At 34.8% G+C, this 72,089-nt stretch overlaps 2 protein-coding genes across 2 annotated transcripts; both read left to right on the forward strand.

Annotated features, from left to right (window-relative positions):
* Nucleotides 1–9,647: 9,647 nt before the first annotated feature.
* Nucleotides 9,648–10,487, forward strand: LOC116420784 (olfactory receptor 7D4-like). Its single transcript, XM_031948009.1, has 2 exons — nucleotides 9,648–9,995; nucleotides 10,281–10,487. The coding sequence occupies exons 1-2, from the start codon at nucleotides 9,648–9,650 to the stop codon at nucleotides 10,485–10,487; spliced, it is 555 nt and encodes a 184-aa protein (XP_031803869.1).
* Nucleotides 10,488–45,509: 35,022 nt separating this feature from the next.
* On the forward strand, nucleotides 45,510–46,352 carry LOC100917406 (olfactory receptor 7D4-like). Its single transcript, XM_031948021.1, has 2 exons — nucleotides 45,510–45,861; nucleotides 46,147–46,352. Exons 1-2 carry the CDS (start codon nucleotides 45,510–45,512, stop codon nucleotides 46,350–46,352), a joined length of 558 nt encoding a protein of 185 aa, XP_031803881.1.
* The last annotated feature ends 25,737 nt before the right edge of the window (nucleotides 46,353–72,089 follow it).

Raw genomic sequence — 72,089 nt, forward strand, 5'->3', positions numbered from 1 at the left:
AAATGCAGCCAGGAGTTAAAGTCCAAATGCTGTATTGTCTCTTTCCAAGTCTTGTCTCCTTTCCTGGGGTTTGGCTAGTTTTTCTGGAGGCCTTCCTCTCTCCTTGGTTCCAAGAGCTTAAGCTTCTGCCTGCCTTCTCTGGCCTCTGAACCTCCCCGATTTCCAAGGGTTTGTGCTTAGACTCCAGCCACAACAAAGGTGGAAGATGGAATGAATCTGTCTCACCCTATGAGAGCTTTTAGTGCGCTTGTCCTTCTGGCCCCTAGAGCTTCTTGCTTATATGCCCCACTCTGAGTATACGCCAATCGTTATATCACTAGGAAACTATTATTTGTTGTAGGATTAAATTAGTGCTAAACTAGATTTAATCATTGTCTCCTCAATTCCACTTAGTACCTTGTTTCAAGTACTGGCCCATGATATCTCCTTGTGGGATTAAATCAATCATACTGAACCATGATAAATTAGATATCTATTGTCTCTATCAATTCCACTGACTTAGTAACTTGTAAGAATCCTTTGTTTCAAATTCATAGTTTTAGCCCATAACAATGAAAACCTGAGAAATCTTTTCATCAATGTGCCAAAAGAGGACAAAATTATAATTCTGGGTGACTTTAATTATAGAATAGTCTCAGACTACTAGACATGGCAGGGAATCCTTGAGAGGAATGATGTTGGTAATAGCAATAGCAATAGTAATGGTCACTTATTATTGATGACTTGTGCAACTCATAACCTTCTGATCACCACTGTATTACATTTATCTAAATACAATAAAATTTATATCATCTGACCAAGCACTTAGATCCTTTTAGTCATGAGTGTTTATGAATAATTATGTCAAAATGTGTTTGCCTAGAATTCTTCAGTAATTTTTCTCAATTTCATGATGGCACACTCTCCTGAGATTCTGAAATCTCAGAATTGGACAATGAGTGAGACAAGCATTTGTTTCCATGCTTTTTAGCACGATATTTTCGGTCAAATGGCTTTAATGAGGACAAACTTGTCATCAAGGTTAGACTTCACACTAATGATAAATTCTTGAACTTGAAAAGGCTACCAACCAAACTAAAGTTTAGGGAGGGCTGTTGCATAACTTTATTTGTAGATGATTGTGTATTCAGTGCATTTTCCAAAGCTGAGATCCAACAAAGTATGGATCTCTTCTGCTGGTGTTAATATTTGCCTAAAAATCAATACAAAGAAAAAAACAGGTACTTCATCACTCTGAACTGCTTAGACATATTTTGAACTATTGGTTACAGCAGAGGGAGAAGTTGTGAATGCTCTGGGTGAGTTCACTTATTTTTGCAGTATATTTACAGGCACGTCTACATTGATGACAAAGTTCATGCAAACATTAGCAGAGCTAGCTCAATATTTGGAAGTCTCTAAAGAGCAGGAAAGGAGAGGTATTACAAACTACCAAACTAAAAGTATATAAATCCATTATGCTGACTGACCTCATTGTTATATGACAGTGAAACCTGTGCAGTTTACTAGCAACAATAAGGTAATGGAACCACTTTGAAATGTCTTGGGAAGTTTCCAAAGATCACCTGATAGAATATGATACCAGACACTGAGATTCTTAAATAAACTACCCAGCATTCAAACTGTGTTGCAGAGCACACAACTCTGTAAGGCTGGCTTCATTTTTTCAATGCCAAACGTATGCTTGTCAAAAAGACTATTTTATGGGGGACTTACACAGGGCAAGCACTTATGTCATGATTAGAAAAAGCAATACAAGGACCTTCTCAAGGTCTCTCTTAAAAATTTTAGAATTCATCACATGACATGGGAGGACAGTAGTATTGTCCAAACAGGTTTACCATCATTATAGAAGATGCTATATGAGAAAAGCAGAGTAAAAGTAGCTCAGAAACAATGCAAGATGTGTGAAGTTTGAGAATCTCTCCCAAATGTTTCTGTGGACTGTTTGTGCCCAAACTGTAGCAGAGTGTAGCAAGCTCATATTTTTCTTATTAGCCACAGTTAGACACACTAAAACTTGACTTAAACTTAATTATGTCATTTTGGGCCTCTTTAAGAATGAGAAACAACTAACCAATTTTGGTAATTTGTGTACTATTTGGATGAAATAATGCACAGTAATAATAACAAAAAGAAAAAACAGTATTACCATATGTATATAGGGATTTAAGCTTTTAGTTCCCTTCATATGTATTATTTTATTTCATCACTAAAAATATGTAAATGTAGATTTTACTATCAACATTATATTGATTTAGAAAGTGAGGCTCAAAAGCTGTATTCAAAACCAGATATTTCTAATCAAAATCCCTCTATCTACCACAATGATACCTTGGAATAACTAAAAACATAATTGATACTTTATGAAGGAAAATTAATTGAATTAAATAGACATTGAACAACTTTGAAGAGTTTAATAAATGCCCAATGTTGAACTTCCCATGAAAATTTAGGTGTTTTTTTTTTTTTATGAACTTGAACAACTGTGAAGGACTTGTATAACAAATGCTATCTATCTCCAGAGAAAACTGATAGAGTGTGAACAGAGATTAAACTATACTGTTAAAATTTATCTTTCCTCGGGTTTCTGGGGGTGTTGTTTTTTATATCATGATTAAAATGAAGATATGTTTTACATGATTATACATGAATAATCAAAAAAAATCTTGACCAGTTATAATATTGAGTCAAACTGAATTAAATGAAATTAAATAGGAATAAATGAAAGTTTGGAAAGGCAAATGATAAAGAAAATATGAATGAAGGCCAAGTAAAGAAACTTGACGTGCTTTTCCCTAGAGAAGAGAAGATTTTAGTAGGATAGGAAGGTGTCTATATGGGTTTAATATGAAAGAGTGATTGGACTTGTTTTGCTGGGCTTTAAAAGATGCCATGAAAAACAATGAGGTAAACTTGTAAGTAGGCTGATTTGGCCTCAACAGAAGTAAAAAAACTTTCTTGCAATTAAAACACTACAGTAACAGAATAGATGCCTAAGAAAACAGTGGATTCCTTGTTGGGAACATATAATATGATTCTGATTGGACTGAAGTTTTATGTTACTTTCCTGCTCAAAATCTCCAGGGTTTGTTAACTTCACGTGTGATGCTGGTCAGCTTTCAATGTGAGGAAGATTTTTGTAATCATTTCATCCCCATAGGGAGTTCAGCTGTTTAAGGATAGGAAATATAGGTATATGATTTTTCTAATGAAGAGTTTGGGGGATTGAGACTCATAGGCACTAGAAATTTCAAATATTCTTCTTATTATTGCATGGGATCTGATGCAAGCTCACTCAGACCAGGAGGGAGTCTGCTTGTAACTTCCAGAGATATCAGCCAAACTAACTGAAACTCTTAACTTTTTCTAAAACCTAAAGTATCTGCCTTTTTTGTCCTCCATTGCAACAGTTACAGTCAGTCAAACCTGTCCCATGGTTTATTTTGAGTAAGTTATTGGAGGTAGGAAGTGTTGGGAAGGGAGAGAGTAAAAGAGGTGGAAAATAAGAGATAAGTTAAACAAACTGTTCTTGCTCAGAAACTCAAGGAGATTCTCCTCAAAACAAGCCCAGATAAAATTTTAAGGCCTAAACATATCAAAAAAAAGCAAGAAAATCTGTCATGCTTTAGAATTTATTTGGAATTCTGTTTGGAACAGTTTGGAAGAAAAGCAAAGGAAAGTCTTAAACTCTGATTCACGTTTAGGTTCCATTTTTGCAAACAAAACAAAACAAAACAAACAAACAAAAAAAAAAGCAAACCTTGATTTAATTCTTATTCCCTGCACCATAAAATGGGAATCAAATGATTCCTATTGCTTTCATGGTATGTGTGTGTATGTATGTTTGTGTGTGTGTGTGTGTGTGTGTGTGAGAGAGAGAGAGAGACAGAGAGAGAAAGAGAGAGAGAGAGTCAGAGAGAGAAAGAGAGAGAGAGAGAGAGTCAGAGAGAGAGAGAGAGAGAAAAAAGGAGGGAGTCAAATGAGATCATGTTTATGGAATTTTTAATGGACTTAAATAATTTTAAAAATTATAAATTTTTATTTTTGCCAGAATATCAGTGATATGAGACTGCTGTGGTCTAATCCATCTCATCTAAGTGTAACCCAAACAGCAGGGACAATCTTCGTCCAGAGGTAAGTCTAAGATGCACCAGTGGGAAGACAGAGGAATTATGACCCCAATCCTACATAAAAGTTACTTGGGTATAAAATGGATAGATTCATATATATCATTGAAGACTCAGGGCACAAGTCACAGGCTCAGGGAGTATGGATGAGGGCAGAGGAGGAGTTGGAATGACTTCCTACCATAGTAGCACTGATGGCTGGGCTACATCCTATTCTTATGCTCTGAAAGTAATGAAAAACATGGGGAATATTCAAAGGCTAGGTTGGAATTTCTAGTGAGAATGTCAGAAAGACTCTCTAGTATTTAGAGTATAATTCATTGTTGTACAAGATATTTGGTTATCCCATTTAGAGTTATTTTTATATGATGTATGAAAGATACCTACATTGTATAGCATATTCCTTAGCTTTTCTTAAATTCAGCAGGAGCAGTTGTCTTGGACATACATCATTTCCTACTGTCTTCTCTCTAATATTCTAATGTAATTTTATTGATTTTTGTCATCTCTTAGTTACCTTCTTCACTTGGACTTTTTTCCTTCTCTCTGTTTCTGAAAAGGCTTATACTAGTTGTTCTGAAATTCTGATTTATTTTTTCTGATTATATTAATTAATCTTTTTTATTCTCCTTGCTTTTTACCTTCAATTCTTATCCCCACTACTCTTTATGCTCAGAGTTTGCTGAGTTTACAGCCACAAAAATTAACTTATGAAAAGTAACAAACATTTTTTGAATTATACTATAAGTAACTGTTCTTATTCAGGAAGTGTTTGATACCAGGTTTTTCAGTGGCATACAGTGGAAGTATATTGTGAACTGGAGACTATTACCAATTGTAAATTATTTAGTGCATTTATTTATCTCTAAATATGTGGGGGTGACTGGGCTGAGTGGAAGAGAAACAAAGAAAGAAGACAAAAGGGCTAGAAGGAATACAGGTAATATGTAAGAATGGATATTTGTATCATGATAAGGAAGAAAAAAAAGATTTCAAGTATAGAAAGACTGTTAAGGTGTGCTTAGTTTGACCTCAGAGAACACAACTAGTAATAACATATGGAAGTTGCAAAAAAAATTTTTCAACTTGATAGAAGGAAAACATTCCTAATTATTATAGAACTGGCAATCTACAAAAAGCACAGGCAGACATTACAGCATGCTTAGGAGGAATTTCATTATGGATCATTGAAGGGGAGTGATCTTTCATACATCATCCCATTTTCCCTTGGATGATCATTGTATTTGTGGAAGATTATATCATTGCTATTTTTTTCTTTGGAAGGATTTGCTATTTTATACAAACTGTATTATTCAGCCTCAGAAATCATTTCCCCCTAGAAACCAGTGAAGTCTGTCTAATTGATATCAACTCAAAATTAATAGCGCATTCACAGTATTTGAAGTTTATAAGTATTAGAGATACATCCTCAAACTCTTCATCATTACTCTCTATAATCTTGAATGGAAAAGTTGTCTTCCAGATATAGAACTTGCTAGTCTGAATATAAATTAAGAGAGTAATTTTAAAGTATATCCTATGCATGTGAAAAATACTTGAGAGATCTTAGGAGAGAGGAAAATAAGTATGAATTTGTGCAGACTTCCTGGTTTGGACAGCACAACCTTTCTAGGTGATTCTTTTCATAGTATCAATCAACTTCAGGAAGATCTATTCTTTTCACTATTATCACCAACTCCACAAAAATAAGGAAGAAATTCTTTTTCCTATCTCTCTAAATATTCTTTCTGTGGGGTTTCAATGTATTTGCCTATAATAGATATGTGGTCTGCACCTCCTTCTTCCAGAGTGCTATCTATCTTTAAGATTTTGATAGGCTAGGAAGAACACTTAGATCTGTTTTTCTTTAGCCTAGAGTGGACATAGTAAAAAGACAAATTTTGACTTGATCTCAAAAAAAAAAAAAGCAGCAAACAAACTTCTTGATAAACAAAACTTTGTAAATGTGGAATGGGATCTATCAGCAGATGGTAAGTTTATGGTCATGGGAAGCTGCTGAATAGTGACTTCTCATCTATAAAATTACCTTCCATTACTCTCCTTGTTATGTTTTTGACTTTGTGAATTTCATAGTTTTGATACAATGCTCAGAGTCTTCTCAAGCTCAAATAAAATACCCCCATGCCATCCTTCTTTTCTCACTGATAATTTCCCTCAAGGAATTCTCCATTTTGGGAAAACAGGTTTGTCAGTCTTTATTCTCCTCCTGTCTATATCTCTGACTCTCCAGGTTCTCTCACCATGCTCTTACACTGGTATTTTCCCTCTCCCTGCCTCATCCTTATTTCTTGTTTTTGAATCTTTAGCCCTTAGCACAGTGTCTGGCACATAGTAAATTTTAAGTTAATTCATGATGCATGCAATGTAGAAAGAGTACAGTATGGATTTTTCATAGCCACATCACATTTTTTGTTGTTGAGGTAGTTGTGATTAAGTGACTTGTCCAGGGTTACACAACCAGGAAGTATCAAATGTCTGAGGCCAGATCTGAACTCATATCCTCCTGACTTCAGGTCTGGCATTCTATCCACTGTGCATCTAACTGCCCACACATCACATTTTTCACAGGTCATGTTGGAATAAATCTCATTAGGGTAGAGGTTAAACTAGATGGCATCTAGAGTCCATTTCAATTCTGAGGTTCACTAAGTTCTCCAGTATTCTCAGAATTGTTGTCATAAATGATGTCTAGTTTTTCTCTCTTTTACTCAGACTGTTCTTGACATTATTATAAAGAATAAAGTAGATGTCTCTGTTTTTATCTGTGGTTAACTCTATTCTCAATCATATGAAGAACTGATTCCATATTTTGAGAAACACCTCCCCTTTAATTGTGGATACATCTTTCACCCACAATATTGTCACCCAAAGCCATATACTCCTGTAAGTTTTTCCCTTTTTCAATGCCACATGCATTATAGGAAAGGAACTTGAAACACAGGGTCAACTGGGATGGACTGTAGAATATAGTATGTCATTGATTTGAGGGGTTATAAAACATATGTCAGAACTGAAAGGTATCATTGCTTGATGCTCCTATAATACTTTCAAAGCTGATGGAGCAGAGTCTCTGAGAAATGTCTTTCCTTAAATAATCCTCAGCTATCTCAAAAAAGCTTTAGCAACTCATAATTGATATTGGGATATCAAGCAATATCAAGCAATAGTTGATATTGGGAGAATGATCCCATCTATTTCCAGCTATGCGTAGCTGCAGCATTTAAAAAATAGGAAAATATATCAGCCCATAGATTCTTCCTTCACAGAAGACTCTAATTCATTTCAAACTGATGTGAGTGCTCTAGTAGATAATAAGTTCATTTTGAGTTTACAGTGATATGGAAGACAAAATGACATAAAAACTTAATCTGTATTAAAGGAGTCATAGCTTCCAATAAGAAAGAGGTCTTCATCAATTTTGTCCTTGACTATAGTAAGACATCATCTGAAGTTTTGTGTTTAGTTCTGGACATGACAATTTGTAATGAATTAATAATTTGGAGAGGATGAAAGGAAGAGCAATCAGGATTTTGAAGAGCTTTTGTTGATCATCTGAAGGAATTAGAGTTACTGGGTATGAGAGAGAGAAAACATGTAATGTGGAATGGCTATCTTCACATATTTAAAAGGATGCTATATGGGAGAGAAATGACATTTGTTTTGCAAGGACTCAGAGAGGTTAGTCTGAGAGCATTGTGTCATATTTGAAAACAGGCATATTTTGGATCAATGGAAAGGTAAATAAGAACAAACACAGAGTGGAATAGGTTGCCTTCCTTCATGGAGGTCTTTAAGGAAAGGTGAGATGCTCACTTGACAAGCTTAATGTAGGATGGATATTTTTCATGGGGTGCAGTTTTATATTTTATGTCCTGTGAGGTCTTTTTCATTGATATATGATTTTATGATTCTAGTTCATAAAATGAATGGCTGAAAACCTTCCATACACCAATATTCTGTTCTCTCTCTCTGCTATTGGTTGCAGGTAGGGACCTGTCCTGTCCTTAGTATCTCTTACTTTTTTAATGACTAAGTCAATCTTTTATTTTTTTCTGTTTAAAATTTTTTATAATTTATTCCATACTAATGAAACAAAACAAGGTTTTCTACGTATAGGAGAAAAAAAATCAGATGACTATGCATGAAATTGTAAATCTCTTAAGTAAATCTTGCTATTTTTTAAAAATTCCATATAAATTTATCATGTAACATTATTTTTTTCTTCTCCCTTCTCTGCCCCAGAGATAACTATTATTAGATGCAAATATGTACGTGTGCATTTGTTTACAGACACACACATAAATATATGTAAAATCATCCTATACCTTCTATTTATCAGTTCTTTCTCTGTGTGTAGATGACATTTTCCTTCATAAGTCTTTTGTAGTAAATCTGGCCACTTAAAATAGTCAAAATGATTTATTCGTTCAAAATTCTTAAAATAATAATGTTCTTACTGCATACAACATTCTCTTGGTTCTTCCCATTTCTCTTTTCATTATTCCCTGCAAGTCTATCCATGTAAGATCCTTGAGATTATTATTTCTCATAGCAAATTAGTATTATTTGGTGATTATATGTCACAATTTGTTTAATCATTCTCTAATTGATAGATATTCATATAATCTGCAGTTATTTATCACCAAAAAGAGACCAGCTATATATATATTTTAGAACATATAAGTTTTTTTTCTTTTTCCCAATTTAATTTTGGAAACAGACCTAGTAGTGGCATGCTGGCTCAAATGCTATTAGCATTTTAATAACTCTGAACATAATTCCAGATTGCTTTCCAAAATGGTGGGGCCATTCACAGTTCCACCAGCAGTGAATTACTGTCCTAGTTTTTCCACATCTGTTGTTATATTTTTTAATATTTGATTTTTAATTTTAATGTTCAATATTTTAGCATATGTGGTAGGTATAAGATAATATCTCAGTTATTTTAATAATACTTTAGAGCATTTTTTCTATGAGTATAAATTGTTTTGATATTTCGTTGAAAAACTGCCTATTCATGTCCTTTGAATATTTATCATTGGGGAATACTATTTGTTTCTCTATCCCAATTCTTGATGGTTATTGTTCTTTCAATCAAATGTCATATTTTATTAATTGTTCATTCCTAAATGAGGTTGTTGTTCATATTTCAAAGACTCAATGAACCAGAAAGAATTGTAGACATCTTTAAGTTCATATCCTTCATTTTGCATTGTGGTTGTATGTGTAAATGGTAAATTGTCCAAAATCACAAAGATAATAAGTTTCACTGACAGGGAAAGAACTTAGAAATTCTGAGTCAAAACTTGATGTTCTTTCCATTCCATGTATAAGGACAATTGCAATTTTCATGTTATGCCTTTCTCATTTTTCTTTCCCAGCACAAAAATCAGTCCCATAGTACCAGAAAATCAAACAAAATTCACAGAATTTATTCTCCTGCGATTTTCTGAAAAACCAGAACAGCAGGGAACTGTTTTGGGGCTGTTCTTGGGCATGTACTTGATCACAGTGATTGGAAACCTGCTCATAATTTTGGCCATTGGCTCTGATCCTCACCTTCACAACCCCATGTACTTCTTCCTTTCCAACTTATCCTTTGTAGATCTCTGTGTGGTATCAACTACAGTCCCTAATATGTTGGTAAGCATCTTGATAGAAAACAAGGCCATCCCCTTTGCTGACTGTCTTGTTCAGATGTATTTCTTTATGGTTTTTGGTTTGTTGGACAATTTCCTCCTCACTGCAATGGCCTATGACCGTTTTGTGGCTATTTGTCACCCTCTACGCTATTCAGCCATCATGAATCCTAGGCTGTGTGGCCTGTTGGTGTTGATTTCCTGGATAATGAGCCTTCTAGACTCCCTCATTCATACTCTGATGGTAACACGGCTCTCCTTCTGTACAGACCATGAAATCCAGCATTTCTTTTGTGATCTTGATGAAGTTCTGAAACTCTCTTGTTCTGACACCCTAATCAATTATATCTTGATTTATATTTTAGCTGGACTGTTATTTATTCTGCCCTTTACAGGGATTCTTTTCTCTTATACCCAGATCTGTTCTTCCATTTTGAAAATTCCATCTGCTCAGGGAAAGTATAAAGCCTTTTCTACCTGTGGATCTCACCTCTCTGTTGTTTCCTTATTCTATGGCACAGGACTTGGAGTATATTTGAGTTCTGCAGCTACCCACTCTTCCTGGAAGAGCACAATTGGCTCAGCAATGTATTCTGTGGTTACCCCCATGTTGAACCCATTCATCTATACACTAAGGAATAAGGACATAAAGGATGCCCTTAGGAAACTAATTAATAGAACAGTTTTCTCTCAATGATGGGGCTGGCTCCTGGTTTTTGGAATGAGGTACTTTTGGGGCAAAGGGTGGGAGGTAGAAATCTTGGACTTTCCAATTTTATTGCACTGGAATCTATCCTCCATTTTGTCTTTTCAGTAATGTTTAGTAAAAAAAAAAAAGATTTCACTTTGTCACCCTTTCCCATTGAATGCCATGGCATCCCTATAGAAGCACAGATCAAATGCAAAGTCATCAGTTTATCATTCAAATCCCTTTATAACCTAACCACTCTATATCATTCCACTCTTATAAAATGTCACTCCATACCACATGCTGTTAGCTTCAGTAATACGATTCTCTTTATTATTCCATGAAGAACACTTTCCATTTCTTGGCCCTGGGCATTTTTTCAGGCTATTCTCCAATCTTGAGTGTTCTCTTTATATAACTCTAACTACTGGCTGCTTTTGCTTCCTTTAAGTCCCAAATTTTAAAAAAAATCCTACTTTTTCATGGAAGTCTTTCCCAACACCTCTTAGTTCTAGTGTTTTCTCTTTATTAATAATTTATAAAACATTATCCATTTTTATTCACTTATTAAATATTAATAAATTGACCACTATTAATCTTGCATATAGCTTGTTTGCTTATGTATGTGTGTGTACAAATATATATGTTGCCATCCGCATTTGATTGTGTGACCTTTGAGGTCAAGGATTGTCTTTTGCCTCGTTTTGTATCCCCATTATCAAGCACAGTAACTGAAATATGGTAGGTATTTAATGAATGTTGACTATTCAAACAGAGTTACTCTGCTTTTATTGATTATAAATGCCCTTGACCTTTTCCCTCATGGCTTCTATTATTGAAGATTACACTACAGTGATATCTGGTTGAACACATTCTGCTGCCTCTGGATGTTTTCTAGTTAAAAAAAAAAAAAACATGCTGCATTTGGGGTCATGGAAATTGACATAGAATTTCATCATTGGTTTTCTAGGTTCCATTTCCTTCATGCTTCACTAACTTTACTGTATGCATTCATTTTGCTTATCTGTATATATGTTGAATCTTCCTTGACTAAAAGCTCTTAGAGAGGAGAGAAGTTTCATATTTGATTTTGCATGCAAAGCACACGTGAAACATTATAAACATTGTGAGCCCTTGATATGAATTGACTTAGCTTTGGCCCTCTCTCTTTCTATTAAGAATCCCCAACCCTGGATCTCTGTCCTCTCCTCCATTCTCTTAAATCATGAAACAGCTATCTCTAGATCTAAAATTTCTCTGAAAACATCTTTAGCTTGAACTCTTTGAATTACAGGGAACATCTTAGCTAACAAAGTCTTTAATATACTGAATCTCCTGAACTGAAATCTACATTCTTGGAATTCAAAGGCAGCAATATTATCTTCAGAGGAAATTTAAAAAGAAGGGAAAGCTTATAACTGTATATCTGTCCACAAAGTATATAGGTTAGAAGTTGTCACAATATAGGAAGAATGCTAATTGAAATATTTAGAAGCTTAGAATCTTAAGAAAGATGAAGTCTATGATTGTACATGTATAAGCTAAATCAGGTAGCCCATGGGAGGGAATGGATGAGAGAAGAGGGATAGAATTTGGAACTCAAAACCTTTAAAACAATGTTTAAAAATTGTGGGTTATTTTTAATTATATGATTTCATTAAAATAAAATGTTTTTTTCAAAACGAAATATTAAAATATTTCTTCACACGTCCATGCACAAAGTTCAACAAATAACATATTTAGTATTTTCTTTTCCACCAGTTGCATATAAAGAAATTTTAGCTTGTGTTTTTGTAATTTTTAGTTACAGATATTTTCCCTTCCTCCTTTTCCATCCCCTCTCCCAGTGAGATAGGGCATATGACATTAGGCAAAACATTTCTCATTAGGCAAAATATTTCCATGAAAGCAATCCAAAAACTAATATAAATTAAAGATAGTAATATAAGGAGGCAAATATGGCCTCTAAGAGGCTTTCCCTTTGGTAGGGGAAAATCTATATGGATTTGAATATGGATCTGAAAAGTTATGTCCTATTTAAAAAGAACAGCCAACTTCCAATGTGGGGTTGGGTATCACCATAGATTAGAATATACTCTAATGAAGAAATCCACTGCCAGAGTAAAGAAGCATAGTACAGAGCATTGTTATAAAAATCAACAAATGCATAAAGAAAAGTAATTTTGTCATTATATTCACTAAAGGATAACTGGAGAGATAGATAAATTAGATGAAATTCATCAAACAGATTGTAGCACAGAATGTAGTAAGGACATACTTTATTTTTTTTGTACTTTTGCTTGAGCCTTTTATTTTCTCAAAAAAAGTGGAAGTAATATTCTATTGACTTCCATAGTTATTTATTTTTCAAAAGGTAGAAGAACTACTCAGGGTTTCTTTTCCTAGAAATTCTTTCTCAGTTCTGAGCTAAACTAAATGAGAGTTGCTGTTCTTTTTTTACTTTTTATTATTATTATAGCTTTTTATTTATAAAACATATGCATCGGTAATTTTTCAACACTGACCCTTGTAAAACCTTCTGTTCCAAAATTTCCTTTCCTTCCTCCCCTCCTCCCCTAGATGGCAGGTAGTCTAATACATGTTAAATATGTTAAAATATATATTACAACATATGTATACATATATGTTACAATATATGTATACATATTTATACAGTTATCTTGCTGCACAAGAAAAATTGCATCTAGAAAGAAAGAAAAAAAACCTGAGAAGGAAAACAAAAATGCAAGCAAATACTAACAGAAAGAGTGAAAATGCTATGTGGTAGTCCACACTCATATCCCATAGATCTCTCTCTGGGTGTAGATGACTCTCTTCATTACTGAACAATTGAAACTGGTTTGAATGATCTCATGGTTGAAGAGAGTTAGGTCCATCAGAATTGGTTGTATAGTCTTGTTGTTGCTGTGCATGATGATCTCCTGATTCTGCTCATTTCACTCAGCATCAATTCATGTAAGTCTCGCCAGGCCTTTCTGAAATCATCCTGCTGGTCGTTTCTTATAGAACAATAATATTCCATTACATTTATATACCATAATTTATTCAGCCATTCTCCAATTGATGGACATCCATTCAGTTTCCAGTTTCTTGCTACTATAAAAAAGGCTGCCACAAACATTTTTTCACACATGGGTCCCTTTCCCTTCTTTAAGATCTCTTTGGGATATAAGCCCTGTAGGAACACTGCTGGGTCAAAAGGTATGCCCAGTTTGATAATTTTTTGAACATAGTTCCAAATTGCTCTCCTATCTGTTCACAGTTCCACCAACAATGTATCAGTGTCCCAGTTTTCCCACATCCCCTTCAACATTTGTCATTTTCTTTTCCTGTCATCTTAGCCAATCTGAGAAGTATGTAGTGGTATCTCAGAGTTGCCTTAATTTGCATTTCTCTTATCAATAGTGATTTGGAGCGCCTTTTCTTATGACTAGAAATAGTTTCAATTTCTTCATCTGAAAATTGTCTATTTATATCCTTTGACCATTTATTAATTAGATAATGGCTTGATTTCTTATAAATTTGAGTCAATTCCCTATATATTTTTGAAATGAGGCCTTTATCAGAACCTTTGAATGTAAAAATGTTTTCCCAGTTTATTGCTTCCCTTCTACTCTTGTCTGCATTAGTTTTGTTTGTACAAAAACTTTTAACTTAATGTAATAAAATTATTTATTTTGTGATCAATAATAATCTCTAGTGTCTCATTGAGTCATTCATTTCCATTTGTTCAGTTCTGATTTTTAATGAATTACTTTAATGAATTTCCTCTGAGTTCTTTTTTTTTTTGTATTTGACCAATTGAATTTTAAAAATCAATTGTTTTGTTCTATTAATTTTTTCCATTTCACAAATTCTGTTTTTTCAGGGATCTGTTTTCTTTTTCCATTTTGTCAGATCTATTTTGTGAGAAGTTATATGCCTTTTCCATTTCACAAATCCATAAATCTATTTTTCATTCTCTTTTTTTTTTTTCTGAGGCAATTGGGATTAACTGACTTGCCCAGGGTCACACAGCTAGGAAGTGTTAAGTGTTTGAGATCAGATTTGAATTCAGGTCCTCCTGACTTCAGGGCTAAATCTATTTTTAGGAATTTTTTTCAGATAATTTCTGAGTTTCCTTTTCCAAACCCTCTTGCAAAGTTCTCATTTCTTTTCCACATTTTTCTGCTAGTTCTTTTTTAAGATCCTTTTTAATTTCTTCCAAGAGAACCTTGTGAAATGGGGCTCAATTTGTATCTCCCATTGGGGCTTCATCTGAAGACGACCTTTTAATGACCTCAGGGTTAGAAATCGATTCTTTTCTTTCACCATAAAAACTATCTATGGTCAGAGTTAATTTTTGCTTTTGTGATCATTTTTTTTAAGTTGAAATCTGCTTTTAGAGTGAGAGGGAGACTGTCCAAGCTTCCTGTACAAGTAGTAGTGGCTGCACTGGGTCGGCGCTGACTGACTTCCAGTGTTGTCTGGGTGTGGCCAGATATTGTGAACTTCTGGCATTTAGGGGTTCCTTATTTGCCTTTTGTATTTGTGTTGTATGCCTTATAAACTAATCTGATGATCTACTGGCTTGCAACCAGAGCAGAGAAGTCAACGTTGCTACGGATTCCTCCCACTAAATTGTCCAGTACATGGAGCCCACATTGCCCTGGATTGTGCTTTGTCTTCACTAGGCATCTGTGCTCAGGCTCCTTGCATTTGGCCTGCTCCCATCTGTGCCCCATTGAAATAGATCTTTTCTAAAGATCTTTGAAATTATTTTCTGTTGGTAATTTGTTACACTCTCAATATTCATGGGTTCTTTCATTTCAAAATCAATTCAAAGGCTATTAGTGTGACAGTCATGGGGAGAACTCAGAAAAAGACATGTTTTCTCTCTGCCATCTTCGCTCTGCCCCTACTCCTTAAAATCTTGAGAGAAAAAAATAATTGTTTTCCTCTAGGGACTTCAGTTGGTGGTCTGAGTGTGTGTTAGGAGAATAACCCCAGAATTTATCCTAAACATGTGAAAAATACTTAAGGGTCTCAACAGAGGCTAAGCTAAGTATGAATCAGCACAGACTTCCTTTGGCTTGCACACCAAAATGCATGTGGAAAATTCTTTTCTTTTACTATCCATTCACTCTAGGAAGATCTATTCTTGCTACTATTACCCATAATACCACCAAAAATGAAAATAAACTATTTTTTCATCTCTCTAAGTATTCTCTTTTTAGAGTTTCAAGATATTGGACTATAATAGATATGTGCTCTCTCCTGCTTCTTCTGGAATGGTAGCTATCTTTAAGTCTTTGGAAAGGTAGCAAGAGGAATTATACCTGTTTTCTTTATTAGAGAGGACATAGCAATAAGATTTTAACTTGACCTCAGGAGACAAAAAAAAATCAGCAAATGAACTTCTTAGTAAATAAGCTTTTGTAAATGTGGAATAGAATTTATCTGGAGGTGTTGAGTTTCTGATCAAGGGAGGTTTTTAAGCAACAAAATGACATTTCATCACCTTCCCTGCTGTATTTTTGTGTAGAGGGCAAGTATTAAATAAGTCCATGTACAGGAAGAATCTGGTCCAGGTATTACTGGTGACCTACTCTCTGTAAGGGCACACACTTCAAAACATTGGCTCACCATCTTCCCTGACAGTGCTGAGAGACTATCTTGAGAAAAATTTAAGATACCTTGGTAGACAATGCATGTAATTGGAATAAGGCATCACAAAATATGCAATTTATGGCTCTGTTATGATAATTAGTTTATTACTGCCATCTGTTAAATTTATGACTCTATTAGATAAGCAGATTATTATTTCTATTTACTGTTTAATATTAATGTCAAAGGAATTTCAAGCGTCATGTTGTATACATGTAACCTTGGAATGTACACTAAATAGCATGAAAATAGTTAATGCTATTGCATATTAATTTAGAGTCTATATAAAACCTGGCTTTCAGATCAATAAATGGAACTGCTTTGAAGGTTTTCTTCTGGCTTAGAGGTTTCATTATCACCCTCTCCACACTTACTGGAGCTGGACTCTGACATTTTCTTACTGTGGATTTCATAGTCTTCACACAGTATCCAGAGCCTTCTCACCCTCAAATACACATCCCCATTCCCCTCTCCTTTTCTGATGGTGAATTGCTTTGGAGGAATTCATCATTTTGGTAAATAACTCAGGTTTGTTACTCTTTGTTCTCTTCTTGTCTGTATTTCTAACTCTCCAGGCTGTCACTATGCCTTTGTACTGGTAGCTTCCTCTTCCCATTTTCATATCTCTTATTTCTTGTTTTTGTATTGCCAGAATTTAGTAGTGTCCATCTCACAGTAAATTTTTAATAAAATCATGCTGTTTGTGTAATTATATAGGAAGAGCTCATTTTGTGCTTTTCATAGCCATATCACATTTTTCATGGGTAATGGTTAGTGAAATTTTATTAGGTATAGGTTGGATTAATTGATTTCATTTTAATTCTGAGGTTTACTGCTTCTAGAATTCTCAGAAAGATTATCTGTCTAGAGTTTCTTTCTCTTTTATTCAGACTGGTTTTGATTTTTCTAGTCAATATATAAATATATCTATAGAGATAAATATATCTCTATAGTCAATATAACCCTTAAGTGTTAGGTGAAAAATTGACTTCATTATTTCTAGAAATAACTTCCTAGATTCAGTACTCCCATTTAATCCTAAATACATCTTCTATCAACAGTATTATTACCCAAGACTGTTGAGTTCTAGCTTCAGTAGTGAAATAAGAGTGTGTCATTCAGGGGCCAGGTGGAGAGTATTCAATATGAACTCTTCAAATTTTATTAATTTGAGAGATAAATTATATATATATATATATGTATATATATATATATATATATAAAGAGAGAGAGAGAGAAAGAGAGAGACAGATACAGAGAGAGAGTTTATAGATGATACAAAATACACCCTTTGATATTCCTATATCATTTCTAATAAGCACAATTTACTGAGGTACAAATGATTAAACCCGGATCTTGGCTACTTGGACAGAGATGTAAATAATTGAGATACACATCAAAGTAAAATTATCATACTGATGTTCTCAAGGACCTTTCTCACAAATGCCATTGTGGGCTGCTTTTCCTGTCCTAAGTTCAAAGGTATGTTTTTGCTCCATTATATAGCTGTTTGCATTTTGCTTCAGTCTCCAGGTTTCTTATCAATATATTAATAAGTATATCTGTGCTATTGTGTATAGAGAAGGGAAGTTGGTGAGCCAAGCTACTGTAAGTATCTGTAGGTTTTGATACTTTAAGTATCAAAATCTAAAATGGATTCTTACCTCTTGGCCCTCTACACAGGACCACATGCTCCAGTGAGCTTTTTTTTTTCCTTTTCAGTTTCACATGCATATAGGAAAGGAACTTAAAACATAGGATCATCTGGGATAGAGTGTAGAATATAGTATATCAGAGATTTGAGGGATTATAGAACATGTCAGAATACAAAAATATTATTGTTTGGTGCTCCCATAACACTTTCAAGGATGATGGAGAACAGTCTCACATAGCTGCCCTTTCATGTATACAACCCTCAACTACCTCTGGGGAGTCTTGGCAACAGAGGCTCATGAAATACTGGAAAATAACCCATCTATTGTCAGCTATGTTTATCTGCAACATACAGCAAAAGAGGGTAACACACAAGCCCGCCCTTAGATTCTCCACGCATACAAAACTAATTCATTTTAAAATGATGAGAGGAGTTCAAGTAGACAGTAAGCTCATTATGAGTAAACAGTGAAATAAAAGACAAAATTACATAAAATTTTAACCTGTATTAAAGGTTTCCAATAAGCTTCCAATAAGAAGGAGTTTTTCACCAAGTTGTCCTTGACCATAGTAACACCTCATCTGAAATTTTGTATTTAATTCTGGATATCACAATTTGCAAAGAATTAAAAATCTGGAGAGGATGAAAGGAACAGCAACCAGTATTGTGAAGGACCTATGTTAATAAGCTGAAGGAACTAGAGTTACTTGATCTAAAGAAGAAAAAAAAGCCATATGCAATTATGAGAATATAATTTAAGTATTAAAAGGTTAGTTTTAGAAGAAAAATGGGATTATATTCTGCAAGGACCCAAAAGGTAGACTGAGAGCATTAGATTAAATTTGAAAAAAAAGGCCTATTTGGCTCAGTAGAAGGGAAAGTGAGAGCAAAGAAAGAATTTCCCTTTGACGGAAGTCTTTAAGGAAAGGCAAGATGTCCCCTTGACAAGTTTAGTGTCAATGCATTTTTTGTGGGGTAATGTTTTATACTCTGTGTCCTGTGGCATCCTTTCCATTTATATGTGGTTTTATAATTCTTTTTTTTAAAATTAATTTATTTATTTTTATTTAAGTTTTATAATTCTAGTTTAAAAATAGGCAGCTTAAATTCTGAAGTATAACGGATTTTTTGTCTTATTTTTCTATTCTTGGTTACAGGTGTGGACCTGTCCTTCCTTTGGTATCTCTTTCTTTTTTTAAAAAATGTTTAACCAGGCCAGGAGCCCTGACACCTGGAACTACTATCAAAGATTGTGTTTGCTGCTGCCTGAACAGAGTCCAATGTCCTTGGCAGCATCTACCATGACTTTGTGAGGGAGGGGAGCTGCCTAGCCCAGCTTTGCCTTGGTCCAGCAGGCCAGGTCAGTGCTGTTCTCAGATTCCCCTGAACAGATTTCACCATTGTGTGAATGAGACCTTCTGTCAAGCACTGAGCAGATATCCCCTTTCCACTGCAAAGCTGAACTAATGCCAGATCAATGCCTTAAACCTGTGACAAGAGGGAGCTTTTACCTGCTTCATGGCTTCAACACCTGGCCTTGGCTGTGCTGTACCTGCTCTGACTATTCCCAGAATAATGGCTGAACCATTATCTCCTCTTCAATCCCAGGAGCATCAGGAAGCCATCCCAGGCCTGCCCTTCCATCAGAGACTGGACAGAAAGGAAACTGTGCTGCCTGTGCTGCCCTTAAAATTGGCCACCAAATGCAATGCTTCTGCACTCAGCCTCAAAAGCCAACCTGCCTTTCCAATTTACAACTCCCTCCTGGCAAGGAATCCTTCAGGTCCTGAGCATCTTCCTGAGATTGTCCTCAAGTAAAAGCACCTTTCAGGACAGATGCTTATAAATTAATCAGAAATTGCTGACCTTCCTGGCTCCTTTTACAGAATTTTTTAAGGTTACTTGAAAAGTATTACCAAGAAGCATCATCCTCCCTTCCTACAAGATGAGGATCTGCCTTTTGCAAGCAGCACCGCTAGCGAGGTTCCATCCAGCCTTGGTCCCTGGATCCCCGCTTCATTTGATGAAAAAATACAAAGGCACTGGGCACTTTTTTTCCTAAAACTTCAAAACTGTGTGTCTCATTGTACATGTTATTTTTAAATTTTATGTAGAGAAAGAAGAATATAGGAGAAAAGTTTTTTTTCCCTCTTTTTAAATAGATTTTAATTGGGATCAACTGGATTGGTTGCATTGTACCCTGTGGGTGAGCCTGGAATCTCAGACTGCTAAAAGAGGCTTGACAAGCTGCCAGTCCTTGGGTCCTTGAGTACATACCAGCTATCAGACACTTAGCCTGAGCCCTTATCATTCGGGTGATTCTAGACTGAACCCCAGACCTCACCAACTGCTATGGGGCAGATATTGGGGGAACCCATAGCTTCCGGGCTCCTCTAATCCCCAATATGTATAAGGCCAACAAAATCATTTGTTAAGGCAACCACAGGCAATGATGAGCTAAAAGTTAGGTACAATCACTTCCCACTGCTTGAGTTCTATAAGTTAAGAATTTTGTATGGCCAATGAAAGTTATGAATTGCCCAAAAGCCTATGTACCCTTCCCTTGGCTATGCTGCACCTGAATGTGGCTGTTCTCAGAGGAAGGACTGAGCCACCATTACCCCCTTTATCTCAGGAACAGCAGCAAGCCACACTTAAAAGAGGGTGGCAAGAGCTTCCATGCAGTGCTGGGGCCCTAGATCAGGTAGAGGATGGTATCCAAATTCTGCAAATAGTTGGAAGTTCATGTATATCATATATATCTACATATCTATACATAAATATATCTTTTTAAATTGTATCTTGCTTTGGGTGGAAAATATGTGTGTATCATGTGTATGTGCAGTATATACATATATACAGTGTATATACAGTATATATATACACATGTATACGTATACATTCATATATATAAATGTATCCTTCATTAACTATTGCCAGCTTGAGAGTGATCGGGGGGATGAAGTAAATAAGGCATACATCAGAGAATAAAACAATTTAGAAAGAAGCAAAGAAAAAAGTCACTCATGAATTTAATTCTTCTACATATATATATGTGTGTGTGTGCATAAATATATATACTTTCTTAAATTGGTCCTTGTTATTATAGATTTTGAATACTCCCTGATGTTCTGTTGGACATATAATGTCCTTTTTTGTTTTGTATAATTTTTTGTTTTGTTTTGTATTGGTTTTCTGTTGGAATATACGGGAGAGTTGTTGGAATACAAGGGAGCCACCTGACAATGGCTGCTGAAGATCCAACCCAGAATGGATCTTCTCTTGTGAGAGGATGATACAAGGAGACTGAGAGGCAGTGTCTGTTCTCTGACCTCTCTGCATTGTTTGACCTCTCTCCTTTTCCTTCTAAATTGGTCTGCCTCCAATTTATCTCATTCCCAGTCCACAATACCTGTGTCAGCAAAGGCTGCCTTGCAACTCCTTCAGATGTTATGATCCACAGCTGTGGAGGCTCTCAGAGAATTGACCTGCCCCTTAACAGTTTTCTGTTTTTATTTTTGCTTATTCTGTTTCTTCAAATAAAATAAATTTGAAAAAAAGGATGACTGGGTGAAACATCAAATCATAGACACAATAAATAAGTTTATGCAAGAGAATGAAAATAATGAAAGAACATTTCAAATTTATGGGATGTAGCCAAAATAGTTCTTAGTGGAAGTGTTTTATCTCTAGATGCTTACTTGCATAAAATAGAGAAAGAGAAGATCAATGATTTGCGGGAAAAAAAAAAACAAATTAAAACCCCTCCAAGTAAATGCCAAATTTGAAATATTGAAAATAAAAGGGGAGATTAATAAAATAAAAGTAAGAAAACTATTAAACTAATAAATAATACTAAAATTTGGTTTTATGAAAAAACCAAAAAATAGATAAATCTTTAGTTGATTTGATTAGAAAAAGGAAAGAAGAAAATCAAATTGTCAGTATCAAAAATGAAAAGGATGATTCTTCAATTGATAAATGGTCAAAGGATAGGAACAGACAATTTTCAGTTGAAGAAATGGAAACTATTTCTAGCCATATGAATCTGACTTTGCTTCCAAGAGTGGACTTGTGGGCTTCTGTATCTTCCACAGTGCTCTTTGGCCCTGAGAACTTCTTGCTTATATGCTGTTCACTGAGTACACACCAATCATATCATAGGAAACCATTATTTGTTGTATGATTAAATCAATGTTAAACTAGATTTAAACATTGTCTCCTCAATTCTACTTAGTACCTTGTTTCAAGTTCTAAAGAAGAAAAAAAAAGCCATATGCAATTATGAGAATATAATTTAAGTATTAAAAGGTTAGTTTTAGAAGAGTTCACTGTTCACTGTGAACTAGAGGCCTATAACATCTCCTCGTAGGATCACATCAATTATACTGAACCATGCTAAATTAGATAATTATTGTTTCTATCAACTCTAATGTGTTAACACTTTGTAAGGATTCCAACATCTCCCCCTTTCTTTTGATTTAGAACATAGGTGATCATGGCCTCCCTGACTTCTCAAGGAGATGAGAACCCCCTCAAAAAAGATCATCACGCCTTCCCTGACTGCTCAAAAAAGAATCGAAAACACCATAAAAAGGTGGTCACACCCTCCCTGACATCTCAGGAAGGGAGATTGAAAACACCAAAGGAAATGGGAAATCAAATCAGATTAGCGGGTTCCTGAAGGGGCTCATTTGAAACAGGTATACATAAATCCATCAATATGGGAGGTATTACACATAATTACATAAGTACATAGCAATATAAGACAGACTAGCAGTAATGTAACAAATAACATGAATCAACATGAGAATTTATATATGTCCATAAGTCCTAGAAATAGTCCAAAAGGAATCCATTGTCCATTAGTTCATTGTGCCAGGAATCCAATAATTCCTGCAAGTTTTGAAGTCCTGCAATCAGTCTCATCTTGTGTTAGGGAATCCAATGATTCCTGAAGATTTTAAAGTTCTTTTTTTGGAGCTGTTTGCACTAGACACTGCCCTGTTAGGTTGAAATCCTGTATTCTCCCCAACTGTAATCCTGATTGCTTTTCTGTTGGTTGATCATGTAATCTCTTTGTATGTGATTACTTTTAGGCTGACTGATCACAACAGAGTCCTGATCTTCTAAAGACTCTCTGGGTGTAACCTCAGCTGCCATCATGTCCCACCTATCTTTTGATTGATACCTTGGAGCTGGGCTCCACCTCTCATTTCTCTGGGTCAATCTACATTCTGAGGCCCAGTGAAAGAATCGGTTGCGTTTTGGACATGGGGTTTTGGGTTTTCTCTCACCCTGTCTTCTCACTCTATCTCCATATCTACAATGAGCTCTCAAATATCCAACTTTTCCACACTGAAAACATCTACAAGTTTCTCTAGAAGTCCCTTGCCAAGAGGGACACTGCCTTCCCATGTTCATCATAGTCTGAGTATAATAAACATTTGTGCCCACTGTGGCACAGCATCTTATGATCTCCGCTAAAGGAGCATCTTTGTCTAGTCCCCATATAATTCTTTTGCAAACCTCATTGGCATTTTCCTTAGCCAGATGTCTGGTCATTATTTCTGTACCTGCATTATCTCCAATGGTTCTTATTACAGCTGTTTGCAAACGTCCCACAAAATCTGCAAAAGGTTCGTTGGGACCTTGCTCTATTTTTGTCAAGGCTTCCCCTCAATCTTTTTGTCCTGGGAGGGAACCCCAAGCTTTTATTGCAGCCTTAGAAATTTGCTCAAACACTGGTATGGCATAATAAATCTGTTCTGAATTCTCTCCATACTGATCTTCACCAGCTAGTTGGCCAAAAGTTATTTGTACATTATCTCCTGTTTGCCTATTGCATTGGGCTTGAATCCTACATAATTCATGAAACTCCGAAAACCACAATAAACTTTGTCCAGGTTCTAAACATGTTCTAGATGTGGATTTCCAATTATTTTGGGTTAAGATTTCATAAGACAAATTATCTAGTAACATTTTAACATGAGAATATGTAGCCCCATAAAGAGTGCATCCCTTTTTCAAATCCTTAATTTTTTCCAAATTAAAAGGAGTGTATCTTCTCCCTTTTTGACCTAAAGAATCACTCTCTTTATAACAGGATATGCATTTATAAAATCAGATATATCTTCTCCTTCATTTTTTGCCTTAATTAGTGCCCTTTCTAATCTTGTCATATTCTGCTTCACAGGAGAAGCTGATTGTGTTTTTGCCTCTCTCCCTCCCCCTTCTTCCTCCACCCATGAAGGGTTAATTGAGGAGGGAGGGTCATGAGATGTGGAATGATCTAATTTCTCCTGCTATGAAGTATCACACTCAGAATTGTACTTAACTCCATTCTTATCTGATTCTTCCTCCTTTTCACCTAGTTTAGTTGGCACCTCCTCTTCTTGCTCTTTCTTCTTTTTCTTCATTCTAACACTTAGATAATTTCTTATAGCCAGTTGTATTAAATTATATGTATTAAGCACGTCTTTGAAAATTGTATTTTTATTGCAGAATTGACAAAGAGTCTCTCCTTCTAATTTCCATAACATTGAGTTTGGATTAGAATTGTAGTTCACCCAGTTGCTCTCCTATTAATTTCCACTCATCTAGATCCAATTCTTTTTCCATAGAGAACCAAGGACATATATGCTTTACAGTTTCTAAAAGTTCAGTGATCTGCTCCAAAATTATAATCAAACCTTGGCTTTCCATAACCTTGAGAATGCTCTCTAAACGTTTTCCTTGAACAGAAACAGAAGGCTGTTTTCTAAACATCTGTCCCGTCTTAGCTGAAATTCTACTTTAACTCTTTTAACAAAATTTCTTTGTTGTACTCACCCTAATTTCTGGGTTGAGGAGACTTTTTCACTGGAAATCAGGATCCTGTCAGCCCCACGTTGGGCACCAAAATGTAGTGTTCTCTTCTTTTATATAATAGAAGATGGTTCTCTGTAGGAGCAGGTTTCTTGGGGAGATTTTCTGGAGGCAGTCTTAAGTTTCAGTTCAGAGTAATAATCACTCCAAATATAGCCAGCAGATAAAATCCAAACATTTATTTCTTATCTCTTTCCTTGGGCCCAGTTAGCTTTCTTAGAGGCCTATCTTTCTGCTTGGTTCCAAGAGCTCTTGCAGCTTGTCTTTTGTGTCTGCTTTTTTCAGCCTCCAGCCAGCACAATGGTGGAAGATGGAATAAATCTGACTTCGCCTCCGAGAATGGGCTTGTGGGCTTCTGTATATCCCAGAGTGCCCTTTGGCCCTGAGAGCTTCTTGCTTATATGCTGTTCACTGAGTACACAACAATTATTATATCATTGGGAAACCATTATTTGTTGTATGATTAAATCAATGCTAAACTAGATTTAAACATTGTCTCCTCAATTTCACTTAATACCTTGTTTCAAGTTCTGGCCCATAACATCTCCTTGTAGGATCAGCTCAGTCATACTGAGCCATGCTAAATTAGATAATTATTGTCTCTATCAACTCTAATGAATTAACACTTTGTAAGGATTCCAACATAATGTAATAACATAACTTTTGAAAATGTTTTTCTTACTAGAGTAAGAGCAGCAGCAACATACATTTGACACATAGTAGGGCTATTTTTCATTTCCTGTGGCAAAACTGTCCATTCATATCTTTTATAAGGCTCAGCTAAATTAACACTGGGCACTGAAAAGGCAAATCTTTTCATATCCTCCTTATCTAGAGGGATAGAATAGAAACAATCCTTGATGTCTATAATGCAAAGAGGTCATTCTCTAGGCAACTGAGTAGGAGATGGAAGTCCAGGCTGAAGAATTCCCACAGTTTCCATCTGTTCATTTACTTTCTTAAATCCGTTAACATCCTCCATTTTCCAGATTTCTTTTTTATAATAAATACTGGAGAATTCCAAGGACTTAGAGAAGGTTGTAAGTGCCCTTGGTCAAGTTGCTCTTGCACTATATCTACTAAGGCCTGAATTCTGAATTTTATCTCTTGTTAAGGGCCACTGTTCTACCCACACTGGTCTATCAGTTTTCCACTGAATAGGAACAGGTGAGAGTGCTGGCAGGCCTTCAACAGCAGCCCTGCCTAAAAAGCTGCAGTACTTAATTGTAATCCTATCTGCTGTAAAATGTCTCTTCCCCACAGATTGATGGGGATTTTTCCAACCACAAAAGAAGTAAAAACTCCTGTTTCATTTTCAAATGTCCATCTCATAGGGGCAGCACTAACTTCTGCTGCTATTGATCCTCCTACACCAGACATGTAGGTGTCTGCCTTAATCTTTGGCCAGTGAGTGGGCCAGCTGGCACTTCTAATGCACCAGTGTCTACCAATCCTTTTAATGGCATGCCATTTATATAGATAGTGAGCATGTCCTTGCTATAGATTTCCAGTCCCTAGGAGTTAAGACTTCATAAGCCAAATTCTGTAATAACATCTTAACATAAGCTGATGCAGCTCCATAAAGAATGCAAGTCTTTTTCAGGTCTTTGAAGATTTCTATATCAAAAGGAGTGTATCTTCTACTTTTTTGACCTGAAGAGTTAAACTGTTGAATCACAGGATGAATTTTTCTAGTTTCAAATCAACCATATCCTTCCCTTCCTCTGTGGCCTTAAGTACTGCCTTTTACAATCTACTCATAGGAGGGGGTGGTTCCTGGGGGGGAGGTGCTAGTGGTGTCACTGACCCTCCCACTACTCCTCCTCCCTCCATCCTGGAAGGTGGAGTTGATGGGGGAGGGTCAAGAACCAGTTCTAATTTAGGGGGGGTTGAAGCTGCCTTGTGAGAGCTAGAATCACTATGCCTTTCATCACACCATTCACCACACCCTTCATCCTCACTTAACTCCCCATGCCCTCTGGTGATATAGACATTAGTCTGTTCATTGTCTTCCTGTTTTTCCTCACACTTCTTCATCTGCCTTTTCTTAGAATTTTTTTCTTTTTTTTTTTTTTTATTATAATAATTTTTTATTGACAGAACCATGCCAGGGTAATTTTTTACAACATTATCCCTTGCACTCATTTCTGTTCCGATTTTTCCCCTCTCTCCCTCCATCCCCTCCCCTAGATGGCAAGCACGCCTATATATGTTAAATATGTCACAGTATATCCTAGATACAATATATGTTTGCAGAACCGAACCGTTCTCTTGTTGCACAGGGAGAATTGGATTTAGAAGGTAGAAATAACCCAGGAAGAAAAACAAAAATGCAAACAGTTTACATACATTTTCCAGTGTTCTTTCTTTGGGTGTACCTGCTTCTGTCCATCATTGACCAATTGAAACTGAGTTAGGTCTCTTTCTCAAAGAAATCCACTTCCATCAGAATACATCTTCATACAGTTCATTGTTGAAGTATATAATGATCGCCTGGTTCTGATCATTTCAGTTAGCATTAGTTCATGCAAGTCTCTCCAAGCCTCTCTGTATTCATCCTGCTGGTCATTTCTTACAGAACAATAATATTCCATAACCACATATACCACATATACCCAACCACATTTCATACACCACATATACCACAATTTACCCAACCATTCTCCAATTGATGGGCATCCATTCATTTTCCAGTTTTTTGCCACTACAAACAGGGCTGCCACAAACATTTTGGCATATACAGGTCACTTTCCCTTCTTTAGTATCTCTTTGGGGTATAAGCCCAATAATAGCACTGCTGTATCAAAAGGTATGCACAGTTTGATAACTTTTTGGGCATAATTCCAGATTGCTCTCCAGAATGGTTGGATTCGTTCACACCTCCACCAACAATGCATCAGTGTCCCAGTTTTCCTGCATCCCCTCCAACATTTATCATTATTTTTTCCTGTCATCTTAGCCAATCTGACAGCTGTGTAGTGGTATCTCAGAGTTGTCTTAATTTGCATTTCTCTGATCAATAGTGATATGGAACACTCATATGAGGGGAAATAGTTTCAATTTCATCATCTGAAAATTGTTGGTTCATATCCTTTGGCCATTTATCAATTGGAGAATGGCTTGATTTCTTATAAATTAGAGTCAATTCTCTATATATTTTGAAAATGAGGCCTTTATCAGAACCTTTCATTGTGAAGATGTTTTCCCAGTTTGTTGCTTTCCTTCTAATCTTGTTTGCATTAGTTTTGTTTGTACAAAGGCTTTTTAATTTGATGTAATCAAAATTTTCTATTTTGTGATCAGTAATGGTCTCTAGTTCATCTTTAGTCACAAATTTCTTCCTCCTCCACAAGTCTGAGAGATAAACTATCCTATGTTCCTCTAATTTATTTATAATCTCATTCTTTATGCCTAAATCATGGACCCATTTTGATCTTATCTTGGTATATAGTGTTAAGTGTGGGTTAATGCCTAATTTCTGCCATACTAATTTCCAGTTATTCCAGCAGTTTTTGTCAAATAATGCATTCTTATCCCAAAAGTTAGGATCTTTGGATTTGTCAAACACTAGATTGCTATAGTTGACTATTCTGTCTTGTGAACCTAACCTGTTCAACTAATCTATTTCTTAGTCAATACCAAATGGTTTTGGTGACTGCTGCTTTATAATATAGTTTTAGATCAGGTACAGCTAGGCCACCTTCATTTGATTTTTTTTTCATTAATTCCCTTGAGATTCTCGACCTTTTATTATTCCATATGAATTTTGTTGTTACTTTTTCTAGATCATTAAAATGTTTTCTTGGAAGTCTGATTGGTATAGCACTAAATAAGTAGATTAGGGAGTATTGTCATCTTAATATATTCGCTTGGCCTATCCAAGAGCACTTAATATTTTTCCAGTTATTTAAGTCTGACTTTATTTATATGGAAAGTTTTTTGTAATTTTGTTCAAATAATTCCTGACTTTCCTTTGGTAGATAGATTCCCAAATAATTTATGCTGTTATCAGTTATTTTGAATGGAATTTCTCTTTGTATCTCTTGCTGTTGGATTTTGTTGGTGCTGTATAAAAATGCTGAGGATTTATAAGGATTTATTTTGTATCCTGCAATTTTGCTAAAGTTATGAATTATTTCTAATAGCTTTTTAGTAGAATCTCAGAGATTCTTTAAGTATACCATCATATCATCTGCAAAGAGTGATAGTTTGGTTTCCTCATTGCCTACTCTAATTCCTTTAATCTCTTTCTTGACTCTTATTGCCAAGGCTAGTGTTTCTAATACAATATTGCATAATAATGGTGATAGTGGGCAACCTTGCTTCACTCCAGACCTTACTAGGAAAGGTTCCAGTTTTTCCCCATTGCATATGATGCTTACTGACAGTTTTAAATATATGCTCCTGACTATTTTAAGGAAAAGTCCATTTATTCCTATACTCTCAAGTGTTTTTATTAGGAATGGATGTTGGATTTTATCAAATGTTTTTTCTGCATCTATTGAGATGATCACATGTTTTTTGTTAGTTTGGTTATTGATATAGTCGATTATGCTAATAGTTTTCCTAATATTGAACCAGCCCTGCATTCCTGGTATAAATCCTCCTTGGTCATAGTGTATTATCCTGGGGATGATTTTCTGTAATCTTTTTGCTAATATTTTATTTAAGATTTTAGCATCAATATTCATTAAGGAGATTGGTCTATAATTTTCTTTCTCTCTTTTCAGTCTACCTGGTTTAGGTATCAGTACCATGTCTGTGTCATAAAAGGAGTTTGGTAGGACTCCTTCAATCTCTATTTTTTCAAATAGTTTATATAGCATTGGAGTTAATTGTTCTTTAAATGTTTGGTAGAATTCACATGTAAATCCATCTGGTCCTGGGGATTTTTTCTTAGGGAGTTGATTAATAGCTTGTTCTATTTCTTTTTCTAAATTGGGGCTGTTTAGGATATTTATTTCTTCCTCTCTTAATCTGCGCAAGCTATATTTTTTAAGGTATTCTCCCATTTCATTTAAGTTGTCGAATTTATTGGCATAAAGTTGGGCAAAGTAACTCCTAATTATTGCTCTAATTTCCTCTTCGTTAGTGGCAAGTTCTCCCTTTTCATTTTTAAGACTAACAATTTGATTTTCCTCTTTCCTTTTTTAAATCAGATTTACTAAGGGTTTGTCTATTTTGTTGGTTTTTTCATAGAACCAACTCTTTGTTTTATTAACCAATTCAAATGTTTTTTTTTTTAATTTCAATTTTATTAATCTCTCCTTTTATTTTTAGAATTTCAAGTTTAGTGTCTGACTGGGGGTTTTTAATTTGTTCCTTTTCTAGCATTTTTAGTTGCAAGCCCAATTCATTGACCTTCTCTTTCTCTATTTTATGCAAGTATGCCTCTAGAGATATGAAGTTTCCCCTTATTACCACTTTGGCTGCATTCCACACATCTTGGTATGATGTCTCATTATTGTCATTTTCTTGGGTGAAATTATTAATTATTGTCTATGATTTGCTGTTTGACCCAATCATTCTTTAGTATGAGATTATTTAGTTTCTAATTATTTTTTGGTCTACTTTCTCCTAGCTCTTTGTTGAATGTAATTTTCATTGCATTGTGGTCTGAAAAGGATGCATTTCCTATTTCTGCCTTACTGTATTTGAGTTTGAGGTTTTTATGTCCTAATATATGGTCAATTTTTGTATAGGTTTCATGAATTGCTGAAAAGAAAGTGTGCTCCTTTCTGTCTCCATTTCATTTTCTCTAGAGATCTATCATATCTAACTTTTCTAGTATTCTATTTACCTCTTTGACTTCTTTCTTATTTATTTTGTGGTTTGATTTATCTAATTCTGAGAGTGCAGGGTTGAGATCTCCCACTATTATAGTTTTGCTATCTATTTCTTCTTGCATCTCTCTTAATTTCTCTTTTAAGAATTTAGATGCTACACCACTTGGTGCATATATGTTTAATATTGATATTGCTTCATTATCTATGCTACCCTTCAACAAGATATAGTGCCCTTCCTTATCTCTTTTAATCAGATCAATTTTTGCTTTTGCTTGATCTGAGATCAGGATGACTACCCCTGCTTTTTTGACTTCACCTGAAGCATAGTAGATTTTGCTCCAACCTTTTACCTTTACTCTGTATGTATCTCCCTGCTTCAGGTGTGTTTCCTGTAAACAACATATTGTAGGATCATGGCTTTTAATCCATTCTGCTAACTGTTTCCTCTTTATGGGGGAGTTTACCCCGTTCACATTTATGGTTAAAATGACCAATTCTGTATTACTTGCCATCTTGTTAATCTCTATTTCTGCTTTTCTCCCTTCTTTCCCCCTTCCCCCTTCCCAGTATTAAGCTTGTGATCACCACTTGCTTCTCACAGACCTCCCTTTTTAGTATCCCTCCCCCCACTTTATAGTTCCTCCCCCTATCTTACTCCTTTCCCTCACAGTTTCTGTATTCCCTTCTGCTTACCTTATTCCTTCCCTTTTCACTTTTCCCTTCTCACTTTTCAATGAAGTGGGAGAAGTTTCACCATAAATTGAATTTGTCTAAAATTTTCTCTTAAAGCCAATTCTGATGGCAGTAAGATACCCAGTATATTCATCCGCCTCCATTCTTTCTCTCAGATATAATAGGTTTCCTTTGCCTCTTCGTGAGATGTAGTACCCCCCACTTTCCCCTTTTTCTGGTACAATGTCCTTTCCATCTTTAGTTTCTAGAACAAGGTATACATGTATTCTTTATACATCTTTATAGCAGAAATATAGTTCCCAAGATTTCTTTTTACCTTTTTAGGTTTCTCTTGAGTTCTATATTTGTAGATCAAACTTTTTGTTAAGTTCCGGTTTTTTCATCAGAAATAGATGAAATTCACTAATTTCGTTGTATGTCAATCTTCTTCCCTGGAAAAAGATGCTCATTTTGGCTGGGTAAATTATTTTTGGTTGCTGTTTAATGTGGATGCTGCTAGATCCTGGGTGATCCTTATTGTGGCTCCTCTATATTTGAATTGGGTTTTTCTAGGCGCTTGCAGTATTTTTTCCCTTTGTCTGAGGGTTCTGGCATTTGGCCACTATATTTCTTGGTGTTTTGATTTTAGGATCCCTTTCAGTAGGTGATCAATGAATTCTTTCAATGTCTATTTTACCCTCCTGGAAAATAGTGTCCAGGCTCTTTTTTTCATCATATTTTTCTGGGAGACCAATATTTCCCAGATTGTCTCACCTAGACCTATTTTCCAGGTCTGTTGTTTTCCCAAGAAGGTATTTCACATTTTTTTCCATTGTTTGATTTTTTTTGGTTTTGCTTGATTGACTCTTTTTGTCTCCTCAAGTCATTCAATTCCATTTGTTAGATTCTGATTTTAATTGAAGTATTTTCTTCACTCACTTTTTTTTATATCTTTTTCTAATTGTCCAACTGAGTTGTTTTGTTCCTTGGAATTTTTTTCCATTTCACCAATTTTATTTTTTAGAGAGCTATTTTCTGTTTCTAGTTCACTAATCCTATTTTTCAAGGATTTGATTTCTTTATCCACTCTGCCTTTCAATGAGTGGGATGACGTCTCCAGACTCTCTTGACAAGCCTCTCCTTTTCCCATTTTTCTTCTAGCTCTCTTGTGAGAGCCTTTTTAATTTCTTCTATGAGATTCATCTGTGCTGAGGAACAGATGATCTCCTCCTTTGGGGATTCACCTAGAGACAGTCTGTTTTTAGTCTCCTCAGGGTTTAGAGTCTGCTCTCTATCCATATAGAAGCTGTCAATGGTTAAGGTACTTTTCAATTTTTTGCTCATTTTGTCAGAGAAGAATCAGAGACAAACTAGCAAAGAAAAAAAAGAAAAAAAACCCAAAGGGAATCTGCTTTTTTGTGGGGAGGGGCTGGGTGGTGTTACCGAGCTTTCTCTACAGACTGCGGGGGCAGCAGCGAGGCACTAGAAGGACTGTGCTGCACCTAGGCTCTGAGACTCTAAGAGTGTGCTGAGATGCTGTAGAGGAGGGGTGGCCAGGTCCCGAGAAAATCTAGCTGTTTGGGGCTGTATTCTTCACTCCCCAATGTTTTCAGCTTCTCTGCTGGGCTACTGATTTGCTGCCAGGGCAAAGTATCCAATCCTGTAGCAAAGCTCTCCCCACAGAGATGGCTGAGATCACACCCTACCTCCTCTGGTCTGCTCGGCTGTGAGCTGCCTGCCGTGCTCTTGCTGCCACTACCTGCCCTCAGCCTGCGTCCAATCTAAAACTGTCCCCACACTTGAGCAAAAACCGACCTTTCCTGGCAAATTTCAAGGATGTCTTCTCTTGTTAAATATTTGTGGGTTTTTTTTTCCAGTCAAGCATTAATTCAGAGGTTTGTCATGGAAGAAGTTCTGAGAAAAAACGCGGAGCTTACACAGCTGTGTGCCTTCTCTCCACCATCTTGGCCGGAATTTTTCTTTTTTCTATAACTTGCAGGATTCTTAAAGCCAGTTGTATTATGTTGTATATATTGAATGTTTCCTTGGAAATTTATCATTGTAGTATTCACATAGTTGATCTCCTACCAGCTTCTAATTATCTAGCCCTATCTCTTGTTCCTTTAAGAACCAAGGGGAGGTGTTTTTGTTTGTTTGTTTGTTTGTTTGTTTTTACCTTTGAGCTCTCAAGTCACTTTATTTTATTTTATTTTTTAATAGCTTTTTATTTACAAGTTACATGTATGGGTAATTTTACAGCATTGCCAATTGCCAAACCTTTTGTTCCAATTTTTCCCCTCTCTTCCCCAACTCCCTCCCCCAGATGGCAGGATGACCAGTAGATGTTAAAAATATTAAAGTATAAATCAAATACAGAATAAGAATACATGACCAAACCGTTATTTTGATGTACAAAAAGAATCAGACTCTGAAATATTGTACAATTAGCCTGTGAAGGAAATCCAAAATGCAGGCAGGCTAAAATATAGGGATTGGGAATTCAATGTAATGGTTCTTAGTCATCTCCCAGAGTTCTTTTGCTGGGTGTAGCTGGTTCAGTTCATTACTGCTCCATTGGAACTGATTTGGTTCATCTCATTGCTGAAGATGCCCAGGTCCATCAGAATTGATCATCATATAGTATTGTTGTTGGAGTATATAATGATCTCCTGGCCCTGCTTGTTTCACTCAGCATCCCTTTATGTAAGTCCAGGACTTTCTGAAATCATCCTGTTGGTCATTTCTTACCATACAATAATATTCCATAATATTCATATACCACAATTTATTCAGCCATTCTCCAATTGATGGGCATCTACTCAATTTCCAGTTTCTGGCCATTACAAAGAGGGCTGCCACAAATATTTGTGCACATCCAGGTCCCTTTCCCTTCTTTATGATCTCTTTGAGATATAAGCCCAATAGTAATACTGCTGGATCAAAGGGTATGCACAGTTTGATACCTTGTTGAGCATAGTTCCAAATTGCTCTCCAGAAGAGTTGGATGAATTCACAATTCCACCAACAATGTATTAGTATCCCTGTTTTCCCACATCCCCTCCAGCATTCTGCATTATCTTTCCCTGTCATTCTAGCCAGTCTGACAGGTGTTTAGTGGTATCTCAGAATTATCTTAATTTGCATTTCTCTGATTAATAATGACTTGGAGCATCTTTTCATATGGCTAGAAATAGTTACAATTTCATCATCTGAAAATTTTCTGTTCATATCCTTTGACCATTTATTAACTGGTGAATGGCTTGATTTTTTATAAATTAGAATCAATTCTCTATATATTTTGGAAATGAGTCCTTTATCAGAACCTTTGACTGCAAAAATATTTTCCCAGTTTATTGCTTCCCTTCTAAACTTGTCTGCATTAGTTTTGTTTGTCAATTTGATATAATCAAAAATTTTTATTTTGTGATCAGTAATGATCTCTAGTTCTTCTTTGGTCATAAATTCCTTCCTCTTCCACAGGTCTGAGAGGTAAACTATGCTATGTTCTTCTAATTTATTTATAATCTCATTCTTTATGCCTAGGTCACAAACCCATTTTGACCTTATCTTGGTGTACAATGTTAAATGTGGTTCGATGCCTAGTTTCTGCCATACTAGTTTCCAATTTTCCCAGCAATTTTTGCCAAGCAGTAAGTTCTTATCCCCAAAGCTGGGGTCTCTGGGTTTGTCAAACACTAGATTGCTATAGTTATTGACTGTTTTGGGGGTCCTGTGTTTTAATGTACCCAAGAGTCTAGTGATCTGCAACCAAGTTACAATTAAGCCTTGTCCATTGATCAACTTAATATGCTTTCTATAGCAGCCCCTCAGGGCAGGAGTGGGTGTGGGGCTGGGGCTGGGGCTGGGAGAGAATCTTTTCCTAATATTTGCCCCATTTTAGCTAGAAAAGGTTTCTAGTTTAGCCCTTAACAAAGTAAGTTCCCTGTTTGTCTATTAAAACCCTCACCCTATTTCCTGGTCACCGGAGACTTCTTTAATGAAATTAGGGTCCTTAGTCCACACATTGGGCACCAAATGTGATGACCGTGTTAGCACCCTGCATACCTTAGAATCAGCCAGTCAGGATAAGCAAAAGTCCTTAGTCTTTATTCTTGGTCTTTAGAGGTAGGATTGAATTGGATGGAAGCAGAATCTCCACAACCTTCCTTCTTCATCTCCCACCCAGAAGTGACCGTGGCTAGTCTTACTCCACCCCTAGTCCCTTCTACAATTATCTGTATACACCAATTATCGAGCCAGCACAAGATAGTGGGAAGGGCCATTTTCCAACCATATGCTTATAGAGTATTGTCCAATTAGTAATTAGCCTTAAGTGCTCAAACTGACCTCAGTGCATCAACTCAAGAGTTTCAGCCCTTTACAGAGAACAAGATGGTTGAGGAAATGCATCAAGAATGGTGTGATTGGTTTTCAAAGGTTGATAAATAAGTGGAGGGATTGAATATTATAAATGGAATGAAGACCACTTATGAGAATATGGCCTCAACCTATACCCAAATTATAAATTAAAACTTTGTAATAACATGTTGTGCTATAGCCAAAAGCTGCAGATATTTAATTATCTTAGATAAACATACATTTCCCTTTCATCCCTTCTCCCTTGACTTTTTTCATTAGCATTATACTTCTAATATGGTAAAGAATGTCTTATTGGCTACTATTATTTGCCTCTGGGACAGATTTCCACATTTAGAATGGGAGTCCACACTCCCAGCCAATGGGAAGAAGGGCCAAGAAAGGAGGGGTATTGCTTCAGGGTTAGGGTCTATATATTCCTGTATTTTGCAGCTTGTGTTTTGCACACCTATACTGACACTGCTGTCATTAGGAACTGCTCTTTCTCATGAGATCATAATAAACACTTTTTGATTTTTATCTAGGGAGTCTCTGATTTTAATTTGGGTGAGGATTGCTGTCCCACACATGAGAGTGGCTCAGGTTCAGGCTGTTCTACATGTACTGGGGAATGAGTGCAAGAAAAGTTTTGGGGGAGAATATGTGAGAGTTGAGGGTGAACAGGAATTCTTCGATGACCTGGAAGGAAAAAAAAACAGTTGAAATCATTTTTCTGAAGCATGGAGATTTTGGACTTCATGGGTTCTGGTATAACCCAGCTGATCTGAATTTTAATCTTAACTTTTTTCCTGACTCATTACTTTTTGTTCCATGTGCTGGGACAACTTTCTTTTTGTTTGTGCTGACATGGCCAAAATTAAACCTGATTAATTAGGACAAAAGCTCAGATTTGGTAACTTAAAGAGAAGAATATTAGTAAAGTTGTGAAGAGAAAGGTCAATTATATGGCAATGGAGAGGGAGTCAATGGGTGGTAAGGAAATGCAATATATTTATATATTCACATACATGAAAGTGCATAATGATTAGCTTGAGGTGATAGTTCAGGAGGAAGTTTCTGTCAGGTAGGGGAGAAATGAACAAGTTTACTTCTTAAAAATAGCCACAAGAGAAAGAAAGATTAAAGATATAAAAGAAGAGTAGATGGCACATAAGTGGCTTCTCTGCCACTTTCTCTCCTAATCTTTCTCCTACTGGGAATTTGTAATGTCATCCTCTAATGAAGAAGTGACAAGATTCTTTTGCTCTCACTATTCTTAATAAAGCTCTGAGAAAAAATGTTTTTCTCTTTCAGTGACAAAAAGTTTCCTTATTCTGGAGAATTTCCAAGCTCCTCTGATCTCTAAATAACCAGAAATGCTAATTTATTTATTCAACTTCAATACTCTTTACATAATCAAAGGATAATTATAGCTAAAGGGATGCAGAGTGTATTACCTTCTGTTTTCCTCTCTAACTTAGACATTCTTAACCTTTCCTGTGTCATAAATCTCTTTGTCAATCTGATAAAATTCATGAAACCCTTCTTAAAATAATGTTTGCTGTTAACATTCATAATTGAAGTGAATATTAAATTTCAATTAGTTCTTAATGAAATTAAATATGTAATTTTTCCTAATTTGTGTTCATAGGCCAAAGGGTTTTTGGCAAAGATACTAGCATGATTTGCCATTTTTTCCCCCAAAGGATTAAGGCAAAGAGAAGTAAAGTATCACACAGCTAGCTATTAAGTTTCTGAAACTACATTTGAACTCAGATCTTCTTGCCTCCATCTCTTGTACTCTATTCATTGATCCAGTTAACTGCCTACTAGCTCTTCACAAAACATGAAATATCAGGAGTGACTAGCTCTGTTGATTTTCCTAATGACCATGAAAGCATCCACTCTTTTTCAGTGAGAACGTTTTGTAAAAAATGCTAAAGTGTCAACTATCTCAGATGAAAGACTTCTATGTTCTAACCTCCAGCTTTTTGTAACTCTTCCCTCATTTACTTTACTCTCTCATTTTCTTTTATGTTTTCTAAGATTTTCTTCTTAAAGCTTCTTTTCTGGTTTCTTATATTTTTTCATTATATTATATATTGTTTCCAAATGAAGATCTGTCTTCTCTTCCACCCATCTTCTCCCATTCCAAAATCCCAAAACAAAGATGAAGAGTTAAGCAAAAAAAAAAAAAAAGGAAAAAAACATTATTTCTTAATGCGATGAATTTATCTCCTTTCTATCAGTAGGTAACTGGCCTGTTTCATCATAACTCCTTTGGAATAATGGTTGGATTTCTAATTGAAATTATGAATTGAGAATTGTAACTGAATTTCTAAGGCTTTAAAAATAATTATAATATTGCTGTTGATGTAGATTGTTCATATGGTTCTACTGATCTCACTTTGTATCATTCCATCCAATGCTGCCAGGTTTTCCTAAAAGCATTCCATTTAATATTTCTTATAGTACAATTCACTAAATATTTCACCACATTCATATACCATAATTTCCAGTAATTTCTCAACAGATCGTCACCTTTTCTCGTTTTAATTTTTGGTGGTCACCACTTAACAAAAAAATTAAGTGTTTTGTGCATAAAGGTACTTTTTTTCTTTCATTGGTCTTTTTGGGATATAGAACTTGTAATGATATACCACTTGTAAGTGGTATATCCACTTTGTCAAGGGCATATACATTTTAATGACTTTGGGGGAAATTCTAAAACACTTTTCAGAGTGACTGGGTCAGTCCATATCTCCATTAACATTACTTTCCTCTACAGAGCCCCAACATGTGTCATTTTATTTTTTGTAACCCTTGCTTATCTAATTATTGAAAATTGAAAAGTAGAATACTTTCAATTTTCAATCTTCTAATTGTCAATGACTTGGAGCTTTTCATTTCATATGGCTACTGGGGAATTTGATTTCATCAAAGACATGAGTTCATGTCTTTTGACCATTTATCAATTGGGTAATGACTCCCAATTTAAGGAGCCTTAGATATTTGTCCTTGAGAAGAGAAGTCTTTACTTGGACATGATAGATGTCCTCATAAGTTAGAAATGATTTAACACAAAAGAGGGATTGCACTTGTTTTTCTGGATCCCAGAAGATGCAATGAAGAACAATGAAGTAAATCCACAAGGAGGCCAATTTGGACTCAGCAGAAACAAAAACATTCTTGCAATTAAAATAGTAATATAGTCGAATTGGATACCCTGAGATTCAGTGAATTTTTTGTTGAATATAAAGCAAATGATTCCAATTGGACTGAAGATCTTTTGAAGCACTTCTTTGATTAAGATCTCTAGGCTTTGTTAATTTCATATGTGATACTAAATAGCATTCACTGTCAGTAATATTTCTGCCAAGGTTTCTTCCCCATAGGGAGTTCAGCTGTTCAGAGACAGGAAATACAATTATATGATTTTTCTAATGAAGAGTTTGGGGAATTGAGCCTCTTAGGCAGTAGAAATTTCAAATATTCTTCTGCTTCCTGCATAGGACAAGATACAAGTTGTCTCAGACCAGGAGGGAGTCTGCTTGAAACTCACAGATATCAGCCCAAATGCCTGAACCTCTTCACTTTTTTAGGACCCAAAGTGTCTGCTTTCTTGTCCTTCATTGCAACAGATCAGCCAAACCTGTCCAATTGGTTATGCTCAGTAAGTGATTGGTGATAGGAAGTATTGGAAAGGGAGTGAAGAAAAGAAGTGGGAATTAAGGGGAAAAAAGAAGCAACCTGTTGATCATCCCAAGCTCAGCATGACTTAGATCAAAAATCCAGAGCAAGAAAATCTCACCTACTTCAGAATCTTCTTGAAAGCCCAGAATTAAGTCCAGAATCAAATCTGAGGAGAGCACAGGATAAGTCCTATGCTTTCAGGCATGTTCAGATCCCATCTTTGCCAATAAGACCTTTATCTTATTATTTGAATTCTTGAACCCTGAGCCATAAAATGGGAATCAAAAATTCCTTATTGGCTTTGTGGTTCTTTTTTTGTCAGTGAAATGAAGTAAACTTTGTGGAAATTTTTTAATGAACTTAAATCCTTTCAGAAAGATAAACTTTTATTTTTGTCACAATAATGAATTTGTTGCGGTCCAGTCCATCTCACCCAAATATCCAAACACCAGGGAAAATCTATAGCCAGAGGTAAGTCTCAGATGCATCAATAGGAAACCTAATAAAAACAGAAAGATTATCCCCCTAATCCCCAAATAAAAGACACTGTACTATGATACATAAACAAGTAGATGACATGTGATTCTATAGACTCTGAAAGATTTTTATTTAAATTGAGATTATCACTTAAGGCATAAATTACAGGATTAGGGAGTGTGGGTGAAATCACTAAAGGTGATGGAAGGACTTTCTACCCTAATAACAGATGGCTAGCCTAAAACCATTTGTTATGATCTGAAGGTAGTCAAAATCTTAAAAAGCTTTCAGAGAAGGGGCTAGGATTCCATCAGGAATAAAAATATGATAAGGAAATAGGCAGAGACTCTATAGTATTTGGAGTATACTCCATCCATGTGCCAAGATATCTGGTTGTCTCTTCTGGAAACATTATTATATGATGTATGAAAGGTCACTGTAATATGAAGAGTTCATATTGCACATTCAGATATTCTTAAATACAAAAAGAGCAGTTTTCTGTAACTCATATGTCATATACTATTGTCTTCTCCCTATTATCCTAATGTAATTTTATTGATTTTGTCATCTCTTAGTCATCTTGTCCCACTTTCTCTTTCCCTCTGATAAGACCAGATATCTGATGTTCTGATTTATTTCTTCTGATTCTATTATATCCCACTCTCCCATTATCCTTCCTTTATACCTTCTATTCCTATCTCCACTCCTCTATTTTAACAAGTTTTCAGCCACAATAATTGCCTTATGAAAAATAATCAGTATTTCTTGAATTCTCCTATCTAGGAAGTGTCTGGGACCAATTTTTTTCTGTGGTATATTGTGCAATTGCATTGTGAACTAAGAACTATGATCATCTGTCAGTCAGTGAATTCATCTGTCTGCCTCTAAGGATGTGGGGATGACTGGAATAGTGTAGGGGTCCAGACTCTGCAGGGGATCCAGGGGGCTGAACAGGAGGAATAGGGTCGCCGTCAAAGGAAGACAGGAGTCATGGAGTAGTTTGAGTGAAGAACTGATGGAAGTGATGCTCCCACTTCTCTCAGACTCCTTCAGGTTTTATTTTTATACTATATTATGATCATATACTTTTCTTTAAGTTTTCAGATATGTGTCTGACTTATTGATCTTTATATGTTACTACATTTGACATTTAATATTTGAGTAAGTTTTTTTATGTTTAAGTGTTAATTATTGATTACATTATGTGAAGCCAATAATGAAAGGTAAATGGTATACAAGGTAAAATGTCAGTGAATTTTGTTAGTTTACTTATGTCTTCTTTGTCAATTCGATGGATTGTTTGATTCTTCTACTTCCTTGACCTGAAACCATATACACAGGCATTTAGGGCAATTCCTAGTTATATTTTAACGATCTTTTGGTTCCTAGGTATACTGATCTTTTCTTAGTCTAAGTTGGTAAACACCATTATTTCTTGGACCTTTGGATTCTCTCCGATAATGACAATGCTTTCCATAGTGTTCTCTCCTTTATCATATATATATATATATATATATATATATATATATATATATATAATTTAATATCATATCAATATGACATATATCATATAATATCAGTGAGATATTAGTTTTATTAGTACAGAATATGCATGTGAAATCATTTCTATTTAACTTGCCCAAATTCCCCTTGTCACCAGGTTTTTTTAGATAATGTTTTAGTGCCAATGAAGCCAAATATAAATAATATAGGAAATAGTAGTCCACTAATAAGAATCATAGAAGGAAATGTTGTTCTTGCATAAGTGCTGCACATATTTGATCTCAGTGCTGGACTTTGCCAATCAGTGTAGAGATTGCGGCTCCCAACAGGATAGGATAAGAGAGACAAAGGAGTCAAAAAAGAGTAGAAGGGATTCAAGCAATAAGAAAGATTAAATATGTGTGTTATGATGGGGGGAGAATGCATTCAAGTATTTGAAGGATTGTCATGAAAAAAAGATTAGGCATGTTTAGATTGACCTCAGAGACCACAACTAGGAATAATATATGCAAACAGCAAAAAAAAAAAAATCAACTAGATAGAAGGAAAATCTATCTAATTATTATAACACTGGGATACTACAAATAAAATAGAAACACAGCATGTCTAGAGAAATTTCATGAGGGTTGCATAAAGAGCATAAAAAGACCTTAAAGGATTTACTCAAGCTGTGCTATCCCTTTTAAATATACATTTTCTAAATTTAATTCCACTTTTCCCTGGATGATAATTGTTGGGTTTTTTTTTTTTCGAGGAACATGTTATTTTATAGAAACTGGTTGTAGTATTCAACCTCAGGAAACACCCCTTTCTAGAAACCAGGGAAGTCTATCTATTTGATATAAACTCAAAATTAATAGAGAAATAACACTGGTGGTAGTTTATAGGTATTTATTTATAAGAGCGAGAGCAACATTCCTAAATGCCTTGGAGCATCCACCTAGAAACTTGAGAGAAAAGATAATTTTTTTGTCTTCTAGGAACCCAACTTGCTGGTTTGAGTGTGAGGTAGGGTAGTCGCCCTGCAGTATATTCTACATATGTGAAAAAGACTCAAATATCATAGAAGAGAGTAATCTAAGTATGAATCCGCAAAGTCTGGACAATGGCAACCCTTCTGGGTGATTCTTTTCTCTTGCTTATATCAACTCCAACGAAGTTTAGTCTTGCTACTACCATCCACACCATCAACTCTAATTGAGATATTAATTTTCTTCATCTCTCTAGGTATTCTCTCTTTTGGACTTCAAATTATCTGCCTCCAATAGATATATTCTCTGCTCCAACTCCTCCTGGAGTGGTAGCTATCTTTAGTTATTTAAAGGGCTAGTTTTTCCTTAGCCTACGAAGGACATGGCAAAAAGACAAATTTGGATTTGATCTCAGAAAACAAACAAACTTCTTAATAAATAAAGCTTTGCAAATGAGGAATGGGATCCATCAGGAGAAGTTGGGTTCCTGCTCATTGAAGGTCTTCATATAATAGCTAGCTGATGACTTCTCATCTGTAAAATGACCTTCCATCACCCTATCTGCTGTGCTTCTAACTCAGGATTTCATAATCATAACTCAATGTCCAAGGCCTTCTCCAAATATTAGACTCACATGCCACTCTCCTTTTGCCTTTGGTGAGTCCCTTTAGGGAATTCCTCAAATTGCAAGAGCTCTGGTGTGTTGTTTTTTGATCTCCTCCCATTTGTGCCTCTGTGTCTCCAAGCTCTGTCATTATGCTCTTGTACTGGTATCTTTCTTCCTTCCTACCTCACCTTTTTTTTGTATCCTTAGCACTTAGCAAACTCTTGCACAGAGTACATTTTTTAATAAATGCCTACTGCCTGCCTAAACATGGAAAAAGAGTTCAGTATATGATTTTCACAGTCACATCACATTTTTCATGGTTCATGTAGGAAAAAATTCTTATTTAGGAATAGATTGGACTAAACAATTTTTGGGATCCTTTTCAAATCTGAATGCTTCTAGAATCCTCAGAGGGATGAGCCTTCTAGAAATTCTGCCTCTTTTACTCAGATTATATTATTGACTTTTCTAGTTCATATAAGGAACATGTAAAATGTCCCTGTCATTGTCTGAGGTTAACTTTACCATTAAGTCTTAGATAGAGAACTGACTCCATTCTCTCCAGAAACACCTTCCTAGACTTAATAGGACCATTTCTTCCATCTGTCTTCCATCCACAATATTTTTAGTATGGGCCACAAGCTACAGTGAGTTTTTTTCTTTTTAAAGCTGGAAAACCTTAGAAAAGGAAGTTAGAACAGAAGGCCAGTTGTAATAGGATGTTACAATCAAGAATATTAGAATTTTGAGGAGTTCTAGAATATGCATCAGAACTCTAACTCTTGTTATATAGACTTTTTCAAAGCTGATGTAACAGGATCCCAGAGAGATGCCATTTCATATATATGGTCCTGAGTCTCCTCAAGTGAGCTTCAGAAACAAAGGCTCACCAAAATCTGGCAGGTTGACTCCATCCACTACCAGGTATGTGTAGCTTCAGCATATAAGAAAAAGGAAAACACATAAGCCGCCAGATTCTCCCCTCATACGAGGGTGTAATTCAATTAAAAATGATATGAGTTTCTAGTAGACAGTAAATTCACTATGAGTCAACAGTAGTAGGGCAGACAAAACAACATAAATAAAACATATATTATATTAAAGGAGACATAGCTTCTACTAAGAATGAGGTGATTAATCCATAGTCCTCATCTGAAATTTTGTGTTTACTTCTGGGTACCACAATTTGGAAAGACTATTTACAATCTGGAAAGGATGCAAAGGAAAATAGCCAGGAATAGTGAAGGACCTGTGAACACTAGCTAAAGGAACTCGAGTTATTTGGCCTAAAGAAAAGAAAACATGAGATAAGGGCTGATTGTCTTCACATTTTTTAAAGTAATGTTACATGGAAGTCCTTTTTGTAAGGACTTAAAGGGTAGTATGAGAGCATCCAATAGAATTTTAAAACTGGCATATTTTTGCTCAATAGAAACAAAAGTAAGAGCAAACCCAGAGTGGAATAGGCTCCTTCAGGAAACTAAAAGGTTTTCTTTCCACGGAGGTATTCAAGGAAATAGGTAAAGCCCACTTGACAATTATATTGTAAAGTGGATTTTTACATGTTTTATACTATGTATCCTATGGCATTCTTTTCATTTCTCTGTGAATTTATCATTACAGTTAAAAAATCAATGGTCTAACTCCTTCATACTTTATGAATCGGTTCTTTTTCTGGGAGCAAAAGTATCTTCACGTGCTTTTGGTTTTTAAACTAGGTAGTTAACATAATCAAAATGACTTAGTGTCTCAAAGATTTCATAAAACAATATTGTTGATACTATATACACTGGTCTTTTAGTTCTGCTCATTTAATTTTTCTTCATTTCATGCAAGACTATTCATGTTTTTCTGAGATCAATGAAATCATCATTTCTTATTGTACAGGGGCAATAGATCATGGTGATCGTATAACTATTTCCTAACTAATAAATATGCCCCAAATTTCCAGTTCTTTGTCACTAAAAAGAAAGCTGTTATAAATACTTTAGAAAATGTAGATTTATTTCCTTTTTCTCCAATTATCTTTGAAAATAAACCTGATAGTAGTACAGATTGGTCAAAGCAAATAGGCAGTTTAATAACTCTTTTGGCCTTATACCTTATTGCTTTCCAAAATGGTTGGGCCAGTTCATGGTTCCACCAACAATGAATTAATTTTCCAATTTTCCACATGTACTCTAACATTTGTCATTTTCCCTTCCACTCATTTTAGCTTATCTCATAAATGTAAAATAATTTTTCAAGGCTATTTTAATTCAGATTTATATAACCAATAATGATTTAAAGCAGTTTTTCATATAATTATAATTTGTTTTTATTTTTCATTGAAAAACTGCCTTTTTGTATCATTTAACCACTTATGAACTGAGGAATGGCATCCCTTTCTTTATCTTAGTGTTCAGTGGTCATTGATTCTTTGATTCATTACTAAATGTGGTTGTTTTGTATAAACTAGAAAGATTTACAGATATTTTTATGTTCACAGACTTCATCTTCTATTGAGGTTGCATATAGAAATGGAGATTTGCCCAAAAAGATATGAAGTGGCAGAGACAGGGAAGGAAATTAGAAGCTCTAAGTCAACATTTTTTGTTTTTTCCCTTTCATATAAAAGGATAATTGTATTTTTACATTATGCCCTTCTCATTTCTCTTTCTCAGCAGAAAAATCTACCAAATAGTCCCAGAAAACCAAACAGAATTCAGTGAATTTATCCTTCTGCGATTTTCTGAGAAACCAGAGCAGCAGGGGCCTCTCTTTGGGCTGTTTTTAGGCATGTACTTGGTGACAGTAGTTGGAAACATGCTCATAATGTTGACTATTGGCTCTGACTCTCACCTTCACACCCCTATGTACTTCTTTCTTTCCAACTTATCCTTTGTGGATTTCTGTATGGTATCTACCACAGTCCCCAAGATGTTGGTGAGCCTCTTGGCAGAAAACAAAGCCATCCCCTATGCTGACTGTCTTGTCCAGATGCACTTCTTTATGATTTTTTCTGCTTTGGACAATTTCCTGCTCACTGTGATGGCCTATGATCGTTTTGTGGCTATTTGTCACCCTCTACGCTATACAATTATCATGAATCCTAGGCTGTGTGGCCTGCTGGTGCTGCTTTCCTGGATAATAAGCATTCTAAATTCCCTTCTTCTCAGTCTGATGATAACAAGACTCTCCTTCTGTGCAGAACATGAAATTCAGCACTTCTTTTGTGATTTTGCTGAAGTTCTGAAACTCTCTTGTTCTGACACCCTTATTACTTATGTCGTGTTATATTTTATTACTGGGTTGCTGGGTATGATACCCTTCACAGGAATTCTTTTCTCTTATGCTCAGATTTTTTCTTCCATTTTGAAAGTCCCATCTGCTCAAGGTAAGTATAAAGCCTTTTCTACTTGTGGATCTCATCTCTCTGTTGTTTCCTTATTCTATGGCACAGGGCTTGGAGTGTATTTGTGTTCTTTAGTTACTCACTCTTCCTGGAAGAAAACAGTTGCTTCAGCAATGTATGCTGTGATAACACCCATGTTAAACCCCTTCATCTATACACTAAGGAATAAGGACATTAAAAATGCCCTTAGGAAACTCATTAGCAGAATATCTTCCTCTAATAGATGAGGCTAGCACAGGGTCTTTGTTTTTTTTTTTTTTTTTTTTTTTCTCTTTTTTTTTTTCTTGGCCCTCTTTTTTTTTTTTTAATAAAGCTTTTTATTTTATTTTTTTAATAGTAACTTTTTATTGACATAATCCATGCCAGGGTAATTTTTTTTTACAACATTATCCTTTGCACTCACTTCTGTTCCTATTTTTCCCTCCCACCCTCCACCCTCTCCCCTAGATGGCAAGCAGTCCTATATATGTTGAATATGTCCTAGTATATACTAGATACAATGTATGTGTGCAGATCCAAACAGTTCTCTTGTTGCACAGGGAGAATTGGATTCAGAAGGTAAAAATAACCCAAGAAGAAAAACAAAAATGTAAACAGTTTACATTCATTTCCCAGTGTTTTTTCTTTGGGTGTAGCTGCTTCTGTCCATCATTGATCAATTGAAACTGAATTAGGTCTCTTTGTCAAAGAAATCCACTTCCATCAGATTACATCTTCATACAGTATCGTTGTTGACGTATATAATGATCTCTTGATTCTGCTCATTTCACTTAGCATCAGTTCATGTAATTCTCTCCAAGCCTCTCTGTATTCATCCTGCTGGTCATTCTTACAGAACAATAATATTCCATAACATTCATATACCACAATTTACCCAACCATTCTCCAATTGATGGGCATCCACTCAGTTTCCAGCTTCTAGCCACTACAAACAGGGCTGCCACAAACATTTTGGCACATATTGGTCCCTTTCCCTTCTTTAGTATCTCCTTGGGGTATAAGCCCAGTAGAAACACTGCTGGATCAAAGGGTATGCACAATTTGATAACTTTTTGGGCATAATTCCAGATTGCTCTCCAGAATGGTTGGATTTGTTCACAGCTCCACCAACAATGTATCAATGAAACCCAGTTTTCCCGCATCCCCTTCAACAATCATCATTATTTTTTCCTGTCATCTTAGCCAATCTGACAGGTGTAGCACGGGGTCTTTGAAAAGAGACATTGGTACTTTGAGGGAAAATATTGGGAGGGAGAAATCTTAGATTCTTCATTCCTCTCCCCACTCAAATCTTTTTACTATTTAGCCATTAAAGTGGTCTCTTCTAAAGTATTAGGTTTCACTGTCACTCTTCTCCCACTGAATACAAGTGGCTCTCCATTGCCTCTAGGATCTAATACAAAATCCACTATATGATATTCAATTCTCTTTATATACAAGACACTTTTTATTTTTGTAGTAATACCTTATTTCCAGCACATATTCTTGGTTCCATTGGCAATAACCTTTCTGCTATTCCATAAGCAAGACTGTTCCTCATGTTTCAAAGACTGTCTCTGCTCAACTCCAATTACTGGTTTCTTTTGTTTCTTTAAGTCCCAATTTTTAATATATCCCAAATTTTATTGAAAGCTTTCCCCAACCACTCTTCCCTTTGTTAATGATTTATTAGTCATTGTTAATGTTTTTTTTTTACCTAATTAATTATTAGTCTATGGAACATTATTAATCTTGTATATAACTTATTTGTATATTTGCTTTCCCCATTAGATTGTTAATACTTGAGGTCAAAGGAGTGTCTTCTGCCTCATTTTATACCTCTAGTACTTAGCATTATGACTAATATATAGTAAGTATTTAATAAATAATTATTAATCATTCTCACAGCTCATATTTTTCTGGTTCTCTCTGCTTTTATTGACTATAATAAACATTGATATTTACTCTTGTGGTTTTGTGTCTTGAAGTTTCCACCACAATGATATCTGGTTATATATATATATCCTTCTTCCTCTGGATGTTTTCTAGCTATCAAATGACATTGTCAGATTTTAATTCTCAATTTAACACTTATGAGCTATGTTCCTTGGCCACATCACTTAATGTCTTTATCTATCAATATCTTCATTTTACAGTGGAACTTGTTATACCTGCTCTGATTACCTAACATTTTTGTACATTCAATCAAATATAGTATAGTAAAGTGCTTTACAAACTTTGAAATACTATATAGCCTTAAGAATAGAAGAAAAAAATTAAGTAAATTCAACATGGGATTTCAACATGGGAAGCCTACGTGCCAACTCCTCATGCCTTACCAGACAGGTATTATGAGTTCCTGTGGTTAAAAAAAAAAATCATCACATGATGGCCAATGCTGTCAGGATGAACTTCTCTATGCTTTGCTTGTTACTAAAGGGCAAGTCTTTTTGTTTAGTTGGATCTGGGAGAACCAGATCTCTGATGATACACTCTTTGAGAAACTAAGGTTAGTTCAGATAAAGTAAGATGCTAATGAAATAGAGAATGTTGGGCAGACTTGGGGCAGAGCCAAGATAGCAGAGAAGGCACACGTGACTTTCTAAGCTCCTCTCATTCCTCTCATAACCAACTATTTAATTCAGCCTCAAAAATAGCTCTTCACTACTTAAATTCATGAAGATCAGAAGTATATAACTTACCAGTTGAAGTCAATCTGGAAGATCACCAGGAAAGGTTTGTTCTGAGGGGCCAGGAACAGACTAGCACAGGCAGCAAGAGACTAGCATCCTGAGCAGACCAGGGGTGGGGGTGATCTCTGTGGCTAGAGAAGTTATAGAGACAACTCTGCTATAGGCTAACTGCTCTGCCTTGATTACAAAGCAGCAAACTGGCAGAGAAATTAAAGCCTAGAACAGAGGGTACTCTAAAAAAACACCAGAACCTAACAAGATCTGGCTGTAACTACTCAAACCCGAAAGTGACACAGGCAGACTGTTAACACAGCTCTGCAGCCACATCCTACAGTTTGGGGCTTTTGCTGGGGCAGTTACAAGCCCACAAGGCAGGGGGGCACAGCCTGGGCAGCCTCTAATCGGCACAGTGGGGGGCTCGGCCTAGGGCAATAGAACTTCCCCATCAGGACTGTGCTTCCAGGGGCAGAGACACTTCCCGTCCCTGCAAATCCTTACTGCTCAACTGCTAATAACCACAGCCCCAGGGTGGGATTTGGCTTGGGGTAGTGAAACTCTCACTGCTCAGCATCTAGCCCCAGGGCAGTCGTTATCTCACATAGCTGGGGTTCTTTGCAAGGCACTTTTCCAGCTCTGCCCTGCAGGCCTGAGTTACTTCTGGGTGGGGAACTCTTTCCCAGAGCTCTCCAGTACCTCACTGCTTTTTGCATCCGGCAAACAGGACAGCTACCTATCCATACACCTTTCACTGCTCTGCAGTGGAAGCTGGTAACCTCATGGCCCTGACCCTACAGGCTTTAACAAAATAAGTAAAAAAAAAAAAAAAAAAAATCAAAAGGACGATTGATAGTTTCTATTCAGAAAGAGAACAGCTTTTCAACCCTGGAGAGACTAATAGCAGACAGTCTCCAGACAATTGTTGGTACCCAATACAAAAGGCTCTCCTAGAAGAGACTATTAAAAACCTTAAAAAAGAACTAGAAGAAAAAATGGGGAAAGGAAAGAGAAACTATGCAAGAGAGTGTTGGAATCTTTACAGAGTGTTAAGCCATTGGAGTTGATAGAGACAATAATTATCTAATTTGGCATGGTTCAATATGATTGATTTGATCTTAGAAGGAGATATTTTGGGCCAGAACTTGAAACAAGGTACTAAGTACAACTGATAGAAATGATGCTTGTGTTCACACCTTTAGAGAGCTCATAAGTACCTAAGTATTCAATGGAATTCACACGTTTCGGAGATTTCAGGGATTAGTATGAGATATCCAAATTCACACCTCCCTTAGGGCCACTGAGCACTCTGAGAGACAACTCAGAATCTCTCTCTCTCCAGAAGGAGGAGTTAACCTTTGGGAGATCATATATATACAGGAAGCTCTTAGAGCTTGAGAGAGTTTTCTTGGGAACATTGACTGGGGTCGGAGAGGAGCACTCTGGAAGGAATTTCTCCAGAACATTGACTGGGGTTGGAGAGGAGCATTCTGGGAGGAAGCCCACCAGCCCTATCTTCGAGGCAAGAGATTCATTGCATTTTCCAACTCGGTGTTGGCTGGAAGCTGAAGAAAGCAGAGGCAGAAGCCAAGGACAAAGCTGCAAGAACTCTTGGAACCAAGCAGAGAGATAGGCCTGAGCTAACTGGGCTATATTGAAGAGCACAATAAAAGATCTGAACTTTTATCATCTGGCTGTGTTTTGGAAAAAGAACACCACATAAAACCTTTTATAATTTAATTTTAACACATGTTCCTGGGCTGATTTCACATCACTGCCCCAAAATTCTTTGTATGTAAATCACCTACTTGTTTTTCAATTTAATTTTTATTTTATTAAAGCTTTTTTATTTTCAAAACATTTGCATGGATAATTTTCAACATTTGCCCTTGCAAAATCTTGTGTTCCAGTAAAGCCAAAATGGTGGAGAGCAGACACAACTTCCTGTGACCTCTTCTGACCTCTCAACCCAACAGTAGATTAAGCCTCTAAACTGGTTCTGGAGCCAAAGACCCCACAAATATTTGGTATTCAACACATTTCCAGATGAAGATACCTTGGAAGAACTTCAGAACAGGTGTGTTTCAAACAGGCAGGAGGACAGTCTGCTGAGCCCAGATTGTAGCTCAGGGAGACTGGGGCATAAAGCTGAAGTGGCCAGTCAGAGTGTTGCAGATTCCACAGACCTGGGAATTATCTATGAGCCTCTTAGGCTACTTTGTTCTGGTTTCAAGCAGGTAGTTTGATAGAATTTCTACAAAAGACAAATTGTAAACCACTGAGCCCTAGAAGAATTCAGGACTCAGGCACAATTACCCAGCACCAGCAGTCAATCATCAGAAGTACCCCAAGGCAAATTAAAGCAGCTGTTGCTCTTTTTCATTAAGAGTAGATCTCAAGCCTTAAAAAAAACTAGCAAAAGAAAACAAAACGCATCTCACCATAGACAGTTTTTTTATGGAGAAAGAGAAGAACAGATTTCAAATCCTGAGATTCCTAAAGGCAAATCAACTCCAGATGAAGCCCCAAAGAGAGACATGAGCTGGTCCCCATTATAGAAGGCTTTCTTGGAAGAAAGCATAAAAAATCTTCAAAGAGAGTTAGAAGAAAAATGGGGAAGGGAAATGAGATCTTTGCAAGAAGGAATGGGAAAAGCATATAACTCCCTACAAAATAGACTTGATGAATCTTATAATAGCTTATAATATCTTACAGAATAGATATGAAAAAGGTACCAATTTCTCAAAAAAAACAAAATTTGGGAAACGGAAAAAATGCAATGAACAAAACAATTCAATTGGCCAAATACAAAAGGAGTTAAAAATGTAATTGAGGACAATAATATGCTAAAAAGTAGAATTGAACAAATGGAAGTGAATGACTCAATAAGATCTCAAGAATCAGTCAAACAAAAACAAAAAACAAAGAAAAAAATAAGTAAAATATTTAATATTTCCTAGGAAAACAACTGACCTGGAAAATAGATTTGGGAGAAACAATCTAAGGATTATTGGACTTCCTGAAAGTCATAATGAAAAAAAAAAATCTAGACATTATCTTACAGGAAATCATAAAGGAAAACTGTCCTGATGTCTTAGAATCAGAAGGTAAAATACCCATTGAAAGAATTCATCAGTCACTCTCTGAAAGAGAACTCAAATTTAAAACAGCAAAGAATATCATGGCTAAATATCAGAACTATCACATGGCAAGCAGCCAGAAAGAAACAAATACTGAGGAGCCACAATAAGGATTACACAGGACCTAGCAGCTTCCCCCTTAAAGGATGAAAGGGTCTCAAATCTGATATTCTGAAAGGCAAAGGAATGTGGATTAAAACCAAGAATGAGTTAACAGCTAAAATGAGCATTATTTTTCAGGGAAGAAGATGGGCATTCAATGATATGGGTGAATTTCACCTATTCCTAATGAAAAGACCAGAACTGAACAAAAAAATTGATCTCCAAAATAAATCTCCAAGATCTAATTAAAAGAGATAAGAAAGAAAATTGTATTTTACCAAAGAGTACCATAGATAGTGAAGCAATATCAATAATAAATATATATGCACTTAGTGCTATAGCTTCCAAATTACTAGAGGAGAAGTTAAGAGAGATGGAAGAAGAAATGTACAGCAAAACTCTATTAGTAGGCAATCTCAGCCTTGCTCTTTCAGAACTCAGATCTCCACAGAACTCAAGAAAAGCATAAAAAGGTGAAAAGGAAAGAGCTCTTGAGAGCTATATTTCTCTTATGGGTATACTTAGAAAAAGTGGGTATAATTTGATTTTGTTATGATAATATGAAAAAAAACTAGAGGTGAAAATGGGATCATGCTGGAAAAAAGAGGAAAAAGGAGATAAAATAAGGGAAATTATGTCTCATAAAAAGGCAAAGAAGACCTATTATAATTGAGAGAAAGAAGGGTGAGGATGAGCACTGTGTGCATCTTACTTTTATCAGATTTGGTTTCACAGAGAAACTTGTCTCACCATATAGAGAAGTGGGAGAGAAAATGCAAAAGAAAATACTAGTAGAAGGAAAACAGAAATATTAGGAGAAAGGTAAAATAAAGGGAGAGGAGCTCTAAAGGGGAAGGGCTATTTGAGGGAGGTGGTCATCAAAAGTAAAATACTAGGAAGGGGGAAGGGGGAAAGGAAAGCAAAAACCATAACAGGGTAAATAAGATGGCAGAAAATACAGAATTAGTTTTATTAACTGTGAATGGGAATTAACTGTGTAAGGGAACCTCCCTTAAAACAAAAGCAGATAGCAAACTGGATTAAAAGCCAGAATCCTGCAATATGTTCTTTACAAAAACACATTTAAAGAATAATAATACATACAATGTGAAGGTAAAGGGCTGGGGCAGAATCTACTATGTTTCAGGTGAAGTAAAAAAAAGTAGGGGGTAGCCATCCTGATCTCAGATCAAACAAGAGCAAAGATAGATCTAATTAAAAGAGATAAAAAAGGAAATTGTATTTTACCAAAAAGTACCATAGATAATGAAGTAATATCAATACTAAACATATATGCACTTAGTGATATAGCTTCCAAATTACTAAGAGGAGAAGTTAAGAGAGATGGAAGAAGAAATATACAGCAAAACTATATATTAGTAGGGAACCTCAACCTTCCTCTCTCAGAACTAAATAAATCAAACCACAAAATAAATAAGAAAAAAGTTAAGGAGGTAAACAAAATGTTAGAAAAGTTAGATATGATAGATCTTTTAAGAAAATTGAATGGAGACAGAAAGAAGTTTCTTTATTCTTGACGGTTCATGAAACCTGTGCAAAATTTGACCATGTATTAGGGCATAAAAACTTCAAAATCAAATGCAGAAAAGCATAAGTATTATGTGCATTTTTTTTCAGATCATAATGCAATAAAAATCACATTCAGTATCTTTTCAGGAGAAAATAGACCAAAATTTAATTGGAAATTAAATAATCTAATCCTAAAGAATGAGTGAAAAAACAAATAATAAACACAATCAAGAATTTCATCCAAGAGAATCATAATGATGAGACAAATATAACAAAATTTGTGGGATGTAGCCAAAGTGGTTATAAGGAGAAATTTTAAATCTCTAGATGGTTACTTGCATGAAATAGTAAAAGAGAAGATCAGTGAATGGGGCTTGCAGCTAAAAGAGCTAGAAAAAGAATTAATTAAAATCCCTCAATTAAATATCAAATTTGAAATTCTGAAAATTAAAGGGGAGATTAATAAAATTGAAAATAAGAAATCTATTGAATAATAAACTGAAAAAATAAGTTGAATAATAAATAAAACTGATTTGATTTTGTGGGAAAAAAACTAACAAAATAGATAAACCTTTTAGTTAATTTGATTAGAAAATGGAAAGTAGAAAGTCAAATTATTAATCTTGAAAATTAAAAGTGATACCTTTCCACCAATGAAGAGGAAATTAGAGAAATAAGTAGGCGTTATTTTGCCCAATTGTATGCTAATGAATGTGATAATCTAAATTAAATGAGAAAATAATTACAAAAATATAGATTGCCCAGGTTAAGAGAAGAGGAAATAAATTATTTAAATAGTCACATTTTATGACTGTGGACCACAATATAGCATTTTCACTCTTTCTGTTATTGTGTGCTTGCATTTTTGTTTTCCTTCTCAGGCTATTTTTCTCTCTTTCTAGGTACAATTTTTCTTGTGTAGCAAGAAAAGTGTGTGTGTGTGTGTATATATATATATATATATGTATATGCATATATATATGTACACATGTATGTATGTATATGTATACATATATTGTATTTAACATATGTTTTAACATATTTAACATGTATTGGACTACTTGCCATGTAGGGGAGGGGGAAGGAGAGGAAAAGTTGGAAGAGAAGGTTTTGCAAGTGTCAATGCTGAAAAATTACCCATGCATATGTTAACTACCCATGCATAATGTAAATAAAAAGCTATAATAAAAAAGTCACATTTTAAAAAAAAGAATAGAGCAAGCTATTAGTCAACTCCCTAAGAAAAAATCCCCAGGAGCAGATAGATTTACACATGAATTTTACCAAACATTTTAAGAACAATTGACTCCAATACTATAGAAACTATTTGAAAAAATAGGGAAACAAGAAGTCCTACCAATTTTTTTTTTATGACACAGATATGGTGTTGATAGCTAAACCAGGTAGGGAGAAAACAGAGAAAGAAAATTATAGGCCAATTTCCCTAATGAATATTCATACAAAGATCTTAAATAAAATATTAGCAACAAGATTATAGAAAGTCATCTTGGATAAGCCATTATGACCAAGTAGGATTTTTACCAGAAATGCAGGGCTGGTTCAATATTAGAAAAACTATCAGCATAATCAACTATATCAATAGCTAAACTAGCAAAAATCATATGATTATCTCAATATATGCAGAAGCATTTGATAAAATCCAACACCCATTCCTATTTTAAAAAAAAACACTAGAGAATATTGGAATAAATGGACTTTTCCTTAAAATGATCATTAGCATCTATTTAAAATTGTCAGCAAGTATCATATGTAATGGGGACAAACTAGAACCATTCCCAATAAGATCAGGAGTGAAACAAGGTTTGCCAACTATCCCCATTACTATTCAGTATTATATTATAAGTGTTAGCTTTGGCAATAAGAGAAGAAAACGAGATTAAAGGAATTAGAGTAGGCTATGAGCAAACCAAATTATCACTCTTTGCAAATTATATGATGGTATACTTAGAGAACCCTAGAGAATTAATTAACAACTACTAGAAAGAATTCATCACTTTAGCAAAGTCAAGCAGCAAGATATACAAAGAGAAATTCCATTCATAATAACTGTTGTTAATATAAAATATTTGGGAATCTATCTTCCAACAGAAAGGCAGGAACTCTATAAACACAACTACAAAATACTTTCAAACAAATAAAGTCAGATCTAATCAGTTGGAAAAATATCATGTGCTTATGGGTAGGCCAAGTGAATATAGTAAAAATGACAACACTACCTAAACTAATTTACTTATTTGGTGTCATGCCTATCAAATCCCCAAGAAATTATTTTACAGACCTAGAAAAAATAATAAGAAAGTTCATCTGGAAGAACAAAAGTTCAAGAATTTCAAGGGAATTAATAAAAAATAATGCCAATGAAAGTGGCCTGTGCCAGATCTAAAAATATATCATAAAATAGCAGTCATCAAGTCCATTTGATATTGGCTAAGAAAAAGAGTAATTGATCGGTGGAATAGATTAAGATCACAGGACAAAATAGTTGATAACAAAGTAATCTAGTGTTTGACAAACACTAGTTATATCAACTATTTTAGTTTGACAAACTAAAATTCTCTGGCTTTTGGGATAAGAACTCACTATTTGACAAAAACTGCTGTGAAAATTGGAAACTATTATGGAAGAAACTAGGCACTGACACACCCAACACCATATTTTGTTTTCCTTCTCAGGCTATTTTTCTCTCTTTCTAGGTGCAATTTTTCTTGTGTAGCAAGAAAAGTGTATATATATATATATATATATATATATATATATATATGTATAGATATATTGTATTTAACATATATTTTAACATATTTAACATGTATTGGACTACTTGCCATGTAGGGGAGGGGTAAGGAGAGGAAAAGTTAGAACACAAGGTTTTGCAAGTGTCAATGCTGAAAAATTACCCATGCATATGTTAATTACCTATGCATATGTTTTGTAAATAAAAAGCTATAATAAAGGTCAAAATAGGTTAATGGTTTAGGCATAAAGAGGGATATTATAAGTAAATTAGAAGAACATAGGATAATTTCCCTCTCAGATCTGTGGAGAGGAAGGAATTTGTGATCAAAGAAGAATTGGAACACATAATTGAACAACAGATAGATAAATTTGATTATATTAAGTTAAAAAGTTTAAAACTAATGCAGACAAAATCAGAAGGGAAGCATAAATTGGGAAATCATTTTTACATTTAAGGGTCATGATAAAGGCCTCATTTCTAAAATATGTAGAGTATTGACTCAAATTTATAAGTCAAGCCATTTTCTAATTGATAAATTGTCAAAGGACATGAACAGATAATTTTCAGATGAAGAAATTAAAACCATTTTTAATCATATGAGAAGATTCTCTAAATCACTATTGATCAGAGAAATGCAAATCAAGACTATTCTAAGATACCACTACACTCCTCTCACATTGGCTAAAATGACAGCAAAAAATAATGACAAGTGTTGGAGTGGATGTGAGAGACCTGGAATACTAATACCTTATTGGTGGAACTGTGAATGGATCCAGCCATTCTAGACAACAATTTGGAACTATGCTCAAAAAGTTATCAAATGGGGTATACTTTTTGACCCAGCAGTGTTTCTACTGGTCTTATATCCCAAAGAGATCTTAAAGGAGGGAAAGAAACCTACATGTTTGTGACAGCCCTTTTTGTAGTGGCAAGAAATGATCAGGATGATGATTTTAGAGAGACCTGGAGAGACTTTCATGAATTGATTGTAAGTGAAATGAGCAGAAGCAAGAGATTATTGTACATGGCAACATCAATGTTATATGATGATCAATTCTGATAATGTGACTCTTTCCAACAATGAGATGACTGATGCCAATTGCAATGATCTTGTCAAGAAGAAAGCCATCTACACTCAGAGAGGACTGTGGGAAATGAGTGTGGATCAGAATATAACGTTCTCACTCTTTTTTTGTTGTTTGCTTGCATTTTGTTTTCTTATTTGCTTTTCTTATTGATCTGATTTTTCTTGTGAAGCAAGAGAATTGTATAAATATGTTCACACATATTGAATTTAACATATATTTAAACATGTATAACATATATTGGAGTGCTTGCATCTAGGGTAGGGGATAGGTGGGCATAAAGAGAAGAAAATCTGAAACACAAGGCTATGCAAGGGTCAATGTTAAAAATTTATCTGTGCATATGTTATGAAAATAAAAAACTTTAAAAATAAAATTAATAAAAAAATCCTTCTGTTCCAAACTTTTTTCCTCCCTATCACGACCCTCTTCCCTAGATGGTAAGTAATCCAATACATGTTAAATGTGTGCAATTCTTCTATACATATTTCCACAGTTATCATGCTATAGAAGAAAAATCAGATCCAAAAGGAAAAAATGAAAAAGACAAAATGCTTGCAAATAACAACAAATACTATGTTGTGATCTACATTCAGTTCCTACTGTCTTCTCTTTGGATACAGATGGCTCTCTTCATCATAAGACCATTGGACCTAGTCTGAATCATGTCATTACTGTAGAGTCATGTCCATCAGAACTGATCATTATTTAATCTTGCCTGTATAATTGTTTGTAACAATGTTCCCATCTCTACCTTCAAAGCAATTTTATATGTTTCCCATGCATGGAACAGAAAGGAACCCATATTTATCTCTGTATTCTGAATTCCTTATCTCCATTCATTGTTGAGTTCATGCTATGTTCTATGTGAAGACCGAGTTAGCATCCTGGATACTTTAGAATCAGCCAGAGTCAGGATAAGCAAAAGTCCTTGGTCTTTATTCTTGGTCTTTAGGGATAGAAGTGAACAGGATGGACACAGAATCTTCTTTCTCTTCCTCTACTGCCAAAGTGACCCTGGCTTGTCTTACTCCACCCCCAATCCTTCCCACAATTCTTTGTATACACCAAAAGATTGAACCACCACAGAATAGTGGGAAGGGCCATTTTCCAAGAATATGCTAATAGAGTATTGTCCAATTGGTAGTTAGTCTTAAGTGCTTGGTTGTCTGACCTCAGTGCATAAACTCAGAGTTTCAGGCCTTTACAATTCTACAAGAACTTAGTATTACTAACTAATCAGTTGTTAGTATTACCCAGCTCCAACAAATTACTTCATAATTCTCCTCTTTACTTATCTGTATACATCTTGAATTTTTGTTTACATAATGGAATATAATGTCTTAGAAAGAGATAGTTTCATATTTGTTTTTTGTATACAAAACCCATAATACAATACCTGAGACATTTTAGGTATTAAAGATACTAATATTATCTTCATCGGAAAATCAAAAAAAAAAAAAAGACACTGTGTACCTTATCTCTATCTAGAAATAGAGGTAAGACAAAAACGTTATCATAACATAGAAAGAATAATAATTAAATATTCAGGAGTTCACAATCTTTTTTTTTTTAATTAAAGCTTTTTATTTTTAAAACGTATGTATGGATAACTTTTCAACATTGACCCTTGCAAGATCTTGTGTTCCAACTTTTCCTCTCCTTCCCCAACTGTCTGCCCTAGATGGCAAATAATCCAATATATGTTAAAGATGTTAAAAATATATGTTAAATTCAATATGTATACATATTTATACAATTATCTTGCTGCATAAGAAAAATTAGATCCAACAGGGAAAAAAATGAAAAAGAAAACAAAATGCAAGCAAACAACAACAAAAAGAGTGAAAATGTTGAGTTGTGATCCACATTAAGTTCCTCCATTCCTCTCTCTGGGTGTAAATGGCTCTCTTCATCACAAAATCACCGGAACTGGCATCAGTCAACTCATTGTTGGAAAGAGTCACATTTATCAGAATTGATCATCATACAATATTACTGTTGCCATGTACAATGATCTTCTGGTTCTGCTTATTTCATTTAGAATCAATTAATGTAAGTCTCTTCAGGCCCCTCTAAAACAATCCTGCTAATTGTTTCTTATAGAACAATAATATTCCATAATATTCATATACCATAACTTATTCAACCATTCTCCAACTGATGAACATCCACTCAGTTTCCAGTTCCTTGCCACTACAAAAAGGACTGCCAGAAACAGTTTTGCACATGTGGGTCCCTTTCCCTTTCCCTGCTTTAAGATCTCTTTGGTATATAAGCCCAGTAGAAACATTGCTGGATGAAAGGATATGCATACTTTGATAACTTTTTGAACATAGTTCCAAATTGTTCTTCAGAACAGCTGGATCCATTCACAATTCCTCCAACAATGTAGCAGTGTCCCAGTTTTTTCCCATCCCCTCAAACATTTGTCATTATCTTTTCCTGTTATTTTAGCCAATCTGAGAGATGTGTAGTATAATATCAGAGTTGTCTTAATTTGCATTTCTCTGATCAATAGTGACTTAAGAAATTCATAATCTTCGTGTCTTAAGAAAGAATAAGAATTAAGAAATAGTTTAATGTAATTCTTAAGGTCTTAAGAAAGAATAAGACTATGATTCCACACATATAAATTATATTAGATTGCTTACTCTTCTAAGGTGGGATGAGGGAAGAGGAAAAAAGGGACAGAATTTAAAACTCAAAACTTTTTAAAAAAATGCTTAAAATTGTTTAGATATGTAATTGGGGGGAATGAAATATTGTACTTAAAGAAGAATAAGACATTTCCTCATGTTAATTAAAAATGCAGTAAGGCTAACAAATAATATAAATTAGAAATTTATAGTCAAAATGATCTCTAAGTTTCCTTGAAAATTGTCAGGGTAAATCCATGAATTTGCCAAGAATATGACTCTGAAAAGGTATGAATTATTTAAAATAAAATGTAAAATACATGAACACACACATATGTATATATATATATATGTATACATAAACATACATAGAGACATGCAAATAAACTTAAGTACACACATAAATACATATATGGAATTTTGTCATTATGTACACTAAAGGCTGATTGGAAAGAAAAGTTGGATGAGTTTATGAAACAGATCCTAGCACAGGGGTGTATTGTAAGGGTATACTTCGATTTTCTATGCTTCTCCTTAATCCTTTCATTTTTTGAAAGAAGAGCAACTAGTCAGTTCTCTTTTTACCATTTAAAATTTTTTTCTGATTATACATGTACTTTATTTTTTATACATTTCCTCATGAATCATGTTGGGAGAGAAAAATCAGAACAAAAGGGAAAATTTTACCACAAGAAAAAAATAAAATAGAACATTTTTTTTAAAAGAGTGAACATAGCATGTGTTGATTTATATTCAATCTCTATAGTTCACCCTCTGGATTCTGATGGAATTTTCCATTCAAAGTTTATTGAGACTGCCTTGGATCATTGAACTGATCAGAAGAACCAAATAGTTATTCCTTGATCATTGCACAATCTTGCTGTGACTATTTACACTGTATTCCTGGTTCTGGTTATTTTCCTCAGCATCAGTTTGTGTAAATCTTTCCAGGCCTTTCCAAAATCAGCTTGTTCATCAGTTTTATAGAACAATATTCCATTCCATATATGAAGTATTCCAATATTTCATATAACATGACTTATTCAGCCATTTCCCATTTAATAAACATCTACTCATTTTCCAATTGTTTGCCAATATAAAAAGAGCTGCTACAAACATTTTTGAACATATGGGTCCTTTTTTTTCCTCCTTTATAATTTCCTTGGGAATACAGACCCAATAGAGACACTGCTGGATCAAAGGGTATGCACAATTTTATAGCTCTTGAGCATAGTTCCAAATTGCTCTCTAGAAGGTTTGGATCATTTCACAACTCTACCAACAGCGCATTTGTGTCCCAGTATTCCTACAACTCCTCCAACATTTATCATTATATTTTCCTGTCATTTTAGTCAATCTGAAAGGTGTCAGGTGCTACCTCAGGGTTGTCTAAGTTTGCATTTCTTTAATCAATAATGATTTAAAGTATCTTTTGTATGAATATAAATGTCTTTACTTTCTTCATTTGAAAATTGTTTGTTCATATCTTTTTGCCATTTATCAATTGGGAAATGATTTGTATTCTTATAAATTTTACATAGTTCTTCCTATACTTTAGAAATGAGACCTTTGTCAGAAACATTAGCTGTAAATCTCCCCCCACATGCACATCTTTGTGTTTCCCTTTTATTCTTCTTTGTGTTGGTTTTGCTTGTGTAAAATCTTTTTCATTTAATGAAATCAAAGTTGTTCATTTTGCATTTCACAATATTCTGTATTACTTCTTTGGTCATAAAATTCTCCCTTCTTCAAAGATCTGATAGGTTAACTATTCCTAACTCTCTTAATTTGCTTATGGTATCATGTCCCCATTTTTACTTTATTTTGGTATGGTGTATGAGATATAGTATATATCAAGTTTCTGAAATATTATTTTCCAATTTTCCCAGTTGTTATGGGCCAGAACTTGAAACAAGGTGTTAAGTCACAGGAATTGATAGAGACAATGATTATGTATTTAGTACTTTCTAGAGTTCTACAAGATTCACACCTTTAAGAGAGCATGTATAAACTAGGAGCCTCAACTGGGATGCACTCCCAGAGATTCAGAAGCCAGGATTCAATCGAGGAGATTCACAAGCTAGAGAAGGTAGTCGGGAAGAACAAAGGAAGACAGAGAAGTGGTGGCAGCTGTCCTGTGGAGAAAACTGAAAGCAAGGTCCAGAAGGCCTCTAAGAAAGCTAACTGGGCCCAAGCAAGGAGACAAAACTTGGAAAGAGGCAATAAAGGACTTGGACTTTAACTCCTGGCTGCATTTTTAGTGATTATTACACTGAACTGAAAGGAAGACTGCCTCTAGAAGCCCCCCTCAAGAAACCTGCTCCCAGAGAATATTTTATTTTAATGAACATTACACCCAATAATTTTTGTGAAATAGTAAGTTCTTATACCACAAGTAGGAGTTCTGGGGTTTATCAAGTACTAGATTATTATAGTCCTTAATTACTGTATTATGTGTATTAATCTATTTCTCTGACTCCCCCCATCTATTTCTTAGCCACTACCATATGTTTTTGATGTTGTTGTTTTATAATAGAGTTTTAGGTCTGGTACTATTAGGCCATTATGCTTTGTATTTTTTTTTTCATTGTTCTTTCAGATGAATTTTGTTACTATTTTTTCTAGTTCTATAAAATATTTTTTGGCAATTTGAGGGGCATGACACTGAAAAAATAGATCAATTTAGGTAGATTTTAAGTCATTTTTATTATATTAGCTCACCCTACCCATGAGTAATCAATATTTTTCCAGTTGTTTAGATCTGAATTTATTTGTGTGAATCCTGTTTTGTAATTATGTTCATATAGTTCTTGGGTTTGTCTTGAAAAGCAGGCATCCAAATATTTTATTTTGTCTACAGTTATTATAAATGGGATTTCTTTTTCTATCTTTTGCTCCTGGGCTTTGAGAGTAATATATAGAGATCCTGATGATTTGTGTGGATTTATTTTATATCCTGAACCTTTGCTAAAGCTGTTAATTATTTCAAGTAGGTTTTTGGATGATTCTCTAGGATTCTCTAAGTATATCATCATATTTTCTTCAAAAACTGATCAATTAATCATTTCTTAACCTGGATAATAATTAATTTTTCAAGAGTTAGATGAAGGGATGGGGTTCTTTTCCCATAAATTCTTTCTCAGTTCTCAGCTAAACTAGATGGAAGTTGCTGTCCTTTCCCAATATGAAATACTATGATTCTATGAAGTCTAATATTCTTAGTCGTGTGAAAATGAATGTGAAATGGAGGTTCAACTTCTAAGAGTGGATCTCGTTTCTATTACTTTGGTAAGTTTTGTGATCCTTTGATAGCATCATGTTAAATCCAATATATATACAGTAATCTTACTGCACAAGAAAAATCGGATCTAGGAAAAAAAACCTGAGAAGGAAAACAAAATGCAAGCAAACATCAACAGAAAGCATGAAAATGCTATGTTGTGGTCCACAGTTGCCACGGTCCTCTCTGAGTGTATATGGCTCTCTTCACCACAAGATCATTAGAACTAGCCTCAATTATCTCATTGTTGAAGAGAGCCACGTCCGTCAGAATTGATCATCATATAGTCTTCTTGGTGCCATGTCCATCAGAACTGATCATCATACAGTCTTGTTGCTGACATGTATAATGATCTCCTGGTTCTGCTCATTTCACTTAGCTTCAGTTCATATAAGTCTCTCCAGGCCTGTCTGAAATCATCCTGTTGGTCATTTCTTATAGAACAATAATATTCCATAGTATTCATTATAACATAATTTATCCAACCATTCTCCAATTGATAGGCATCCATTTAGTTTCCAGTTTCTTGCCACTAAGAAAAGAGCTGCCATAAACATTTTTGCACATGTGGATCCCTTTCCCTCCTTTAATATCTCTTAGGCATATAAGACCATTAGAAATAATCAATTTCTGGATCAAAGGGTATGCACAGTTTGATATCTTTTTGAGCATAGTCCCAAATTCATGCATATCCTTTTATTTTAAAACACCACTATTAGCCATCAATACCAAAAGAAATTTTAAAAAGGAAAATGACCTATATGTACAAAAAATATTGATAGCAGCTCTCTTCTCAGGGAAAAAAAAAGCTGAGAATTGAGGAAATGCCCATCAGTTGGGGAATGGAACAATTAATTAACTTAAAGCAATAATTAAAAGTTGTTGTGCTCAACTGTATGCCAAGAAACCTAACAATTTGATTAAAATTGATCAATGTTTGAAAATATATGAATTGCCCAGATTAACAGAAGAGGAAATAAATTATTTTAATTATTTTAAAAAAAGAAATTGACCAAGCTATCAATTAATTCCCTTAAAAAATCTCCAGAGCCAGAATGATTTACAAGTGAATTCTTACAAACATTTAAAGAACCATTAATTCCTATATTCTGTGAAAAATTTGGAAAAATAGACAGAAAGAGGATACCTGCCAAATGCCCTTTGTGACACAAATATGGTGCTTTCACCATATTTAAACCATGAAGATCTAAATGGAGGGAAAAAAATACAGACCAATCTCCTCCTGATTACTAATGGAAACATTTTAAATAAAATATTAGCAAAGAAATTATAATGACTTATCTCCAAGATAATATACTATGACCTAGTGGGACTTATATCAGGAATGCAGGGCAAGTTCAATATCAGGAAAACTATTGGAATAATTGAACATATTAAGAACAAAACCAACAGATATCATATGATAATATCAATAGAGGAAGAAATAGGTTTAGGCAATATAGGACATCCATTCCTATTAAAAACACTAGAAAGCATAGGAATAAATGGAGTTTTAATTAAAATGATAAGCAGCTTCTATCTAAAACTGTCAGCAAGCATTATTTGTAAAGGGGAGAAGCTAGAAGCATTTCCAGTAAGGACAGGAGTGAAACAAGAATATTCATTATCTTCATTATTATTCAACATAGTTCTAGAAATGTTGGTTTTAGCCATAAGAAAATTAAAAGAATTAGAATAGGCAATGAGGAATAAAACTATCAGTCTTCATAGATGAAATGATATGCTTAGAGAATCCTAGGAAATCATTCAAAACCCTATTCCAAACAATCAACAGCTTTAGTAAAGTTGCAAAATATATCCCATCAGCAAGAGATAAAAAGGGAAATTCCATTTTAAATAATTGTAGACTAAATAAAATATTTAGGTGTCTTCCTGCCAATACAAACTCAAGAATTATATGAACACATTTACAAAATACTACTCACACCAATAAAGTAAGATCTAAACAACTAGAAAAATATCTATTGTTCATTGATAAGCTGAGCTAATATAATAAAAATGACAATTTTGCCTAAATTGATCTACTTAATCAATGTCATACAAATCAAACTTCCAAAAATTATTTTATAGAACTAGAAAAATTAATAACAAAATTCATCAAAAAAAAAAAACAAAAGCTCAAGAATATCAATATAATTAATGGGGGAAAAATACAAAGAATGGTGGCTTAGCAGTATCAAACCTAACACTATATATTAGAGTTAACAGCAGTCATCAAAACCATTTATTACTGGCTAAGAAATAGAATGGTAGATAAGTGGAATAGATTAGATACACACAACACAATAATCAAAGCACATAGTAATTTAATATTTGATAAAGCTCCAAATTCTAGCTTCTGGAATAAGAACTCATTCTTTAATAAAAATTGCTGGGAAAACTGGAAAATAATACATCAGAAACTCAGCATACACTTACATCTCACACCCCCTACCAAAATAAGGTCAAAATTAATAGAGGACTTAGGCAGAAAGGTAGATACTATAAGGAAATTGTGAGAGCAAGGGATAGTTTGCCTGTCATCTTTGGAAAAGGAAAGAATTTATGGCCAAAGAAAAACTAGAGAACCTTATGAAATGCAAAATGAACAACTTTGATTACATTAAATTAAAAGGTTTTTCACAGACAAATGCAACACAAATATGATTAAAAGCAAAGCACCACTTTTACAGCCAGTATTTGTGATCAAGGTCTCCTTTCTAAAATATATAGAGAACTGACTCAAAATTAGAAAAATATAAGTCATTCCCCAATTGATAAATGGTCAAGGAATATGAATAGACAATTTTCAGATAAAGAAATTAAAGCCATCTATAATCATATGATAAAATATTCTAAATCACTCTTTATTAGAGAAGTGCAAATTAAAACAACTCTGAGATACCACCTCAGAATGGCTAAGGTATCCAGAAAATACAATGATAAATGTTGGAGGGGGTGTGAAAAAACTTGGACACATGCATTGTTGGTGGAGTTGTGAAATAAGCAAACCATTCTGTAAAGCAATATGAAACTATACTCAAAGGGCAATAACACAATGGTGCCATTTACTAGTTCTTTATGACAAAGAAATTGTTAAAAATTGAAAAGGACCAACATATATAAAAATGTTTAAAGCAGCTCTTTTTGTGCAGGCAAAGCATAGAGAAATAAGTAGATGCCTATCAATAGGAAAATGGCTAAATAAGTTATGTTATATGAAAGTAATGAAACATTATTGTTCTATACAAAATGAATAGGCTGATTTGCAAAGGTTCTGGGAAGATTTACATGAACTGAAGCTGAATGAAACAAGGAGAAAAGGAAAACATTGTACACCATAACAGCAAGATTGTGTGATAATCGAATATGACAGACATGGTTCTTCTCAGTGGTTCTGTGATCCAAGGCAATGTTAAAAATCTTTGGATGGAAAACCAGAGAGGGAACTATGGAAACTGAAGATAAATCAACATATGCTTTGTTCTCTTTTTTGGTGATTTTTTTGTGATCTACCAAATATACCAGGTAAAATCTTCACATACTTGGGGCAGATACCCCACTAATTCACCAGAGGTTTGGGACCACTAAACCTAGCTTAACCTGTCTGCTAAAATGGTTTACCAGGATATGGCCACTTTGCTTGCTAAATTTCTTGGACCCATATGTGAGATTTAGATGTGAAAACAAAAGGAGAGAGCAGCCCTAAAAAGAAATGAGCAGTCCTCACACCAGATAGATGCTAATCTACAGTGAACACAACTTTCACCCAATAAATGAAACTTCCTTAATAAAGGCTACTTAAACTAATTCATTTCAATTCATAAAATGTCAGATTTTTTTTTTAGTCATTGCAAGATGCAATTAGAAATAATATAGTGTAGTGAATAAATGGGTTTTGATTGGAAAGATTTTGAATTGAATACAACTTTTGATTCTTACTAGCTTTGCATTTCTAGACAAATCACTTTATCTGAGCCTCAGATTCTGAATAAATAATGTGTTCATAATAAATCTTATATTATATAATTTTGTGAGTATCAAATAAATAATATGTATAAAGGGAACTAACAATCTAAACACTTTCTACATATTTGAATAATATAGTTTCTTATGGATACTATTTCTATAATTATCCATTATCCAGAGTCCCCACAAATCACCAAAATAATAGGCACATGGTCAATCTACACCTAGAAGCAGAAAACAAAATATCACTTTTTCTTTGGCTTCTTATGCCCATTTTTTCCAAGAAAAATGTAAAATAAAGTTTAAATATTGGTTATTTCTGGAATTCCCCAAATGTGGGCTCAAGTTCCCATACAAACTCTCAAGATGATAAATTCCAGTGCAGCATGAAGCAGCCTTTACTTCATTCTATAGAAAATGTAGAAAATACAAGGACTTCCAAGAGCCTACAAACAGACCCTGAAACAGTGTGAGATATTCAAACAACCCTGCCTTGGAACTTATAACTAGAAAAAACAGTAAAACTCTCAGTAGTCAGAAGCTCTCTTTGGAAGGCAATTTGGGGATGACATTGAGGAGCAACACTCTAACGTCCCCCTGGGTTACCCTTTCCTTGGCAATACTAAATAGTTCCCTGGGATTTGAATATTCTCAGGAAGGGCAAAATATGTTGGGGATCACTTACCAAGCAGTACCATTCCCACTAGTCCTAAATAGTCTGAGTAATTTACTGTCATGGAGAGGGTCATGGTGGCAAGATCCAAAGGTTTTAATTCCCCTCTCCTTATGGAAATTTAGTTCTTCATCTACAAGGAATAATTCTATCTTCTATTTCCAATTTGGATGTAATTTAGGATCTCTGGAGAAAATCTTCATTTTTCCTTGAAATTGTCAACTCTTAAACTAAGGCTTATTCTTAAGCTAACTCTGGCCTAGAAAATCTGTCCTTGTTAGCTAAAAAGTGAAATCTGGGATAACATTACCAAGAAACTCAAACTTTCTTTTCTTCTGCAGTATAAGTTGCCATCATAGCAATTGGGAACTATCCCTTCAAGCCAAGTTGACAAGCATATAACTGATTCTATCACATACTTCTTCAGGAATTCTGTCATTTGGGAGTGGGGCCAAAATGGCCAAAAAAAAGATGGGAATTCATCCAACTTCTCCCACAAACCATTCCAAATTTCTTTAAAAAATGACTCTAAATAACTTTTTTCTTTTCTTTTTTTATTATGGCTTTTTATTGACAGAACTTATGCATGGGTAATTTTTCAACATTGTCCCTTGCAATCACTTCTGTTCCAATTTTTCCCTTCCTTCCCTCCACCCCCTCCTCTAGATGGCAGGCAGTCTCATACATGTTAAACATCTCAAGGTATATCTTAAATACAATATATGTGTACATATTTATACAGTTCTCTTGTTGCATAAGAAAAATCGGATTTAGAAAGGTAAAAATAACCTGGGAAGAAAAACAAAAATGCAAGCAGTCCACATTCATTTCCCAGTGTTCTTTCTCTGAGTGTAGCTGGCTCTCTTCATCATTGATCAATTGGAACTGAATTGGATCTTCTCATTGATGAAGATATCCACTTCCCTCAGAATTGCTCCTCATATGGTATTGTTGTTGAAGTATATAATGATCTACTGATTCTGCTCATTTCCCTTAGCATCAGTTGATGTCAATCTTTCCAAGCCTGTCTGTATTCATCCTGCTGGTCATTTCTTACAGAACAATAATATTCCATAACATTCATATACTACAATTTCCCAGCCATTCTCCAATTGATGGGCATCCACTCAGTTTTCAGTTTCTAGCCACTACAAAAAGGGCTGCCATAAACATTTTTGCACATACAGGTCCCTTTCTCTTCTTTAATATCTTTTTGGGATATAGCTCAGTAGTAACACTTCTGAATGAAAGGGTATGCACAGTTTGATAACTTTTTGAGTATAGTTCCAAATTGGTCTCCATAAAGGTTGGATCTATTCACAACTCCACCAACAATGTATCAGTGTTCAAGTTTCCTGCATTCCCTCCAACATTCATCATTATCTTTTCCTGTCATCTTCACCAATTTGACAGGTGTGTAGTGATATCTCAGAGTTGTCTTAATTTGCATTTCTTTGATCAATAGTGATTTGGAACACCCTTTCATAAAGTAGAAATAGTTTCAATTTCATCATCTGAAAATTGTGTGCTCATATTTTTTGACCATTTGGAGAATGACTTGATTTCTTATAAATTAGAGTCAATTACATATTCTGGAAATGAGGTTTTTATCAGAATCTTTAATTGTAAAAATATTTTCCCAGTTTGTTGCTTCCCTTGTGATCTTGTCTGCATTGGTTTTGTTTGTACAAAAGCTTTTTAACTTGATGTAATCAAAATTTTCTATTTTGTGATCAATAATAATCTCTAGTTCCCTTTTTGTCACAAATTCCTTCCTTCTCCATAGGTGTGAGAGTGTAAACTATCCTATGTTCTTCTAATTTTTTTATAATCTCATTCTTTATGCCTAAATCATGAATCCATTTTGACCTTATCTTGTTGTATGGTGTTAAGTGTGGGTCAATGCCTAGTTTCTGCCATAATAATTTCCAATTTTCCTAGCAGTTTTTGTCAAACAGTGAATTCTTATACCAAAAGCAGGGGCTTTAGGTTTGTCAAACACTAGATTGCTATAATTATTGTCTATTTTGTCCTATGAACCTAACCTATTCCACTGATCAACTAGTTTATTTCTTAGCCAATACTGAATGGTTTTGGTGACTGCTGCTTTATAATATAGTTTTAGATCAGGTACAGCTACGCCACCTTCACTTGATTTTTTTTTCATTAGTTCCCTTGAAATTCCTGACCTTTTGTTCTTCCAGATGAATTTTGTTGTTATTTTTTCTACGTCATTAAAATAGTTTCTTGTGAGGCTGGTTGGCATATTACTAAATAAATAGATTAATTTAGGTACTATTGTCATCTTTATTATATTCGCTCAGCATATCCAAGAACACTTAATATTTTTCCAATTATTTAGATCTGACTTTATCTGTGTGGAAAGTGTTTTGTAGTTTTGCTCATATAGTTCCTGACTTTCCTTTGGCAGATAGATTCCCAAATATTTTATACTATTGACAATTATTTTAAATGGAATTTGTTTTTGCTGTTGGATTTTGTTGGTGACGTGTAAAAATTCTGATGATTTATGTGGATTTATTTTTTATCCTGCAACTTTGCTAAAGTTGTGGATTATTTCTAATAGCTTTTTAGTAGAATCTCTGGGGTTCTCTAAGTATACCATCATATCATCTGCAAAAAAAATGATAATTTGGTTTCCTCAATACCGATTCTAATTCCTTTAATGTCTTTCTCAACTCTTATTGCCAAAGCTAGCATTTCTAATATAATACTGAATAGTAATGGTGACAGTGGGCAACCTTATTTCACTTCTGATCTTATTGGGGTTGGTTCCAGTTTATTCCCATTACATATAATGCTTACTGATGGTTTTAAATAGACTCTAGTGGCTATTTTAAGGAAAATTTCATTTATTCCTATACACTTAAGTGTTTTTAATAGGAATGGATGTTGGATTTTATCAAATGCTTTTTCGGCATCTATTGAGATGATCATATTGTTTTTGTTAATTTGGTTATTGATATAGTCAATTATACTAATAGTTTTTTAAATACTGAATCATTCCTGATATAAATCCTACTTGGTATTATCCTGAGGATGATTATCTGTAATCTCTTTGCTGATATTTTATTTAATATTTTTGGATCAATATTCATTAGGGAGTTTGGTCTATAATTTTCTTTTTCTGTTTTTGTCCTACCTGGTTTAGGGATCAGTACCATGTCTGTGTCATAAAAGGAATTTGGTAGGAATCCTTCATTCCCTATTTTTTCAAATAATTTACATAGTATTGGAGTTAACTGTTGTTTAAATGTTTGGTAGAATTCACATGTAAACCCATTTTCTCCTGGAGATTCTTCCTTAGGGAGTTGATTAATAGCTTGTTCTATTTCTTTTTTCTAAAATGGGACTATTTATTATTTATTTCATATTCTGTTAATCTGGGCAATCTATGGTATACAATCATTGTCTTCATCTTTCATAAGATTCTCAACTTCTAAATATCTCAATTAGTATTCTTCCAATATTGTGACAACTTTTCATTTATCTATCTTTGTGGATAGACATATAATTATGTTTTTCCCTTCTTTTTTGATTTTCTTCTGAAGATAATATCAGTGCCTTTGAGTTCTGAGGATATAGATTTTGATTCAGAAAATTTAATCTAAGGAAGACTTTTCTCACAACTAAAGCAGTCAAACAAACAATGGGAAAGGACAATTTCTAAGGTGCCTTGTAATTGAAAGGCTTCATGCAAAAGATGTTTTCAGGGACATTTTAGATCTGGAGATGATTGTTTCATGATTTAAGAGACTGGAGGAGAGGACAGACATCGAAAGTCTCTTCTGTTTTGGGGGGATTCTTAAGAGAGAGGGCCAAGATCAAGGCAATTCATATCAGATGCTCTTTAGATGCCCACAATGTTTCTGATACTCAGTTATGTGCTTTGCACGCAAAAACAGATATGAAACAGTCTCTACTCTCAGAGAGCTTTTAGTCCATTGTTGCAGAGAATTCATTCAAGATGAAAACAGATGAGCAAAATGAAATGTGGGCACTAAATTTAGTGCTTCTGGACGTAATACTAACCACTGGGGAGATCAGGCATTCTAGATGGAGTTAGCCCTCAAACTCAGCAATGAATGGAGCTAGGGAATCCGA

This window comes from Sarcophilus harrisii, chromosome 1 (assembly GCF_902635505.1).
Source record: "Sarcophilus harrisii chromosome 1, mSarHar1.11, whole genome shotgun sequence".
NCBI lineage: Eukaryota > Metazoa > Chordata > Mammalia > Dasyuromorphia > Dasyuridae > Sarcophilus > Sarcophilus harrisii.

Excerpts from the sequence above, each read along its gene's own strand:
- LOC116420784 (XM_031948009.1), top strand. The coding sequence starts at position 9,648 with ATGTACTTGATCACAGTGATTGGAAACCTGCTCATAATTTTGGCCATT. Across the intron at positions 9,996-10,280 it reads TGTTGGTGTTGATTTCCTGG|CTCTCTGTTGTTTCCTTATT; the intron begins ATAATGAGCCTT and ends TGTGGATCTCAC.
- LOC100917406 (XM_031948021.1), top strand. The coding sequence starts at position 45,510 with ATGTACTTGGTGACAGTAGTTGGAAACATGCTCATAATGTTGACTATT. Across the intron at positions 45,862-46,146 it reads GGTGCTGCTTTCCTGGATAA|CTGTTGTTTCCTTATTCTAT; the intron begins TAAGCATTCTAA and ends GATCTCATCTCT.